Genomic DNA, 60,948 nt, shown 5'->3' with positions numbered 1-60,948 from the left:
TGTGAAGAGACCATCTTGATAGTCCAGGGAGAAGACATGGCTGGCTTCGCAGGCACGGGACCTCTGCAGGCACGCGGGGCTCTCTGCGTTCCTAGCTTAATGCTCCGCTATGTTGCCACCTTGAAGAAATTCTTTATTTTTAACAGGGAGACTTGCCTTTTCCTTTTGCACTGGGCGCCACAAATTACGTAGCCAGTCCTGGAAGAAGATAATGATGCATTTGAGTGCTTACTATGTGAGCAACAAACACGTGACAATGTTGGAATTAGAACCCAGGTTGTTGGATCCAGAACTGTGAGTTTTAACCTACATTATATCATACATCAAGCGGGCTAGTGAGAGTGGAGAGGAAGGAAAAGAACAAGGAACCTCTGTGTCTCCCACCAGGACACTCTTCATGCCTCTGCCTCCCCTCCTCTCCTATTGTTCTCTGTACCAATGTCCTTTCCTCAAGGGGGCATGTCCTGGTCTCCAAACCTATATTATGACCCCTTTATTCTCTCTTTTACTCTTTTTTTTTTTTTTTTTTTTTGAGACAGAGTCTCACTTTGTTGCCCAGGCCGTGAGTGCCGTGGCATCAGCCTGGCTCACAGCAACCTCAAACTCCTGGGCTCAAGCAATCCTCCTGCCTCAGCCTCCCGAGTAGCTGGGACTACAGGCATGTGCCATTATGCCCGGCTAATTTTTTCTATATATATTAGTTGGCCAATTAATTTCTTTCTATTTTTAGTAGAGACAGGGTCTCACTCAGCTTGTTTCAAATTCCTGACCTCAAGCAATCCGCCCATGCCCATCTCGGCCTCCCAGAGTGCTAGGATTACGGGAGTGAGCCACCTCCCCCGGCCTCTTTTACTCTTTATTATCTTTTAAAGTACTCTTAAGAACTTTTATTATGTGCTTATTTGTATGTTTACTTGTTTTAATGACAATCCCTCTCTAGACTGTGTGCCCAGTGAGGGCAGAGACTTCATTCTCTTATTCCAGCGGAGAACCTGGAACATGGTAGGTGTTTCATAAATATTAGTTGGAAAGTACAGTTTACTGAATTTAATGACAGACCAGTTGTCATTGCAGGGAAGCCTGGGGAATGACCTAGGGATTTCCACTTGGGCGATGCTAATCGCCAAGGTGGGTATAGGAAGTCAGGAGTGTGGGGAAGACTAAACAGATTTGGCATGTGTCCAGTTCCAGAGTTTTCCAGTGGCTTGTAAAAGTAGTCTTCTGCTGGCAAAACTTTTCTGACTGCCTCCCCACTGCAGCCCAGTTTAGGGGCTGCCCACAGTCCCCTGGGCAGACGCTGCCATCATCCGTCTCCCAGCATGCTCTTGGGAGCCTTCTGTTCCCCCGGACTGTGAAACTCCATGGATCTGGAACAGTGCTGCCTGTCTCCTCTCTGGCTCCCAGGGCCCTGGGGAGTGTGTATGCACTCAGGGCTCCACAAATGCCAGTAGAAGGAAAGAGGGAAGGAGGAAAATGTGGCCACTCAGGAGGGAGGCTGGGCTGAGAGCAGATCTGGGAATGGAATTGCAAAGGGAGGTCCAGGTTGGAACCCTGGGGCCCTGGAGACAGGTGGACCAAGGACTGCTCCAGCACCCCAGCAGGCCAGGCACAGGGTTAAGTGCTAAATTCGCAGGACTGCATCTCATCTTCGCCGCAACACTAAGGAGGCACTATTGTTCCTACCCTGTTCACGAGAAAACTGAGGCCCAGAGAGGTGACGCGATTCGCCCAAGGTCACACAGCAAGTGAGCAGCGAAGTCGGGATTTGTCCCAGGGCTGGCAGCTCCAAGCCGGCACTCTTCCCACCGCACTCCCTGCCTGTCCTCCACCCTCCACCTCCTCACCCCTTCTCCCCTCCCCTCCCGTGACTGCCCCGCCCCAGCCCTCCTCTCCCCTCCCCTCCCTGCTCTCGGTGGCGGCCGCGGAGCCACGTGGTGGGGCCGGGGAGCTGCGGCGGCCGAGCGCCCGGGCGGCTGCCCCAGCTGGGCAGAGCTGCTGTGCGCCGCGCCGCGCTCGGAGCCTGCGCTCCCGCCCGCGCTCCCCGCCGGCCGCCCCGGGGCAGGAGGCGCGCCTGTCGGCCGGCCCGCCAGACAAAGGAGGCGCGGCGCGGCGAGCCAGCGCGGCGCACGGACCATGGACTCGGAGCGCGGGCGGCCGGCCCCAGCCCTGGGGACCCGACGCTCCCGGGCCCGGCCCTAGGCGCCCGGCCCCGCCGCCCGGGACGCCCAGCGGGGAGGACGCGGAGCCCGCGCGGCGCGGAGGAGGCGGCGGCCGCCGAGCCAGGGGTCGCCGCGGCGGGCTGCCCCTGCGGCCCCCGGAGCCATGGGCAAGTGCAGCGGGCGCTGCACGCTTGTCGCCTTCTGCTGCCTGCAGCTGGTGAGCGCCGCGCGCCCGGCGGTCGGGGCAGGGTGGGGCGCGCGGGGCGCGGTCGCGGGGCGTGCGGGTGGGGCGTGTGTCCCCGCGTGTGTGTCTGGCGCGAGTGCCCGGGTGGGGGGTGGCCTGGAGTCTCGGAGCGGACGGGCGGAGCCTCCTGCTGGCCGGGCTGTCTCTTTGTGTGCGCTTCTCCCCGCTGTGCCCGGCGCTCCCCAGGTCCCCGCGTGCGTCCTGTGCGCGAGTCCCCTGCCCGCCGGGCGCCTGGGGCTCCACGCGTCCTGCTCACACTGTGCGAGTGGCCCCTTGTCGCGGGATGCGCCGTGGGACTGTGGCTCTCTGGGACTGGGGGTGTGTCTGGGGCCGATCTGTGGATCCACTGAGGTCCCTGCCGTGGGTTTCTCTCTAGATCGCTCGGCTGCTTGGGTCTCTGGTCTCCGCCCCTATGTGAGTGTTGCTCACAGTCTCTGCTCCTGTGTATGTCTTTCTGGGTTTCTCTTTGGCGTGTCTCTAGATCTCTGACCATTTCTGGTCCGTGTTCATCCGTGTGTGCTGGGGTCTAAGACTCCAAAACCCTTGGACCCTCCTTTGTGCTGTTCCTCCCTCCCCCCGCCCTCCCGAGTAACTGGGCATTCCTGGGGATGGAGCCACTTCCCTGGAGATGGCCACAAGGAGCTGCCAGGTCCTGGGCCAGCCTGGACCACCCTCCAGCTTTGGTCTGGCCCCTGTGGCTGTGAGTGTTCCATCAGTCATGAGGTCCACCAGAGCAACTCCTCTGCCAGGGCTGGCACCAGTGTGTGTGGGGGGTCTGTGGGTGCCCTGGGGAGGGTCAGTACATCTGAGGACACTGTGCCTACCTAGCTCCAGCATAGGGAACGGGGGTCCTTGCCTCAGGGAGGCCAGAGACATGAATTTGGAAATTGAGGGGAGACAGCTCTGCCCTTCAAGTCAGGCCCAGCAATTACACTCATTCCGGAGGGTGGTTAAGGAGAGGCGGGGTTCTCCTGCCAGCCTGCCCGGGAGCCGAGCCCAGCACTAGGGGCTGAAGCTGTGCTCCTCCTCCGCTAGGCAGAGGTGCATGGGGAACTCCGTGGTAGGACCCAGGCCTGCGTGTCAGTTGGGGCAGCCTGAGCCTCGCTCTCGCTGGACCCCTGGCCCTGGGTCTCCACTCCTGGCTGCATCTGTGCGTCTTCCCGGCCACGGGTGCCACCAGTAATGTAGAGTGAAGCTTTGAGCCTGGATGTCGGGACCTCCTCATTCATAGTGCGTCTGTCCTCTCGGGGAAGACACCCCAGCTCCAAACATGCCATCCACAGACTTATCTTCCTGGGCAGTGGTAAAAATAGCCCCAGCTCTGAAGATCGTAGCCTTGCTCCCAGCTGTAGGGACTGGGCAAGTGACTTCCCCTCACTGGGCCACCTCATCCTGCTTGTCTGTAAAATGTTCCTCCCTGAGCACTGCAGAGGGGATCAGTTAAGATCAGGTAGAATGGAGACTCCAGAAGGGTGGAGATTGTCTGTTTTGTTCCCCGCTGAATCCCCAGCAGCTGAAACAGTGCCTGGCACTCCATTAATATTTGTAAAATAAATGAGTGAATCAGTTATGTGGCACCTCCTGGCTCACAGTGGCAACACCCTTCTTTATCTACTCGGAGGAATGTGAAATGCCAGGAAATGTGGAAAGCTTTCAGAGAATTCTTTTTCTGTGTTTGTTAATTTTTAAATTTTAAACTAGGTTTTTTTAAATTAGAAAAGTAATATAATGCTTGATTTTGCTGAAAGAAAAAAGAGGAGAAAAAGAGAATACTTTTTCTATTTAAAAAAAGGAAAAAAGAAAAGTAATATACATATAATATAAAAATGGATAAATCAATCAGTAAATAGGGCAGAAGATAAAAAGTTAGTTTTCTTCCCTCTCTGCCCAGTCCCCTCCCATTGTTAACCGTTTAACACTTCCTGTTGATGATAATATAAGATGGTTAGCTTTGGAGAGCCCTGAAGGAGGTGCCAGGTTCTCTTGTAATTTCGTGTATTAACTAATTTAATCCTCCTAACGACCGACCGTGTGAAGTACTTGCCCAGAGTTCTGTAGGAACTAGGATGCAGGCTTCGAATCCAGGCAGCTGACCAGCCTGCCCTGTTGCCTTCTTAGTTATAAAATAAGTAGTTCTGGCCCTGGTGAGCCTGGGGCCCTTGGGAGGTGCTCGCGGCCCTATGGAGAAAGGAAGGTGATAGAGGCAGCCTCCCTGCTACCTCTTCCTGCCTCCACAGCTCCCCCGAGCTGAGCTAAACCCACTCTTCCACTTACAGGATCTCACCAGCACCCCCCTCCTAGCTGCGTGGTTTTGGGCAGCTTGTGAGGGTTGCATGAGATCATTTGCGAGGTGCTCCGGGGAGGGACTTGAAAACTGGTCCCTTGGCTGTGTTGCTCTGTCTGGGCCGATAGCACAGTGGGTCCCTCCAGCTGTCACCAATCCCCAGGAGCCCCTGCTACCTGGCAGCTGCCATAATGTGTTCCCTGGTGCTGGAATTCACCAGCCTGAGGGGAGAAGGCTGTTAAATGCCTTGCAGCTGAAAACCTAAGAGGGGGAACTGTGTTGTTTTCCTTTTTCAAGTGGAGTTTAATCAAACAATGAGGCAGGTCAGTTCTAAACACTTTTCTATAGTTGAGACCGACTTGGGTAGAGTTGCTTTGGGTGAGGGAGTGGGGTGTTAGGGTGTTATAGGGGTGAGGGGAAGCGGGTAGGGACTGTGCCTTTCAGGCGGACAGGTGTAGGATAGTAATTAAGGCTGTGGAGTTTGACAGGACAGACCTGGGTTCCATTCCTGGCTTTGTCACTTCCTGGCTGTGTGATCTTGGGCAAGTTGCTTACCCTCTCTGAGCCACAGTTTTGCCCTCTGTTAAATAAAGAAAATATAAACAGTTTCTAATTCTTAGGGTTGTTGTGAGTATTTAACCCATGTAATGTATTTAGCACTATGTCAGGTACAGAGTGAGTACTCAATAACTATAGCTTTTCATCATATTAATGATGCATATTATGGGGTGCTTCCCTACAATTGTTGCCCAAACATATCCAGGTACCCCCTGCATTGTCCTTTGTGGGAAGCAGCAGGTAGTTGGGCACTGAGCTGAGAGGCAGGAGGCCAGGATACAAACCCAGCTCTGCCACTAACATCCTGCAAATTTGGGCAAGTCTCTTCCCCATTCTAACCCTTGGTTTTTCCATGTGTAAAATGGGAAGAACCATTGGTCTGGCTCAGTAGGATCCTGCCAGCTCTGCCTGTCTGGGATGCAAGGAGGATGTCTGGGCTGGCATGGAGGTTTTGTTGCATCTTGGTCTGGTTCTGTTCTATCGAATTTGTTGGGTCCCTTGTTTTCCCGGATTCTGTGTGGTGTATCATCTCGACAGCATTATTAACACTGTCCACTCTGATTTTTATTCCTTTGCCTTTTTCCTCTTCCATCCAAACCCTGCCCTTCCTTCCTAGCCCTCCTGTCTCCTGAAACCTTACAGGCCAATCTGTTCTTCCCAGAAGGGGAATGGACCAGGGAGATTTGCCCTCGGGAATCATCATCAATTTCTTCATCATCATCATCATCATCACTCCGGTCTAGGAGTCCCGTGCTAAGCACTTTATACGCATTACCTCATTTAACCAAATGAGCATGCATGTGTCAAGTCCTTGGCAAAGTGCCTGGTACATGTTAAACGATCTATAAACGTTAGTTATTTTGCTGTTTTCTTAATATTGTAATTCCACACAATGGGATAAATGTGTTTATTTTCCCCTTTTTCCGACGAGGAAATCGAGGCTCTGCGGGGTGGTGAGGTTTGCGGAGCTCACTAAGCTGGCCAGTTTCAGAACCAGGATGTGAGTGCTGTTCTGCCTGCAGAGCCACCGTCTCAGCCCTGTGCCACTCTGCCGCCCACATTTAATCCAGGTGTGGCCTCAGCCAGGCCCAAGCCTCAGTTTCCTCCTATGAAAATGGTAATATTTCAATAGGCTTGCGCATAGTCCCTGGCTCACAGAGCACTCAGTCATCTATCACTGCCACGCTGCCCGTGTCCCGGCCCTGTGTGACCTTGGACACATGCGTTCACTCCTCACCCCAGTTTCTTCCCTTGTGAAAGAGGAAAAGTCAGCCCTACCTCGCAGTCACAGAACGGGTTTCCTTAGCCAGGTGCCAGGCACATAGTAGGTACTCAGGCAGACATTGGTTTCATTTTTCCCCTTCTAGAAAGCTCTTTGCCTTCCGGAAGGTGGTGGGTGAGGGGGAAAATATGTAGCTTCCAGCTGAGCTGCGAGTAATGGTGTGAAACGTGGTCACCCTGATTGATGTCGTTATTAGCAATAGTGATGGCGAGACCAGAGGGAGATGGGCTCGGGCCTGCGCTCTGAAGCTGCTGCCTCTGCCAGCTCGCGGCTCCTCCGCTCGGGGGGCTTGAGCCCTGGGGCCAGGCTTCGCAGCCTGGAGCATGACATCTTCCAGGCCACCAGCCTCTTTTGTTCCTCATCTGCCTTTGGACGGGATGGGGCTGGGGTGATCAACTCCCTCCTGCAGATGGACAGACTGAGGCCTCATGGCCCCCAAGGCCCTTAGCGGGTGGGCGGAGCAGGTGGAGTGGAGAAGGGGGCCTCCAGGAGACTGGGCAGTGGCCCCAGTTCTGCTCCTTTGTAGGTGGGTGTGTGGCGGGTTTTAAATAAGCCCCCATAAATAGCAGCTGCTCTGAGATCTGGCGCAGGGGTTGTTAAGAGCACTACCTCTGGAATCAGGTGGACATTGCTGCCTTGCTGTGTGACTCCCAGAAAGTTCCTCACCCTCTCTGAGCCTCTGCTGCACTTATAAAATATTCCGAATGACAGCTCCCACCCCGAGGCAGTTTGGGCGATTCCCTGAGCTGATGCTTGGACTGCACCAATGCAGTGCCCGGCCCTGGGAGGTGCTCTCTGTGGCTCGCTGTTATTAGTCGCCTCAGCCCCATCTCTGCCTAGAGGAGAGGTTTTAGTGATCAGGGTCATTCCCATAAACATCTCAAGTCTTAATTTCTTTATGTGGAACATATGGGGCTCAGTGGGAGATCATGTTTGGTGCCTGCCATGAGCCAGGCACTGTGCTGGGTGCTTTATATACCTTTCTCGTTATTCAAGGCCACATAAATATAGGTGCAGAGAGAGGATTCTGTCCCTCCATGGCTTCCAGCCTGCACGTCCCCTTGCTTCCCCGTGGGTTGTGGGGTGCCGGAGTGGAAGCAGGTGGAGAGAGCCAGGTCTCTCCTCAATCATAAGGGGTTGTTCCCAGATGCCGGATCTGAGCTGCTTACTCAAGTGCCCCCTCCCCATTTCTACCCTCCTCAAGCTCTGTGTTGGGTTTAAGACAGTTATGATGCAGATTGAGAAAAAGTTACTCTGGGAGGAAACTAACCCGTATTGACAACTGATCAATCCTAATAACCACTCTATGAGGTAGGTCTGGTTTTTATACCCATTTACAGATGGACACACTGAGGCTCAGAAGAGTGAAGCAACTTGTTACTGAGATAACAGTCTGAGCCTCAGATGAGTCTTCAAGGGGAAAGGATTTGAGAACAATTGTTATAAAATCTGGACCAAGCTGAGAGAGTCGGGGCTGATCCTTACAACATGGTCTCTCCTCTAGTCCTAAGGAGGGGTGGGTGACAGGAGGGCAGGCTAAGGCCAGAGATGTGTTTTTAAAAATTAGTTTCACACCATGGGGGTGGAGCTGGCTTTGGGCATGGGGACCCAGACCCAGTGTCTTGCCTGCCCTTCCCCTGCCCGGCCTGGAGAGGGTTGTTGATTGATCAGAGACTAAAGAGAGCCTCAGATGCGGGCTGAGTGAGCACTGGGGTTTTAGCAGAGCTGTTAGCTGTGGTTGCAGGTCCTTGTGGGTTACTTTGGCCTCCTGGCATCGGGAAGCAGCCAGCCAATCCAGGGGCAAGGCGGTGGACTGGGAAGAGCGTGGGCTTTGGGGTCAGGCTGTGGTTTGAGTTCCAGCTTTGTCTATTTGTAGCTGGATGACCTTGAGCAAGACACTGAACCTCTCTGAACTTCCACTTGTACTTCTTTAAATCAGGATTATAATCACGTGTGCCAGGGAGTTGTTGGGAGGCTCCTTTGAGATGAGATTTGCAGAGTAGGAGCTCAAAAAGGGTTCAGGCTCTTGAACACCCAGGAGATGAGACTGCAGGTTCTGCAGCTCTGTGTGGGGTAGGAAATGGGATGAGTCCCCCTTTCTCAACTAGTGGAAGGCCATGCTGGACCTCGGTCTTCTCTTCCATAAAATGGGAATAATAATAGTGCTCACCGCATAGGACCGTAATGAGGGTGGCCTGAGATAACGCAGGCGGAGCTATGGGCTCTGGCACTTACTCAGAGGGGGTGTGAGAGGAAGGCTGGCGCTCTCTGGGCCTCTGTAAGGAGAGGAGTTTGGACTCATCATTTCCAAGGACCTGTCCAACCCCAAGTCAGCAATGGGTTCCCTCTCTTCCCAGTGGAGATCAGAGTTGCTGCCGTGGCCCACCTTGCTGCAGGCAGTGGTGACGGACGGGGTATCAGGGCCTGGAAACAGGAGGGGACTTCTGCCTCTGATGGCCTGCTCAGGGCTTCACACCTGGGTGCCAGGTCGTCAAGGACCCAGGTGACCTCATCTTTCCTCTGTCTATATGCATGAATGTCTGCACTGTCCCCATTCCAAATGCCCACGTGGCATATTTTGTTGTAAAATTCAGTCTCAGACCGCTGAGATTCAGAGCTGGGCGGTTCTGACCCATCACTAATAGCCCCTGGACTACCACATGTGAGCTTCCTAAACTCCAGAAAGTCTAATTCTCTTGGTTCCAAGGGTAAGAATTGCCACCAACTAACTCTACCTGGAGTGGAATTCAGCAAATAATTATGAAACACCCACAAAGCACCAGGCGCGATTCTAGATGCTGAGTTACCTTAGGGTATGAAATATACCCTCAGCTGCAAGTCAGAACCCCAGGGTTCTGGTACTCACTTGCTGTGCAACTTTGAGCTGGCCCTGGCCCTCTCTGGTCCTCATTTCCCCCAGTCTGTGAAGTGAGAAATGGTGGGTAGGTGTTGAACCGTGTCAGTGGGTTTTCAGACTCTACAAAGGTCTGTAGGGGTGGGGGCCGATAACCAGGTGGTGAGTTCCCTGTCGCTGGCAGTGATTAAGAATTTAGATATAGGATGGATGACTGCTTAGACATGTGATGGGTCTAGTGATGACCCAGGTCCCTGGGAACCACACCCGATGCTGGTTCTAGGTCCTGAGAAGATGGTGCCAATAGTACACAATGGTATCTATTACGTGCTCTTACCGTGTCCCTTTGCCTTAAGCGTGCTCCTTCCCCACCCCTCAAATCCTAGGGCCTGGCGAGCTCCTGGCACAGGAAGTCAGAGAAGTGGGGCTCTGCGGGCATTTCACCCCTTGCCTGCTCTGGCCATGCCTGGCCCTAGAAGGGCAAATGTTCTGAGATTTTCAAGGTAGGAGTTGGCTCCTTAGCCTTTTTTAGGGGTTGGGGGGGAGGCAGGAGGGAGGTTCTGCAGCCCCAGCCTGAACCAGAGATGTGGGTTTTCAATTACACAATTAAATGCACAATTAGGCATAATTACCAGTGCTCAGAGCCCGAGACTGCTCATAATAGGCGTGTAATCTACTGCAGCCTCTGTTTATACTACTCAGCGTGCTCCCTGATGATGCCAGGATGCCTTCACACTGCACTGTTACCATGGAGACAAGCCTGCCACCACCGCCACCACCATGCAAAGCTGACAAATGGTGTTCTGGTCCTGGGCCCTTGGACTGGTTTGGAGGCCTTTGCTGCCAGCCCTGGAGCGGAGGGGCCAGCCAGGGGGGCCAGGAAGGCAAGTCAGCCCTCTGTGTCCTATGACACACCCCACGGGTTCAAGCCAGGCTTGGAGCCACCGGGGAGGATGGGAGAGGGGAGCATCAGCCCCTCAAAGCCCTTAGGCCATGAGCAAGACAGCCCAGAGGCTGCGGAAGGTCTTGGGGTTATCCACTGATGCATCTCACCCTGCTGGGGAATCTGGGGTCTGGGCAGGGGCCCTGCCTACAGCTGGTTCCCGGATAGGCCTGGCTCTGCTGTGGACTGGCTCTGTGACCTTGGGCAAGTCCTTGCCCCTCTCTGGGGCTGTGCTTCCCCATATATAAGATGGACTGCAGGGTTTCGGCATGTGGTGTAGTCTAATAGAGAAGATTGATCGAGCACTTACAACCTGCCTCCTACTGTTGTAACTGCTTCCCTGGAGTAGCTCATTCATCCTCACTGCACCCCTGTGTGGCGGGCGTGTCATGATCCCCCTTTGCAGAAGCAGAATCTGAGCTGGGAGCAGTCACATCAGGCAGCGGCAGAGCTGGGGTACAAACCCACGCCCTGTGCCACGTGGCTTCACGTGTGCCGTCTCATGTTGTCTGCACAACAGCCCCAGAGGTGGAACTTTGTCATCCTCATCGCCATTTCCTAGATGAGGGCGCTGATGCTCAGAGAACTGAAGTCACTTGCCCAAAGTCACACAGCAAGGTGGAGCAGGGTCTGGCTGACGTCAAAAGCCAAGATTCCTGTTCCTGGCTTCTTGGTGGAAGATCATAAAGGGGTAGAAAGATTCCCTTCAACGTTGGCCTGACCCCATGGGGTGGCAGGGAGTTCTGGGGTCCGTCAGACCCGCACTTCACTTTGACCTTGAAGGAAATGTTGGTCTAACTCTTCCTCCATGAGCCTACTCACACTTTGATCACTAGAAGTGGGAACTGTTTTTACACTCATTTTTTTTCTAGTCCATTTCTGTAACTCAGCACATTATTTATGGATACCTACTATGTGCATATCCCCAGGGATACAGATGGGTCAGACATAGTGGGTTCAGATCCTGCTACTTAATGCCTGACGTTGGGCAAGTCGCTTGACCTCTCCGTACCTCGCTTTCATCTGGTAATGAAGTCAACAGTCTGTACCTTGCAGGGTTGTTGGTGACGGTAGTAATAACTACTGCAACTTATGAAAGAAACACTGTGTGCCAGGCACTGGGCTTAGGTGAACCTCCGTAACACGTAATCTGTCGTTCCCGTTTAACAGATGAAGCGATTTGAGGCTCCAGAAGTGTAAAGTGCCATGCCTGGGGCCTCCCAGCTGGAGAGTGGCAGAGCAGGCATCTGAGTCCAGACCCCTGGCCCTTCCCCACCAGGTGGCCTGGACACCTGGATGTGTTGGTCACGCAGATGTGGTGACCCTCCTGCCACTTGCCTAGGGCCTCTGGCCAGTGTCTCTTAGAGGATGAGGCATTTGGATAGAGGGCAGTGAAGGAGGCAGTGCTCACCTGGCAGAGCTCAGGACTCTGTCTGGCTAGACATTTCCCCTGCTGGCATTCCAAAGTCTGGGTGCTCTAAGGGGCTGCCAGATGTCCCCTCCACCCTCATCCTGCAGAGCTGGGACAGCTGGAGCCCAAAAATGGTTTTTGACTTGCAAGTCACAGGTAGAGTTGGGCCTGGGACTCGAAGCCAATTTAAGACACTTCCTGTTACCTTCCTTTCACCCCCAGCAGTCTGTTGCAGAGAGAGGCTTGGGGGCTGTGGTGTGTTTCTGTGTTTGTACTTATAACCAGTTTCCATCTTGCCGTGGTTCCACATAGGATTTTTCGACTTGCAGTGGGTGTGTTGGGGTATGGAGTGCATTTTGGACGGAGTATGGGCTCACTGGGACTTGGCCCCGCCGGACGGAGAGGAGCATCTGCATGCAGAATTGCACACTGCTGCGTGCCCAAGCATTTGTGGGACAGACGCTGGCACGTAGAGATTTGTGGATCAATAAACATCCCTTCCCGCTTCCTCCCTCTTCATTTATTCATGAACTCTGAACTCCTTGGCTCCAGAGAAACTGCCTGGAAGAAAGCAATTAGAGCATAATTAGAACCACTCCTATCATCAGCTCTCAGCGGCAGGGGAAGGGGGGCTGCTGGGGTGCGGGCGGTGTCCCCAAATCCCGCAGCTGCCCATTCAGCTTCTATTCTCCCCGTGGAGCTCCGCCTCCTTAGGGTCCCGGGCACTGGAACACCCCAGGCATGGAGTAAGGCCCTCATCCCTGGAGGCATTCAAGCGCCTGAGAAGGCTAGGGACGAGAGCTCTCTGCCTTGCACACCGAGTTAGAGACAATCTCCACGCTGAGCTCCTTGGGTGCCCCCCGCCAGGGACTGGGCCAGGCGTTGCAGGAAAACGAAGAGACACAACATGGCTCCTGCTTTCCAGAAAATAACCGTTTAGCAGATTGTGGTGAATGAAGACGAGGACAATAGGAAATGTAAATTACCTGGAGGAAGCAATTTACCAGGCAGGGCTCCATTCATTGCCAGATGATTAATAGTAATAATAACGGTACCAGCAGTCAATGTTTATGGAGCATTTCTGACCCCAGAGCTGCGGCTCTTCCCCGCCAGGTGTTCTGCCCGCAAGGAGAAGCCACCCGAGAGCGGGCGTTCCCCCTCCCTGAGGAACGGGAGGACAAGACACAGGGCTTGTGCTCCTGTGCACTGTGCTCCTCACTTCAAATGCATTTGCTCGCTTGCTCCTGCAGTAACCCCAGGACGCTACTATAAGGAAGTTATATCTGATGTACAGATGAGGAAACTGAGGCTCGGGACGTGTCAAACAAAGCCTGCCCAAGATAACGCAGTGTTGGTGCAGGACTCTAACCCAGGCCTTCCAGACCCCAGACTCCTTGAACTTTGCGCTGCACCAGGTTTGGGGGTGCGGTTTGCTCTCTGCTCGCCTGAGCTTCCTCATTGGGGGGCCTTGAGAGGCTGTTGAACGTGCTCCTCTGCATCCATCTCCTGTTGAAGGGAATGCTGGAATCTTCTCACTCCTGTCTCTCTCACCCTGTGCCAGCCGAAGAGAGATGGGAGAGCCCCACCGCTGGTCTTGGTCACCACCACAGATGGGGCACTGTCCCCATACCCTGCTTTGGCAAAGGAAGGGGAAGGCCTGGCAGATGAGTCTCTGGCCTCTTGAGGGAAGGTCACCTCAGATACGGAGGCCTAGCCTGTAACCAAGGAGATGGCCCCCCAGCCCTTAGGCTGTGACAAGGAGGGTGTGGCTTCATGATGGGGAGGGCAGGAAACTGCCACATGGGGCCCAAATGCCCTGCGGAGGGGATGATGGGCTAGTGGGGTCAGAGAGGAACTTGGGGCTGTGGGGTCAGTGGTGTTCCCTCCAGGGAATGGGGGTGACATACCTGGGGACAGCCAGGCTTCCTTCATCCTTTACCCTGCCCCACCTGAGGGGAGGTTGCCATGACAACCAGTTCCCATTACTGACCCTCTGTAGGACCCCGCCTCCTTTATCAAAGTGACAGGTGGTCACCCTGGCAACAGACCCTGTGTCCAGCAGGGGTCCCTGACTTCCCAGTGGCCACTTCCCTTTCACATGTGAAGGGAGCTTGTTCTCCTGCACACACCGCAGCCCGGTCCAGCTGGAGCGAGGGTCCGTGTCCCGCCAACTTTCAGATGTGGGCCTTTTACCCGCCCCTCACCTGACTGCCCCGGGGCCATCGCTGCCCCAGCTGCCCAGGTGATCATAATAAAGTACAGTTCTGATCCTGCCTCCCCGTTTAAAACCTGCCCGTGCTTCTCAAACTTCGGCACACATCAGAATCACTTGGAGGGCTTGTTATGCGACAGATACCTCAGCCCCACCCTCAGTTTCTGATTTAGTAGGTCTGGGTGGACCCAAGAGTTTGCATTTCCAACAAGCTCCAAGAGGATGCTGCTGCTGCTGCTGCAGGTCCAGGTATCCCACGTGGAGAATCGCCGGTCCACCAGACCAGTGGGCACGGAACGTCTGCCCTGGCTTGCTGCCACCCCAACTTTCAACTCGGGCCACCTCGACCCAAGCACCCTGGGTCCTTTAGCACCTCGGTGACTTTGCATTTGCTGTTCCTGCTGCTGGTCATCCTGTCCCCTCTTACCTCCGTAGGCCGGCTAGCCTGTCATTTCCTCCTTGGAGCGTCTCTGTTCTCCCACACCCTCACCACACAGCGACTTCTTCCTCTGGGTGCTGACTCCCTGGCCCCACCGCCTCCGTCACGCAGGAAGCATGCTGTGGTAACTCTGCTCCTGCTTCCACGTGGAATCCCTCTGCCTAGACCGTGAGCTCCCCGGGGCGTGGGAAGGTGTCCGAGAGCCTGGCATTGGGTGTGGCTCTTAGAAGGTACTCGGTGAATGCATGACGCTTGAATGACCCCACGAGCAGATGGAGGGCCCGGGTGAATAACTGCGGAGCTTCATGGTTTATTCAGATAAGCAGCAGGTGTTCACTGTGCGCCAGGCACAGTGCTGGGTGCTGGGGGGCGGGGAAGCCCCTGCCCGTGTGGACTCAGGCGCTGTTGGTGATCGTGTTGGGACGTGTGTAGTGAGTACAACGCAGGAAAAGAAGATTGTGAAGGATCCGAGTGTACAGAGAGGGCTCCCAGGGTCGGTAGTCAGAGTGGGGTTGAACGGTCTGTGCGAGCCAGGCAGGCACCTTTCCCCAGACCTTGCTGCCTGTGCTCCTCCCTGCAGCCCTGCCTCGCAGACACTGCCTCCCTGTTGACAGATGAGCAACGGGACCCAACAGGGGAATTCGCTGGATCACAGTCACAGCCGGCCCATGGCAGAGCTGGGACTCGAACCTGGATTTGCAGATGCTGAGTCCCAGCTCTGCAGGGGCCGCCCAGGGCAGTCCAGGCACCTGTATGGTGTGAGACTCTCCTTTGGGAACGTGTCACCAGTGAGGATTTACCAGTTTTCCCACAAGAGACATGCAGGGTACCCGGATAGCGCCAGAGGTGTTGGAGGCGGGGGTCCTTACCCTGGCCCTCCTCTGTCCATGCCCGTTGTCACAGGGCAGGAAGTCCACAGGGTCAGTGGACATGCCCATCGGAAACCTGTGCCCTAGTCTCCCACCCTGGACCCCACTCCAGATACTCGAGACCCCAGAGTCCCCTGTCCTGGCAGCCCCAATCCCACTCTCAGGGCCTCCTGGGGCTTTTCCAGAGAACAGCTAGTGCTGCTGGTGTGTGCCCCACCCCCCAGGACGGGCAGATGTGGGCTTTGCTTATGTGTGTGGCCCAGGGTCCAGACCTGTGTGTGAGGCCCCGGTCAGGAATGGGAGTGCCAGCTGGGGCCGGCTTTCCCAAATGCCGAGAGGCAATGCTGACTTCTAGCTCAGAACCCCAAGAAGTCAGAGAAATTGAAATTCACAGCCTGGCTTTCCAGACCACTAGGTCTAGGTAAGAAGACAAAACGCATTTTATTTAAGAATTTGTTAGCTTGGTTTGTAACTAAAACATTTCGGCGTGGTGTATAGGCCTCCATCGGTGCCCCCGCCCTGGTCCCAGGTCCCCCAGCGTTAGGGGAGGGTCTGCACTTGGGGGTGTGGTGCAGGCAGAGGCTCCCCCCCACCCCGGTGTATGATCAGCCTCTGGTGATGCCAGCCGCTCAGCCTGTCACTGCCTGTCTGCTAGTCAGCAGCCCCACGAGCCATCTGAGCGGACTGCTGTCCCCAAGCTGCCACTAGCTGTCATCCTCAAGACAGGCCACCAGGGACGCAGGGATCATCCGCTGAAGCGAGAGGCTGTCTGGGGCCCAGCCTGGGACTCGCACCGTGGTTGTCGACTGTGACAGGCTGGGCCCGTTGGCACCCGGCCTGTTAGAACAGGAAGTGGGGGGCTGTGTGGGAGGGGCCTAGTTTATGAAGACCTGCTGTGGCCACATGCTTGAGGGACCTGATGAACTCTCACCTTCCCACCACACCAGGTGAGGGTGAGATTTCCTCCCATTTCACAGAAGAGGAAACTGAGGGGGCTGGAGTCCTGCGTCAGCCACTCCCTGGGAGTATGAACATAGGCAAGTTGCCCAGCCTCTCTGAGCCTAGTTTCTTCATCTGCAAAGTAGAGATGACTGTACCTGCCTCTTAGGGCCACCCAGCAAATTCAACGAGATAATCCTTGCAAAGCACTCGGCACAGCACCGGGCCCTTAGTTAAGGCTTAGAAATGGTAGCTGCTGTAGTGATGGCTGATACAAAATCACTGTCCGGTGCTGAGAGGGCAGGTGTGTCCACGAAGCGTATAGTCATGTTTGCTGACTGGAGTTCCCAGTCATAGAGTCCAGGATGGAGGAGCCGGGAGGGTCCCCAGAGAACATCCCTCCCACCCCTTGTTGATACTCATAGGTACACAGAGGCCCAGGGGGCCGTTGTGGCCTGTAGGTCCAGTTCCTGTCTCCTTCCCTCACTGCCCCAGGAGAAGACAGGAGCCTGGCATCAGCCCCCCAGACTCGGAAGCAGGTTCTTGCCGCTTCTGGGAAGGATCGAGATTGGGTGTGTCATTCCAGACAAAAATACCCTGAACAAAAATACGCTCCACCAGGTGGGTGGGAGCAGTTGGCTCCTCTCTGCTCAGTTCCCGGCAACTGTGGGCAAGCGTGTGCAGCTAGAGCCTTTTGCTGTGATCTCCATGTTTCTGGGTGGGGGTGGGTGGGGAGCAGTGGCAAGAGTGCCCAGCAGTCCGGGAAGTGCCACCAACTGTGTCATAATGCTACAGACATTCCCAGGAGATGGGGCTCAAACCCCACTGGTGCCCGGTGACCTCAAGAGCGGGCCTCCCTCTCCTGCCCTGGGAAGAAGGGGTCACCAGCTCTCTCAGCAGGGGAGTAAGTGCTAAACTCAGGGACTCTGGAGCCAGAGGGCCTGGCTCAAACCTTGAGCAGCCGTGTGACCTTGGGCACATTACTGTTCTGTGCGCTTCAGTTTCCCGTGTACGAAGCAGGCTTGATCTTATTCTGAGCCTGGCACGTTCCTGTGAGGATTAAGTGAATCAAAGCGTTCTAAGCATTGGAGGAATGCCTGGCATACAGTCAGCATTGGCTATTACTCCCTCATAGTGTTATTCTGGGGAGGGAATGAAGCGCCCCCGTGAGAAGAGTTTGCTGAGCAGACGCACTTACTAGCAGCCGTGGGGGCCAGGCCTTCCTTTCCTTCCTCCCCCTCCTGAGTCCTCCAACAGGTCCTGCCAGCCACTCCAGCTGACTGCTCCACTCCCTTCTCTAGTGGTCCTCTTAACGTCCCCTGTGACCTTCCCCGCCTGCCCAGAGGACAGGATGGGTGGGATTGAGAATCCTCCTGCCTTGGCTGGGTGGGGCCTGCAGGTATCTGGCTGAGCGCTCAGGCTCTGGGGCTAGACCACCTGGGTTTGCCACAAGGTTGCCCCAGCTCCATCTCTGAGATCTTGTCCCCTCCATAGAATGATGGGGCGATGGCCAGTCCCTCACCTGTAGTTGTGAGGCCCGAATGAGTTGGGGCACAAAAAGCGCTGGCTCGGAGTCATGCGCACGAGATGTCAGCGGTCGTTGTTGATGCTTGCCTTGCGTCCAGAGCTGAGCGTTCGAAACCCTTCAGACCCCCGTCAGAGATGCACCCTTCCCAGGGCTCTCACGGGCCCCAGGTGATCCCTCCCACAGCCCTCCGTGGGCCAGACACCTGCATCCCGAGGGGCAGCTAGGTGCCGGGAAAGGAGGCCGCCGGTAGGCCACTGGAATCAGGGTAGGAGACGGTGCAGATAAACAGACCTTCAGCTTGTAGGTGAGGCTGGCAGGTGCCCCCTGCACCTCTCCAAGCCTCAGTGTCCTTGGGGTCCCACGGCGGCTAATGATCCCACATCACAATCTGAGCTTTGAAGGGCCGTCCGTTTGTTCATGGGATTGTAGCCAAGGCTGGGGCAGTAGGGGATGGGGGATCCCAGAGCCCGGGCTGGGGGGAGGGGCTGCGGTGCACCTTTGCCCACTGGCTCCTGCCACCCGCTGCTGTTGCTAGGCAGACTTCCCCACCTGGCTTCCAGTCAGAAGAAGTCAGAAGTGGTTGCTGTTGCCATAGCAGTGAGGCTGGTTTTAATCAGAGTTTCCTTCCTGGGAGCATCAGTACAGGAGTTATCACTAAATAAGGCAGGGAATTGGATTTTTTCCTCCCTCTACCAGGTCACATGAAGAGTGGCCTCAGCCAGGAGAAATGACCTCCCGACTCCTTCCAGATGTTGACCGGGAACACTTGACCACCCCTAGTACCCCCGCACCCCCAACACTGTCGGTGCCTGATACCTCCAGTGTGATGTGTGGCCCCAGGGGGTACCCAGAGAGCACAGTGCCAGGCTGCATTCCTGCTCAGCCTCCCACCCTGCTGCCACGTTGGCACCAGGCAGCAGGGCACAGTAGCCCTCCCAGCCCTTCCCTCGGGTGCCCTGCTCCCTCCCATTCCCCTGCTCTGGTTACGGGGGTCCTTTCCAGTCCTACCTGCCCACCTCCCTCCCACCACCGGACCTTTGCACGTGCTCTCACCCCTGCCTGAACCTTCTTCCTTTTCCTCCTCGTCCTGGTAAGCCCTCTTCCTTCACTTCCGGGGGAAGTCTTCCTTGACTACTCCCACCGTAGTTCCTGTCCTTGGCACCCTTCTTCAGAGCACCTAGTACAGCAGGAATGTCGCTCTGTGCGTGCAAGCATGCGCACACTCAGTGGAAGCTCCACGAAGGCAAGAGCTGTGTCTGGGTTGTTTTCTTTTTAATAAATGTTTTTGGGGGCCGGGCACGGTGGCTCACGCCTATAATCATAGCACTCTGGGAGGCTGAGGTGGAAGGATTGCTTAAGGCCAGGAGTTCAAGACCAGACTAAGCAAGATTGAGACTCTGTCTCTACAACAAATGGAAAACATACCCAGGCGTGGTGGCACGTGCCTGTAGTCCCAGCTACTCGGAGGCGGAGGCAGGAGGATGGTTTGAGCCCAGGAGTTTGAGGTTGCTGTGAGCTATGATGATGCTACCACACTCTAGACTGGTGACAGAGCTAAAAACAAAACAAAACAAAACAAAAATTTTTTTATTGGGATATAATTCACATACCATAAAATTCTCCTCTTTTAAAGTGTACAATTCAGTGGTTTTTAGTATAGTCACAAAGTTGTGCTGTCATTGCCACTATTTAATTTGAGAATATTTTTATCACCCTAAAAGAAACCCCAAAACCATTAGTAGTCTCTCCCCATTCCTCCTTGCCACCAGCCCCTGGCAACCACTAATCTACTTTCCGTCTCTGTGGATTTGCCTGTTCTGGACATTTCATATAAGTGGAATCATATAATATGTAACCCTTTGTGACTGGCTGCTTTCACTTGGCATGATGTTTTCAAGGGTCTTCTGTGTCATAGCACGTGTCAGTGTCTCATTCCTTTTCATGCTTTAATTTATTCCACTGTATGGCTGTATCACATTTTTTTTTTGAGACACAGTCTTGCTCTGTTGCCCGGGCTAGAGTGAGTGCCGTGGCGTCAGTCTAGCTCACAGCAACCTCAAACTCCTGGGCTCAAGCGATCCTCCTGCCTCAGCCTCCCAAGTAGCTGGGACTACAGGCATGTGCCACCATGCCCGGCTAATTTTTTCTATATATTTTTAGTTGGCCAATTAATTTCTTTCTATTTGTAGACGATAGTAGAGACGGGATCTCGCTCTTGCTCATGTTGGTTTCAAACTCCTGCGCTTCAGTGATCCTCCCACCTCGGCCTCCCAAAGTGCTAGGATTATAGGTGTGAGCCTCCGCGCCCGGCCTATAAAACATTTTTTTATCCATTCATCAGTTGGTGGACATTGGGCTGTTTCCACTTTCTGGCTGTGATGACCATTAGTATACAAGTTTTATGTTAACTTTTGTTTTCATATCTCAGGTATATATACCTAGGAGTAGAAATGCTGGGCTGTGTAACTCCCTGTTTAACACTTTGAGGAACTAGCCCATTTTCCATAGCAACTGCACTATTTTATACCCCCACTCGCCCCCCCACCCCCGCAATGCATGAGAGTTCCAGTTTCTCCACATGACCATCAACATTCGTTACTATCTGTCTTTATTATAGCCACCCTAGTGGGTGTAAAGTAGTATCTTGTTGTTTTGATTTGTATTTTCCTAATGACTAATGATTTTGAGAGTATTTTTATGTGTTTATCAGCCATTTGTATATCTTCTTTTGAGAAATTTCTATTCAAATCTTTTGCCCATTTTTTTTTTTTTTTTGAGACAGAGTCTCGCTTTGTTGCCTAGGCTAGAGTGAGTGCCATGGCGTCAGCCTAGCTCACAGCAACCTCAAACTCCTGGGCTCAAGCAATCCTTCTGCCTCAGCCTCCCGAGTAGCTGGGACTACAAGCACCCACCACCATGCCTGGCTAATTTTTTCTATATATTTTTAGTTGGCCGATTAATTTCTTTCTATTTTTAGTAGAGACAAGGTCTCGTTCTTGCTCAGGCTGGTTTCGAACTCCTGACCTTGAGCGATCCTCCCGCCTCGGCCTCCCAGAGTGCTAGGATCACAGATGTGAGCCACCGCTCCCGGCCTTCACTTTCTTAATAGTATTCTTTGATGTACAAAAAGTTTTTCGTTTTTTATGATGTTCAGTTTATCTAGTTTTCTATGGCTACTTGTGCATGTGGTATCATAATTGAGAAACTGTTAGCCTGAGCAACATACTGAGACCCCATCTCTATGAAAAAATAGAAAAATTAGCCAGGTGCTGGTGGCGCACACCTGTAGTCCCAGCTACTCAGGAGGCTGAAGCACAAGGCTTAAGCTCAGGAGTTTGAGGTTGCAGTGAACTGTGATGATGCCACTGCACTCTAGACCAGGCAACAGAATGAGACATGGTCAAAAAAGAAAGAAAGAGAGAGAGAATGAGAGAAAGAAAGGAAAGAAAGAAGAAAGAAAAGAAACTGTTACTTAATCCAAGGTCATGCAGATTTATATCTGTGGTTCCTTTAAGAATTTTATAGTTTTAGTCCTTACATTTAGGTTTTTAATCCAGATGGTGTGAGGCAGGAGTCCAGCTTTATTCTTTTTTTTTTTTAATTTTGGCATATTATGGGGGTACAAATTTTAAGGTTTCAATAAATGCCCTTTCCCCTGTCCCCCCACAAGTCAGCTTTATTTTTTTGCATGTGAATATCCAGTTGTTCCAGCACCACGTGTTGAAAATACTATACTTTCTCCATTGAATGGTCTTGGCATCCTTGTTGAAAATCAGTTGACCATAAATGTATGGGTTTGGACTATTCTAGTCCACTGATCTATATGTCTATCCTTATTCCAGTACCACACTGTTTTGTTTTGTTTTGTTTTTGTGACAGAGTGTTCCTCTGTCACCTAGGCCAGAGTGCAGCGGTGTGATCCTACCTCACTGCAGCCTTGAATTCCTGGGCTCAAGGTATCCTCCTGCTTGCGTCTCCTTAGTAGCTGGGACTACAGTCATGCACCACCATGCCTGGCTAATATGTTCTGGTTTTAGTAGAGACGGGGTCTCACTCTTGCTGGCGTCAAACTCCTGAGCTCAAGCAATCCTGCCACCTTGGCCTCCCAAGTGTTGGGATTACAGGCGTGAGCCTCTGCCCTCAGCCAGTACCCACTCTTGATTACCATAACTATGCTGAAGTTTTGAAATCAGAAAATGTGAGTCCTCTAACTATGTTCTTTTTGAAGATTATTTGGCTATTTGGGCTCCCTTCCATTTTCATATGAATTTTAAGACCAGCTTATCCATTTCCGCAAAAAAAAAGTATTTGGAATTTTGATAGAGATTGTATTGAATCTGTATATCAATTTGGGAAGTAGCACCATCTTAACTATATTAAATCTCCCAATCCGTGAACACTGGATGTTTTTCTGCGTGTTTAGGTCTTTAATTTCTTCAACAATGTTTTGAGATTTTCAGCATACGAGTCTTACACTTCCTTAATTAAATTTCTCCTAAATATTTTCCTCTTTGATGCTATTATAAAAGCAATTATTTTGTTAATTTCAATTTTGGATCGTTCATTGCTAGTGTGTAGAAATACAACTGATTTTTGTATATTGATCTTGGATTCTGCGAACCTCGCTGACCTAATTTCGTAGCTCTCCTAGGTTTTTGTGGATTTTTTTAGGTTTTTCTATATACGAGATCATGTCATCCGCAAATAGTGACAGTTTTTACTTCTTCCTTTCCAATCCAGATGCCTTTGATTTCTTTTTCTTGTCTAACTGTCCTGGCTAGAACCTCTCCAGTACAATGTTGAATGGAAGCGACGAGAGCAGACATCCCTGTCTTGTCCCTGATCTTCAGGGGAAAGCGTTGCGTCGCTTACCATTAAGTATGATGTCAGCTGTGGGTTTTTCATAGATGCCCTTTACCAGGTTGAGGAAGTCTTTTCTATTTCTGTTACATTGAGTGTCTTGGTCATGGAGGGGACTGTGTCTGTTTTTGCTTTCGTCCACCACTTTATCTCTGCTGTCTAGTGTCGGGATTGGCATTCAATAAATATGTGTTGGCTGAGCGAAGAGGGGAGAGTGAAGAGGGCTCCTAATGACTGATGGAGCCCAGCCTCCCATGGCCTTTCCTTTGGCGACTCTAGGTGTCCACGTCCCTGACCTCAAGCTTGGACCCTTCCTCCATACTTTCTCCTCTCAGCCTTCCGCTGGCCTGACCCACAACACGGGTTCTGTTATAAATGGTCCCCATTTCGGATGAGGGAATGGGCTCAGCTGTGTGTAGTGACTTACTGGCTGTGTGGCTTGTGGTTAAGGCTGGCATTGCAGGTTGCAGTTCTTGTACCTGCAGGCTGCAGGGGAGGAGGGCACTAAACCTCGGAATAAAGACATAATGCATCTCTGCAGAGCATGTTTTTTTTTGTTTGTTTGTTTTCTTTTTTTGAGATAGAGTCTCGCTCTGTTGCCCAGGTTAGAGTGAGTGCCGTGGCATCAGCCTAGCTCACAGCAACCTCAAACTCCTGGGCTCAAGCAATCCTACTGCCTCAGCCTCCCAAGTAGCTGGGACTACAGGCATGCACCACCATGCCTGGCTAATATTTTCTATATATATTAGTGGCCAATTAATTTATTTTTATTTATAGTAGAGACAGGATCTGGCTCTTGCTCAGGCTGGTTTCGAACTCCTGACCTTGAGCAATCCGCCCACCTCAGCCTCCCAGAGTGCTAGGATTACAGGCGTGAGCCACCTCGCCTGGCCCGAGAGCATCTTTCTGTCTTGAATTTGGGGAGAATGAACTAAGGAGGAGGCTGTGTTTCAGAGTAGAATGCTGGGTGTGTATTCTTTTAAGATAAAAGACTTCCAGGAGATTCCTCCTCTTTTGCAGGAATTTCCCCGGAGATGGCTTCTGCTGCTGGGGTGCTCAGGTGGGGGGATGGCGCCTGCGCTCTGCTGGGCTGCAACTCCTGGCCCAGGGGGACAGTCTTCCGTTGGAGCTGTGATGGGGATCTCCCCAGTGGTTCCCAGGATGTCAGTTCTGCCATTGCATCCGCCCCACCGCCTGGGAGGCAGGGAGGGGCAGGGTTACGTTTCCCATTTTATAGATGAAGAAAGAGTCTGTCAAGGACCAGGAACATCCAGAGTCCCTGAAGGGCAGGAGTAGTTTTTGTTGTTGTTGTTGTTGTTGTTGTTGTCTGTGTGTGTGTGTGTGTGTGTTTTGTTTTTTGTAGGGCAGGAGTGTTTGTAGGGAGGAATCTTGTCCAGGGTCTGCTGGTGCAGCTCTGCTGAACACATGGCTGAGCACTCTCAGGCTGGGCGGGCTTCAAGGGAGCAAACGGTGCACTTAGGGCAGAGGTTTCCAGGGCCTCCCCCGTAGGCCTGGGGGGCCACATAGACCTTGGGTTAATTGTGGGGTCTCTGGGCCTGGGTCCCCCTGCCCCAGGGGTGCTGTGAAGGCAGGTAGGCTCCCTGCTTGAGGAGGTAGCCAGAGAGCTACGGGAGGACCTGTCTGCATTTTTTCTTATTAGCAAGGAAGAAAGGCCCCTGGGAAGAAGGAAAGAAACCTTCACAGAAGGAAGCGGGCATGAGCGAGCTTCAGCAGAGGCAGAGCTGTGACAGAAGGCGGGTGGAAGAAAGAATTGGACTCAGGGGACAAAAGAGTGGCATTTATTGGGTGCTTCTCTGTACCAGGCATCATGCTTTGCGTCCTTTGATGTTACAATAGCTCTGAGAGGTACGTTCTATTCTTTTCCGTTTTATAGAGGAGGAAACAGGCTTAGGGAGGTTTAAACACTTGCCAGAGGTCACCCAGCCAGTAAATGACGGAGCCGGGACTTGAACAGAATACATTGCAGCCATCATCGGTGGCACAGGCAGATCCACTGGAGGGTTCCGGTGCCAGCAGTGCAGGCAGGCAGGCCACAGCGGTGATGCTTTGGGGGCCCAGCGGCCATTCGTGGACCAGAAACGCTAACGGGGAATGTAGGGTGGTGGCAGACAGGCAGGCTCTGGAGCCCGCAGGTCTGTGTTTGAATCCCGCCTCTGCCACTTCCTTGCTGTGTGACCTGGGCCTGTAACCTCACCTCCCTGGGCCTCAGTTTCCACTTATATAAAAGTGACACCTCTCCAGGAGTTTAGAGGACTGAACGACATGGACATAAAGCAGTGCGTCCAGGGTGGGCTTGGTGTGAGTCCCCAGAGGGTGCCAGGTTCAGTCCTTGCCCTCTTCTCTGGGCTGCCATAACTTGATACCTGAAGTCGTTCTCTCTGTCACCGTAGATTGGGAACACCCAGGAGGGCAGGGCAGGGGCCTGACTCAGGGTCAGCACCCATGAATGCTTCATGGGCGATGGGAACACAAATGCAGCGAGGGTCTGGCTGGGTTGGACTGGATGGGGTGGGTGGGGAAAATGCCACCTTGCCTCAAAGGGGCCTGCACATTAGGACATCTGTGGTCCCTTATTCAGAGCATGAGTCCTCTCAGCCCGTGGGGGACACAGGCCCAGAGTGTGCACCATAAGGAGCAATCATCACAGCCAACACATGGCTGTGAGCCAGGCAGCATTCTGAAGATTGTACACATCCCTCATTTAAGCTTCCCAACAACCCAATGCAATAGGGACTGTTATCATCATTCTTATTTTACAGTTGGAGACATTAAAGAACAGAGAGGTTAAGTGACTTGCTGAAGGTCACACAGCTAATAAGTGTTCAAGGTAGGATTCAAACCCAGGTGGTCTGGCTCCTAGGCCACACGTTTTACCACTACACTATACAGCTTCTCAGGGAACAAGCTGCAAGAATCTGACCTTGGTATGAAACCAAGGATTAAATTATTTTCCTAATAATGCCAGATGTGGGCACAGTGCTGTACAGTTTTAAAAGGACATACTAATATATAAGTTACTTTCATGGCTGTGATCTTACTTGATCGTCCAACTTCTCTATGAAGAAGACAGGGCATTACTGGCCTCTTTTTTTTTCTCTCTTTGAGACAAAGTCTGACTCTATTGCCCAGGCTGGAGTGCCATGGCGTCAGCCTAGCTCACAGCAACCTCAAACTCCTGGGCTCAAGTGATCCTTCTGCCTCAGCCTCCCGAGTAGCTGGGACTACAGGCATGTGCCACCATGCCCAGCTAATTTTTCTATTTTTAGTAGAGACAGGGTCTCACTCTTGCTCAGGCTGGTCTCAAACTCCTGACCTGAAGTGATCCTCCCGCTTTGGCCTCCCAAAGTGCTAGGATTACAGGCATGAGCCACTGCACCTGGCCCTACTGGCCTCTTTTTGCCAGTGAGAAATTAAGATACAGAGAGGGAAAGTAAGTGGCTTGTCCAATCCATAATTTACTGGACATTTATTGTATGCAAACTCCTTTATTTACATTACCTCATTGGATCCTCACACAAATCCACGAGGCAGGTATTATTATTCTTCCCACTTTGCAGATGAAGAAACTGAGGCTCCTGCAGGTGACTCTCCCAGATCCCACAGCTGTGAGAGTGGGGACTCCAGAGGCTGAGCTGGTAATTACTGGGCTTTCCAGCCTCTGTCCCATGCTGGGCAGATGTCACCTCCTGCTGTTTTTGTTCTGGTCTTCCCCACCCACCTCCATCCTTCTAGCCACCCCCGAAATTCCGAACACTGCCTTAATTAATTCTCTCTACCTAAGTGCCCACTTCATTAAGGTGCTTTCTGCCACGAGTTTTTGGCTTAATTATGTGGTGTTGCTCATTGTACTTAGTCAGGGAATCTGATTAATCACCATTTTATTTATCCAAACGTTCATTTATCTGCAGCCAGCGTCTCCTGGGAGAGCCTTGCTTTTGCTGAGTTTTCTCCGCCTGGGTTGTCTCCCCTGCACCCCTGTCCCAAGTGCTCCTCCTTGGAGGACACCGTCTCCCCAGGCCTTTGCTGCCCACTCTGGAGCCTGCTGGGGGTCCCGGCTCTGGTGGGTGGGACTGGGGACACCTCAGCAGGTTGGACGCGGGGACGCAGGCAGAGGCGGAGTGGGCTGCCACGAACATGACATCCCGGAGAGTGGGGCCCCAGGCCTGGAGGAGGATCCTGTGCCCTGTCCTCAACCAAGAAAGGCCTCGGGGTCTCCACCTGACCTCTGACCTCCAGCCAGAGAGCACTGTGCCCAAAGCACCCAGCTGCCACACCCCTCTGCTCAAACCTCCCCTGCCTCCTGGGGACCAGCAGGATGAAGCCCTGGGTCTGAGGGTTAGCCACATCTCTTCCCCACTGCCACCCTCACTCCATCCGTCCAGAGCTGGCCCAGATCCCCACAATGTCCGTCCTTTCCCACATACAGGGTGGCCAGCTTGTCCCAGTTCGCCCAGAGCTCTTGGATTTTTGTTCCTGAAACTGCTGCCCTCTGAGAAACCCCATGGTCCCAGGCAAACCAGGATAACTGGTCACCCTACCCACAGCTCAGGGTTTGTCCCCCATGGATTTCATCCTTGAATGTCTTTGTTTCCTTATGAAAGTTATTCCTCAATGTAAAAGCCTTGCAGAAATAGATCAGGTTGCATCTCGAAGTCCCCCATAATCCCACTTCCCGGAGTTAAATTAATAGTTTGGCGAGTCTTTCTTTTTTCACTTATTTACAAAAATAGGATTGTACCACTAAAGTGGCTCTGCACCCTGCCTCCCTCCCCCCCATATCTTGGCCCTCTTTCCACAGCCTGTCGTATGTCTGCCTTGTGTTCCATAATTTACTGTGTCCCCTTCTGAGGGACCTCTGGAGTGTTTTCATTATTATAGTCAATTCAAAGCCAAATTTAAATATCACCTCCTTTGTAAAGCCTTCTTTGACCCTACAGGTGATCCCAGGATTTTTTTCTTATTACTCTCATTTTAATAACAGTGGCTGATTTTTTTTTTTATTTTTAGAGACAAGATCTCACTTTGTCACTTGGGCTGGAGTGCAGTGGTGTCATCATAGTTTACTGTAACCTTAAACTCCTGGGCTCAAGTAATCTTCCTGCCTCAAGCTCCTGAGTAGCTGGGACTATAGGCACGTGCCACCATACCCAGCGAATTTTTTTTTTTTTTTTTTGAGACAGAGTCTCGCTTTTTTGCCCAGGAGGCTAGAGTGAGTGCTGTGGCGTCAGCCTAGCACACAGCAACCTCAAACTCCTGGGCTCAAGTGATCCTCCTGCCTCAGCCTCCCAAGTAGCTGGGACTACAGGCATGCGCCACCATGCCCGGCTAATTTTTTCTATATATATATATATATATATATATATAGTCTAATATATATATATATATATATATAGGCCAATTAATTTCTTTCTATTTATAGTAAAGACGTGGTCTCGCTCTTGCTCAGGCTGGTTTTGAACTCCTGACCTCAAGCAATCCTCCCTCCTCGGCCTCCCAGAGTGCTAGGATTACAGGCGTGAGCCACCCGCGCCCGGCCTAATTTTTTTTTATTTTTTGTAGGGACGGGAACTCAATATGTTGTTCAGGCTGCTCTGAAATTTCCAACCTCAAGCAGTTCTGCCTCAGCTTCCCAAAGTGCTAGGATTGCAGCCCTGCCAATAGTTGACATTTATGGAGTGCTTACTATGCAGACACTTGACATATGTTGTCTCATTTAATTTTCACAACTCCAGGAAGTGTGGACACCACTGTCATCCCCATCTTACAGATGAGGAAAGTAAAACCCAAGCTCACACACCTGGTGACTGGCAGAGCCAGGATCTGCCCTCTGCCCCACTACCCTACACTGACGCTCATGGTTTTGCAAAGGGTGGACTGAGGTGGGTGGTGCTGAGGTCCAGAGCAGGGTCAGATGTCCTCTGATCCCGGGTGACCACGAGGGCAAGCCCCCAGAAGGTGTTGCTGAAAGGTCATGTGTGCAAAGCTGGTACTCCAGCTTCTGATTCACTTTCCATAAGAACCCAGAAATGAGGTGGGGGAAGGGCGGGACCGGAGAGGGTGGCACTGGAGGAGTAGGCTCTGCCAGGCTCCCTCCCGTGGGCTCTCTGGGCCCGTCCAAGGGGCCTGCCCCACAGGCAGAAAGCGATAGAGATGGTGGTGAGAGCAGTGCAGCGAGGCCTGGGCCTGGGAGAAGCCCCTTAGTCCTCTAAGTACCACTACGAGGTGGACATCCTCCCCTCTCCATCTACAGAGGAGGAAACTGAGTCACAGAGTCACTGTCCTGCAGGTCAGGCTGTGCTGCCCCATGATGCCTCCCACTATAGCCCCCCATGTTAGGACCAGATGGATGAAGGGATTTTTTGTTTTTATTTTTTAGACATCCCCTTGGTAATACCCAGGCTGCTTGGCCTGGGATTTATGCAAATTAATGTAGATATATGCTAATTAGATCACTGCCAGGCACTTTGTTCTAATGGAGCTGCCAGCTCAGGGGTGTGGTGGGATAGATCTGCCCAGAAGGGGCCTGCAGACCCCCCAGCTGAGGAAGAGATGGGGACGGGTCAGTGGTCACTGAGATGAGGGGGTGGGTTGCCATGGAGACAGAGGCCAGGTCCCTGCCGCTGCCTCCTGGCAAGACCAGGGCTGGCCCCATCAGCCCACCGAGACTGTCCTGGGCCTCCCCGGCAGCTCCAAGCTGGTCTCTGAGGGCTAATTATGCGGAAAGTAGTGACCAGCTGCTCCCCGGCTGCCCCAGGCCCAGCTGAGGGATAGGGCTGGGCCACAGCAGGAGGGCGTGAGGACAGACAGATGGCAGGCTGGGAGCTGGGGGCAGGGGAATAGGGATCTGTCCCGAGGAGGAGGGATATCACCACTCACCACTGCAGAGCAGAAGGCCCCTCCAGCAGGGCCAGCAGGGGTGAGATTTGGAAAGCCCAGGCATGGGAACAGGAAAGGGTGTGGGGGGAGAGCAAGGGCTTGGTCCCCTGACACAATGGTCAGAGCCTGAGCTCTTCTCTGCCCCTTGGGCAAACCCCTACACCTCTCTGGGCCTCAGTTTCCTCATCTGTAAATGGTGGTAGAATTAAGAGAAGTGTACGAGGTTTAGAGGCAGTAGGTGCTGTTCAAAGTTTTCTAAGATAGACCCACTGAGAGAGGCCATGAATCTCCTGGGAGATTTTTGTTTTGTTTTGTTTCGTAATGGCAAAGAACTTCTTGCCCCTGGGACAGGTGTTCCTGGTGTCTGTGCTGAGGAAGGAAAGGGCAGGTCCCCAAGAAGACAGGAACTGGGTCCACTGTGTTCACCACTGAGTTCTCAGGACGAGAAACGTTTGTAGAATAAATGAATGAATAGACATTAAGTACTCGAACAGCGTCCAGCTCAAACAGGGGATGAATGAATGTTAGCTGTACATCTCTGCCCTCAGGAGACTGGGCTGGGTGACCCTGGAGAGGCCCTTTGATTCAGGACCTGCTATGCCTGTCCCTCTACCTCCGTCTGTCCTTCCTCCTCCCCTGACTGACTGCCACACCCAGAGTGACTTCAGAAGACTGGGGTGACTGCTCCATATCAAAGCTACGGTGCCAGGCTGGAGAAGAAGGTGCACTTGGCTGGCAGCACGTGCACGAGGGGAGGTGACGGCTCTGGGTGTCCTCAAGCTGGAGGAAGCAGAGATGGATGTGAGGACCTAGGCAGAACCCAGGGACACGACATAACCAAGAGCCAGTGGACCCAGCAGCTGAGGAAGAAGGGCCATCAGGCCCTCAAGGCCGGCACCCTTGCAGGCAGGAAAGCCACGGCAACACCAAGCCTAGACATCAAGTTGGAGCCACTGACACTGCCATTGTACAGATGAGAACACTGAGGCCCAGAGGAGGAGGGACTTGGCCAGGGTCACACAGCAAAATCACGTCGGAGTAGGAGACTTCAGATCCTTTGAGCCACTCGAGTACTCTTCACGTCGTCTCAGTGAGGAGTCAAATGTAAAACATTTTTTCTTAACATTTTAAAAATATAACTTTGCTGTAAGAAATTTCAGAAATACAGAAGTGTGTATAGTTAAAATTAAAAGTCTCCCTGTCTCCCCATTCTCACTCCCTAGAGATAACTTCCCAAAGCCGTTCACTGTGTCTTTCCCTGGCTTTTTTTTTTTTTTTTTTTTGAGACAGAGTCTCACTCTATTGCCTGGGCTAGAGTGCCGTGGCATCAGCCTAGGTCACAGCAACCTCAAACTCCTGGGCTCAAGTTATCCTACTGCCTCAGCCTCCTGAGTAGCTGGGACTACAGGCATGCGCCACCATGCCCGGCTAATTTTTTCTATATACATATTTAGTTGGCCAATGAATTTCTTTCTATTTATAGTAGAGACGGGGGTCTCGCTCTTGCTCCGGCTGGTTTCGAACTCCTGACCTTGAGCGATCCTCCCTCCTCAGCCTCCCAGAGTGCTAGGATTACAGGCGTGAGCCACCGCGCCCAGCCATTCCCTGGCTCTTGATTCTGCATGTACAGTCGCTCGCATTTGGTATCTTTGGAGGGGGGGCGGTTACACAAATGGAATAATATTGTTCTATTGGTTGCTTTTTTCACTTAACAATGACGGCCTTGGCCTTTTTCCAGTGTGACGTGAGCTGGGACAGAGAGGCAGAAGGGCTTCAGAAGCCCAGGAAGAAAAAGTGTGTGTGTGTATGTTGGGAGCTGGGCTTGAGTCTCCACGGATCACCGCGCACAGTGGAAGGGAAGCTGGCAGACAAGCCCCCACTATGGGCACCCACGGAACTGTGGTATCTGCCTTGAGTCCTCCGAGGCAGGATCCACACCATGTGCTCACTGCCATATCCCCTGTACCTCGCCCAGGACCTGGCACATAGTAGGTGCTCAAGAAGTATTTGTTCAGTGCATAGAGTCCCTACTAGGCCCGGCTTCCTGGACTTTGCCAAAGACCACCTGGTGTCCGTGACTCTGTTCCTTTCAGTCTCTTGTTGGGGGTTTCTTCCAACTCGTGCTCAAACGGCATGGACCCCCGGAGATGCTGACAGAGCTGGGGGAGCGTGAGGAGCCCTCCCCTTAGGCAAGTCACTGCCCCCTCTCTGCCATCCGTTTGCTCACCTCCCTAATGAGGGGCTTGGGCCAGCAGATCTCAGGGGTCCTTCAGCCCTGCCATCTGAGGCTTCAGTCCCACTCCCTGATTTCATGGATGAGGGTCTGAGTCGCATTTAATTTTGTCAGCTGTCTCAGAAATCCACTGGGAAAGGGGGCTTCAGTTTGGGGGTGCAGCAAAGGCTGTTGCCGTTTGCTGAGCACCAGGAGCTACCAACTACATGCTAGGTGCCCAGCTGGCTGGGACCTCCTTTTTTTTTTTTTTTTTTTTTTTTTAGAGAGGGAGACGGAGTCTTGCTGTCACCCAGGCTGGAGTGCAGTGGCGTGACCGTAGCTCACTGCAGCCTTGAACTCCTGGGCTCAAGTGATTCTCCTAACTCAGACTCTCGAGTAGCTGGGATTATAGGCATGCACCACCACACTTGGCTAATCTTTTTTTTTCTTTTGTAAATTAATTAATTTTTACTTATTTGTTGTTGTTTTTTTTTTAGCAATTCTTCATGTCTTAAGATTGGCTAATCTTTTTTTTTTTTTTTTTTTTTTTGAGGCAGAGTCTCGCTTTGTCCCCCAGGCTAGAGTGAGTGTCGTGGCATCTGCCTAGCTCACAGCAACCTCAAACTCCTGGGCTCAAGCAATCCTGCTGCCTCAGCCTCCCAAGTATTTGGGACTACAGGCAGGCGCCACCATGCCCGGCTAATTTTTTCTATATATATTAGTTGGCCAATTAATTTCTTTCTATTTATAGTAGAGATGAGGTCTCGCTCTTGCTCAGGCTAGTTTCGAACTCCTGACCTCCAGCGATCCGCCCACCTCGGCCTCCCAGAGAGCTAGGATTACAGGCGTGAGCCACCGCGCCTGGCCTGATTGGCTAATCTTTTTAAACGTATTTTATAGAGACAGGGTCTCACTATGTTGCTCAGGCTGATCTTGAACTCCTGGCCTCAAGCGATCCTCCTGCCTTGGCCTCCCAAAGAGCCGAGATAATGAGCATGAGCCACCACCATCTGCCCTGCAGGACATTTTACCAGTGAGGAAACTGAGGCTCAGAGAGGGAGTGTAATTTGCCTAAGCTCACACAGTGAGTCTCAGTGACCAAACTGGGACTGAAACTGAGGCCTGCCTGTCCCCAAGTAGGGAGCCTCAAACCTCAGGGAACTAAAGTCAGTAAGAGAGACAGAACCAGGGTGAACCAAACTGTTCTCCAGAAATGCCAGGGGCATCTCCCTCACCATTCCCCAGGTGTCAGACTTCCCTGCCCAGGGCCAATGGCAATGGCTGGAATTCTGGCCAGGGAAGCAGTTGACTTGTAGAATTGGCTGGCAAGGGCATAGGCACAAGAGGCTTCTGATGGGTTCCATGGCCCCAATGCAGCCCTGCCCCACCCTCTCTCCCAGCCAGCTTCCTGGGGTGGGGGTGGGCCCATCGGCATTATTCATCCCTCACCCCCAACCCCTCACCCCCCACCTGGGGTTGGGTTCCTGGGGTGGTGTCTAGACAGACAAGAGCATCCTACTGAGAACAGAGGCAGCCCTGCCTCGGGGCTGAAGGTTCCCATGGCAACAGCATCCCCCTTGGCTGGCAGCTACCCGATAAATAAATAATTAAGGGTGGGGGTGGGGAGCTCAGGGCAGGGGGAGGGGCAGCAGGGGCGGCTTCACTCTGGAGAGGAGGGGGGCGGGTTAGGCTCAAAGTAGGCTGGGGGAGGGGCTTGGCATTGCCAGGTAAGAGAAGGTGGGTGGAGAGAAGTGGCCAGCTATGAGAGATGGGAGAGCCAGGACTTGAGGACAGGCTGTGCAGGGGGGTGAGGGCACAGGAGGGAGACCAGGACCTAAGGGTTGGGTTTCTCACTCCTGCAGCTGGACGCATCGTGGGGCCCAAAACACTGGAAATGGACCAGGTTTTGGCGTATTGCGTTCACAATAAGCCATTGGTTACAAAGGGGCTGGGGGCTACAAGGTGAGTGACAGTCACTGAAGCTTGGGTGGACATGCATTTCCTGGGACACTCATACTTAGGAGGATGAGCTGCATGGGGACCAGGGCGTGGCCGGGGAGGCCGGAGACTAAGCTTAACTTTTAGCACCTGCAGTGTGCCGGGCGCTGCTGAAGTTACTGCAGTGAATGACAGGAGCAGATATCCCTGTCCTCATGGAGCTTGCCATCCACTGCAGGAGACAGATGGCACATGAGCGGTGGGTGGTGTGTTCGCCAGTCATAAGTGCCGTGGCAAAAATAAAGCCAGAGGGGAGGCAGGGAGCTCTGCAGAGGAATATAATTTTAAACAATACTGACTCCTTGCAGCCCTATGAGGAGGTACTGTGAATCATACCCATTTTGTTGACAAAGAAACTGAGGCACAGGGAGATTATTGACTTGCCCAGAGTTGCATCATAACCAGTGCACCAGGATTCTGACCTAGGCTCTGCTCCTAACCACCCGGTCACCCTGCCCTGGGACACTGCCATAGGGCAGAAGCCAAAGGAGAGTATTGCTGGCAGGAGAGATGGCAGTTGAGGCCAGGTGAGATGAGGAAGATGAGGACTGAAATTCACCTGCTGGATTTAGTGACTTGAGGACCGATACCGCCACACCGCAGTGGGCCGACGGGTGAGTGGCGGTGGGGGCAGGTGGGGGCACCAAGACCTTTCACAGAGAGTGATGAGGCATCAGCTGGGGGCTGGCGGTGAGGCGCTTTTTTAAATTAAAAACGACAGAGGCTTGAGCTTGTTTAGGAGCCGGTGGGAAGGACCCTGGGAAGGGAGGGGTTTACAGGAGAAGGGGCTGTGGGTGGTGTGGGCTCCTGAGAAGACAGGAGGGGCTGGGTCCAGTGCAGGTGGCGGGATTGGCCTTGGGTGGGAGGAGGGACGGCACCTCCAGTGTAGCCGGCAGGCGAGGGGGAGACCAGGCCATCACTGAGAGTGAGGTGGGGGAGGTCCCAGGGAGGGTCCCAGGGGAGGACAGTGAGACGCTCCGAAATCATCATAGGGAGAGTGAGTTCCCCGGAGAAACCTAGCCCAGTTGTGGGATGGCCCGTGTCTGGGAGCTCAGGAAGGCAGTGGCTGTGGGGCTACAGTGGACCGGCCTCCCCACGGAGTGACCTCCCGCAGCGCTGGCCCATGCGGGCACTGAGGAAACGCACGGCTGGCTCACCCAGGCGCAGGCGTCTCTGCCAGGTGGGACGGAAGGCAGAGCCGGGGAGAGGGTGGTGTAGCCACAGGGCCCGGGCCTCAGGGGCACAGGGTCCTGCAGTCTGAAAGCAGCTCGGGGACCCCAGAGGCCACCAGCCCCACCCTTGGGCCCAAGGAACGTGGGATGCGAGAAGGCGGCCAAGGGAGAGCAGATCCTTGGGTGCAGCGTGCCAGGGGTGGCGGGGCCCCTCAGGGAGGGGGCCGAGAATAGGACTTGCTGGTTCGGAGCAGCATGTGGAAGGGGCAGAGGGAGAGCTGGGTCAGGGGGGCAGAGAGGACTGACGGGCATAGGAATGCAAGACTTGGGTGGCTTGTTTTCCTCTGTCACTCTGGGATGGACTACGGTCAGGGGACTGATCCGTGCGGCGGGGCTGAGGGCTGTATTAGAAAAAGCGCGGGGCGGGAGTGGTGGCCAGGCCTCCTCTGCTACCCCAGGAGAGCAGGGAGAGGCTGCGTCTGTCGCCACCAGGAGCTTCCATCCTGGCCCACTTAGGGGAGAGACTCGAGAACCCAGCTCGGTGTGGCTTGCAGCTGACTGGGTAAAAATATCCCCAAAGTGGATTTTTTCTCTCAGTGCACATGCATGCGAAATCTTTGCAAAGGAGGTTGCTGTTACCTCCACACAATTCTTGCCTCCCAAGTAACAAAGGCACGCCCAGGCCGGTTATTTACAGTCACCACAGCCCTCGGATGATTGTTTCTGAGCCAGTGCCACCAGATGGGGAAGACGGTCCTCCTATTTTGTTCTTATCATCGTGTTAATTAGCTGCATGTCGCTGCTGCACAAGCAGAAGTTCTGCAATATTTGACTTGGTTTTCTAATAAAAAAATAATAGAATTATTTTTAGAGTTGAGATTATTTATGACACTGCATCTGAATTTTAAAGAGATATTTAAATCTTCACTCAACACTGTGGGGGGAGACGGCCTCCTTGGGGCCTGGGTCACGGCGCTGGCGACGCTGGTGTGCCTGTCTGATTTCCTGTCCTCCTCTCCTGGACTGAGTCCCCAGAGGGAAGGGACCACGACGTCGTCACTGCTGCCTGGCATACGCTACACGTCCTATGTATGAATGAAGAAGTGATGGGCCCGGGCCGGGCGAGGGCATGGCAGATGTCGGGCGGAGGGATAAATGGGTGGGTCTGGCTGGGTTGCAGGTGAGCGAGTGAATGGTTTGGGTGCGAGGATGGGGGGAGGCAGAGGGACGGCGGGAGTGGCGAGAACAACCCTGCGCCATGTCCCGTGTCCTGTGGAGAGAGCGGTCCCCGTGGGCCAGGCAGGGAGGTCTTCCTACGAAACCAGGGAATCACACTGCACTTTGAGGACCAAGGGGGCTTTGGATAAAGGAAAAGGGAAATGAAGGTGGGACTGTCGTTTCAGCCACTTGGATGCAGGAACTGACGGGAATAAAGGATTGAGCAGATCCTACTGCGCCTGGGGTGCCCGCCTGGGATGCTTGGACCGGTCCGTCTTCTATTGATCAGCCGCCACTTGTCAAGTCTGTTAGTTTATGTGATACCTCCATAGCCACACAGCAGCTTCTCAGAGGAGGGATCGTCTTCTCTATTTACAGTTGAAGAAATAGGTTCAGAGAGGGGAAGTGACTTGTCCTAAGTCACACAGCAGAGCTGGAATTTGAACCTGAGTTTGAGTGGCTACAAAGCTGCTGCTTTTTTTTTTTAACTATCCCTCTGTCAATAAGGTCACAGATCTGATCTCAGGGTGTTCAGTTAAAAATAAAAAGGTCACAGAGAACAAAGAGGGCTTTTGAGTGGGAGCAGGGGTGATATCATCTCTTAGGTGGCATATTCGGGCAGGATGTCTCCCCAGCTACGGCACGAGCCTGAGCAACTCTGTCATCCTCCATCCTCTGATGAGAACCTTTCCCCCTAGGACCAGGGGTCAGCCGGGTTGAGAACATCAAGCCAGAGCCCAGACCACCAGGGCTCCCGAGGCCAGGAGGAAGAGTGGGAAGGGGAGGAAGGTTGGAGGTGGGGAGGTGTTTGGGATGGGGAACAGCAGAGACAGGTCGTGGTCATGGCAGCAGGCCCTGCACAAGCCTGAGGACTTTCTCCCTCAGGTCAGCAGACCCCTGAAGTCTAAGCCCTTAGAAATGATCTAGTGCAGTGACTTCTATGTATGGAAGAAGAGCCCAAGACCCAGCAGGGTATGTGGCTGCCCAAGGTCGCCCACAAGTCAGAAGCAGACTTTCCACCATCACTTACACCTCTTGACTCTCAGGCCATTGCCAACTGGGAAAGGTGGTGCATTGGTGCCACGATGGGACAGGTGGCAGAGAAAGGCCTATTCTGCCACCAACCTGCTGTGTGACCTTGAGCAAGTCACTTCCCAGCTCTGAGCCTCGTGTTCTCTTTCCTGAAAATGAAATGATGATCTCAGCCCTGCCTTTCTGCCAAGAAGTATCCAGTGAGAGATGAACTTTACAATCTGCAGAGCCGTGGGAGGAGAGTCACCAACAAGAGGCAGGCTGGTGCCAGGTGGGTAGGTGCCAGGGTTGGGCCTGGCACCACCAGGTTTCCCTAAATCCCTTGCCCAAGCCTGCGGATCCTTGGTCTCTGCCCAAGCTTTGCCATCTGCGTGGTGGCATCAGCTCCACCTCATCCTGCCTCCCTGCCAGGAAAAAGCCTTCTGGGATCTTCTCACTTCATCAGAATCTTCCCTCTCGCTCCCCAGCCAGACCCTCTCCTCGCCACTTCTATTGTCGTCAGGACTCTTGGTTGCAAGTGACAGAAATCAGAAGCACAAGGAGGGAGAACTAGCTTTAGGCATGGCTAGATCTGAACACCTAAGAGATGTCACCAGGACACCCCCTTGCTTGTGTTTGGTCTTCCTCCTATACATGCTCTCGCTGTCCTCAGCTGTGGCTTCCTCCCCGGGCGTCCTCCTGTCCTCCTGAGGTGGCAAAGACAGCCACCAAGAGGTCCAAGCTGGCACCACACCCATTCAGCTATCCTGACAGAAGAGAACAGCTCTGTCCCGACTGTGCCAGCAAATATCCAGGGTGGTTCTCAGGGACAGGGCACACAGGTGTCTTTGATCATTTGGCTACACCTGGGTTACCTGCCCACCCTAGAAACTAGAAACTGCCCGCCCAAGCCACGTGGACAGAGCGGTGGGAGGTGGTTCTTCAAAACCACAAAAAGAGCTGGGTGTGGGGGCTCACGCCTTTAATCTCAGCATTTTGGGAGGCCAAAGTGGGAGGATAACTTGAGGCCAGGAGTTCAAGACCAGCCTGAGCAGCATATCAAGACCCTGTCTCTAAAAAAAGTAAAAAAAAAAAAAAACAGATGGCCAGGCACAGTGGCATGTGCCTATAATCCTAGCAACTCAAGAGGCTGAGGCAGAAGGATGGCTTGAGCCCAGGAGTTGGAGTTCAAGCCCAGCCTGGGCAACATAGTGAGATCCCATCTCTTAAAAAAACGTGGGCCCCAGGCTGGGCGCAGTGGCTCACACCTATAATCCTAGCACTCTGGGAGGCCAAGACAAGCAGAGTGCTCGAGGTCAGGAGTTCGAAACCAGCCTGAGCAAGAACAAGACCCCGTCTCTACTATAAATAGAAAGAAATTAATTGGCCAAATAATATATAGAGAAAAAATTAGCCAGACATGGTGGCGCATGCCTGTAGTCCCAGCTACTCGGGAGGCTGAGGCAGGAGGATCACTTGAGCCCAGGAGATTGAGGTTGCTGTGAGCTAGGCTGATGCCACAGCACTCACTCTAGCCTGGGCAACAAAGTGAGACTCTGTCTCAAAAAAAAAAAAAAAAAAAGTGGGCCCCATTCATCATCTATGGCGAACGTATCTTGCTCTTGCTCTGTAAACCTATCTTGCCCTTCCCCAATAAACTTCATTTCACTCTTGCCTTGCGAAAATAAATACTTTTTAAAAAATGGATTCAGTCACCAGAAGAAGCAATGTTGTACAGTCAAACGCAGTAGGTATCTTGGTTGCATCACCAGGGCTCCCAAGGCCAGGAGGAGTCAGAGTGGGAAGAGGAAGGTTGGAAGTGGGGAGGTGTCTGGGATGGGGAACAGCAGAGACAGGTCGTGGTCGTGGCAGTGGGCCCTGGACAAGCTGATCTCAAACTCAAGCTAAGTATATCAGGTGAAAGACTGGACCAGGGGGCTGCTGGGTAAGGGATATTGATTGGTTCTTATACATATAGTAGCTTTTGCTGCATAACACATTGCTCCAAAACTTGGTGATTTAAAACAACCATTTTATTTAGTTTACGATTTTATGGGTCAGCTGGGAGGTTCTGGTCTGGGCTGTGTCTGTGGTGAGTTAGTGATCTAGGCTGATCTCGGATGGCCTTGCTCAGGTGTCCCACAACTGACTGGCTGTCACCTGGGCGCCTCCGCTCCCCTGCTCTCCACGTGGTCTCGCACCCTCCAGCAGGCCAGCTTGCTCACAAGGTGGTCTTGGGCAAGTGCACAAGCTCCGACACACTTGCATCGTGTTTGCCAAAGTCCCTTTGGGCAAAGCCAGTCTTATGACCAATCACAGCTGCCAGAGAGCAGGGAATCAGGAAGAGGAAGATTTGAGGCCAATTTTGCAATCTACTGTAGCTCCCTGGGGAAAGGGAATGAAAAGTTCCTTCTCTGTGGCCCGTGGATCCCATGGGCAGGGCAACCTACAAATGGAGATCGTCGAAGAGGTGACTCAGGCTTCAGGACTTCCCTGTCCCTCCAGGCCAGGGCTGGGGGAGGCGAGCTGGATCAGACCCTGACCCCCCAGTTTCTCCACATGGGGAATGTGCAGGAGCTTGCGCTGCTAGTGGGGAGGGCTCCTGACCCCGGCTCCCGACTCCCTCAGCCCACCCCTGCCCCTACCTCCCAGCATCCCTTTGGTAATGAGGGGCTGGATGGCTCCGAGACTGGTGCCTCATCGCCATGGTAACTGGTGCCACCTGCTCCCTAAGTTCAAGGAGGAGTCCCTGAGCGTCCCTTTCAGGGGGTGACTGTGGCCTCAGCATGTCTCTTCCACAGGTGGCTGCACTGGAGCGGCAGATCTTTGACTTCCTGGGCTACCAATGGGCTCCCATCCTGGCCAACTTCCTGCACATCATGGCGGTCATCCTGGGCATCTTCGGCACCGTGCAGTACCGCTCCCGGTACCTCATTCTGGTACGGTTCACCCGGCGCCTTCCCACGCCAACCCCTCTGCTCACCCCTGCCCACTCACCCCTGCTCCTCACCCAGCACCCCCCCCAGTGCTGGGCACCCAGACCGGCTGGTCCTGGTTCCAGCCTCGCTGGTGGGGTGGACGTCCAAATCCCAGGGCTTCTTAGCTCAGAGGAGCAAGGTTGGTATTTTGCCCAAAGAATTTCCTGGGGAAATAATCGAAATATACACAACACAGCCTGTGTGGGGCACACTGCCAGGATTTCCCGTGCTTTGTCACATCTTTACAGCAGCCCTGTGAGGTCCCTCTCGCTCTCTCCATTTTCCAGATGAGGGAACGGAGGCTCAGAAAGGTTACGAGTCTTCCTAAGGTCACACAGCCAATAAAGGCAGGGCCAGCATTAGAGCAAGAGATCTGGAGTGAAGGCTCCCACCGCGGCTCCACACGCCTCGGCGAGCCAGCGGTGGGCAGGGAAGGGTGGGCTTCCAGAAGGCCTGGCTTGTGTCCCCCCACCCAATGTTCATTGAGGACGTGGCGTGGAGCAGCTAGTGTGGCTTTGAGGTCAAGTGCCTCCCTGTGCTGCAACCCAGGAGTCTGACTGTGGCCCCTGCCCCTTCCCCACCGTCCCTTCCCGAGCCCTGGTCCCGCATGGTCCCTGTCAAGCCTGCTTTCAGCTAGACTGGCCCGCATGCCCTGCTTTCCCCCGAGACCTCCTCACGTGGCTGTCTCTCGGGAAAAGGCTTTTCACTAGATTTACTGCATGTGCTTGACACCTACGGTCACAGTGACATGCAGTGTCATGCTGCCCCAGAGCCCACACACGCTCATCACTCATTCTAGAACTTCTTCCCCCCAACCCCCACAGGCTCGGCTCCCAGAAGCCAGGGAAATAGGGCCCTAAAAATCTCCCTCACCTGACATAAGAGAACACATCTCTCCAGTTCTCAGGAAAGCCCCGGGCACCCCTGTCAACACCGCTGTCTGCCAGGTGACAGCCACTGGAATTGCAGGCACCGGACTCAGGTGGAAGCATCTGGCCCCTAAAATTGTCCTAACCTCCTCATGTCTAGCCCGTGGCTGCGGGCAGGGACCCACTCCTCCCGAGAGCGAGACGTGGGAAAACTGAGGGGCTGACAGGGGTCTGCCCTGGCCGCGCTGCTCCCAGCCCCCCTCCGGCCAGGTGGAAAGAGGGACCTGTGCCGCTCCGCTGCAGTTAACAGGGCAGGGAGGGGACCGGCAGCTTCCAGGCTGGACCCCTCTTCCATACTTGGGGTCCTGTTTGGTCTGTCACCCCAGCCTTTCTCCAGGCCTCACCCGTGGCCCTGCCCCCGCCTCCCTGCATCCCCTGTACCCCGACTCCAGCCACAGCCACGTGTAGGATGATGTCACACTTAGGATTACCTCCTGTCTCTTTTGGTCTGAAGTTCCTGGCATCCTTAAACCATTGGTGACTCAACTTACCTCCTCCAGCCGAGCACAGCCATTTACAAGAATTAAGGCTTCTTCCTAAGAGGTGAAGAGGTCCCTCATTCTCCCCACCACCGCCTCCAACCTAGACAATCCCAGGCCTCTGCCTCAGGCCCTCTGACATCCCACTTCTAATTGCCAGCTTGGCCTAACATGCACACTTTATAAGGCACTTTCTGTCATCTTGATAATTCATGCCCCGTGGGACTGCTTGTGCTGGGCACCGGCATTACAGCGGGGAATAAGGCGGGCAAGGTCCTCACCCCCTGGAGCATGTTCCTAAAAGTGTTATCTGACTTACGATCCCCGAGGGATTGTTTAAACAGCTCCTGAACACCATCCCTAGAAATTCACAATCAGTAGGTCTAGAGGGAGGACCTAAGAATCTGCGTTTTAAAGAAACTCCCCAAGTGATTCCAATATATTCTATGTATTCTAGAGACGGCTGGTCTGGAGGCTGCTGTTCTCTGCAGAGTGGGTAGGATTAGCTACCAGAGGACTTGGATTTGAGTGCCAGCCCTACCTCTTCCTAGCTGTGTGATCTTAGAAAGCCTAAACCTCCTCTTGGCCTTAAACGAGTTACCTCTAAAGAGAGGAGAATGCCTACTTTGCAGGGCTGTTGTCAGGGCTGATAGGTGTGAAAATGATTTGAAACTGTAGTGTGCCCTCTGAGTGAGGTATCATCGTAATTTCCCCTGCAAAGGTGTCCTCAGTCCCTGAGCTCTGTCTCCACTGACACCCACATCCCCACTCCCCCAGGCCCCGCCCTGATCCCACCTCTGCTTTCCCCAGTATGCAGCCTGGCTGGTGCTCTGGGTTGGCTGGAATGCGTTTATCATCTGCTTCTACCTGGAGGTTGGACAGCTGTCCCAGGTAAGCCTCAGGCCTGGCAGTGCCCTAGGGCAGAGCCTCCCTTTCCCATCCCCTGCCCCTTGGGCTCCTAGTGTGGCATATGTCTGGGGCATCCTCTCTTGAAGAAAACTTCTTACTGCACACCCAATTAATCTGTGTGCCCCATTCCCCACCCACATATTTTTGTTTCTGGCCTCTACACTTCTCAAAAACAACGATGGAGCAAATAAGGCTGAAGAGCCGTCCATGTGAAGATGGGCTGGGGGTCCCAGTTGACTACAAACTCAACAAAAATAAATAGTATGTGGTGGCTCAGAAAGCTACTCTTAGGTCCTAATAGTAGAGGTAGAGTGTTCAGAGCAAGGGAGGGGAAAATGCCGTGCACTTTGTACCCATAGAGATTTGGATGCAGCCCGGATCAATATTTTTCAGAAGAGAAAGAGACTAGTAAGATTGTGTTCAGGGAAGACTGAGCAGATGGTGTCACATGGAGAACTACTGAAAAAAGGGACTGTTTATTCACCAGAAGATGGTAAAAAAAAAAAAAAAAAAAAGTGGGACCATTTAGCTTGAATAAAAGCAAGTCCAGAGTGATACACCTTCTGTTTTGAAACATAAAGAAGGCAAAACATGTGAATAAGAGCATTGCCGTTGTAGTTTGACCCTGCTAGATTCAAAACCCTGCTCTAACGTTTCCTTGCTGTGTGACTCTGGGCAACTGGCTTATCCTCTCTGACCTTCAGTTCCCTCATGTAGTAGGTGTCTGTAGATAATAGCAACTACAGTTTTACGTGGTTGCCGAGGGGATGAAACATGAGATCACACATGTGAGTGCTTGGCCCCTGTCGGCAGGCATTGCATACTTATCTGACTAATGAGTGGCTGGATTGATGAACACCTGGATGCACACCTGGGTGAGCACTGGTCTAGGCCAGCCCCTTCCCCATCTAACAAATGGGGAGACCAAGGACCAAAGAGAAGAGAGATTTGCCCAGGGTCACTCACAGGGGCAGAGAGCAGTGGAGAGAATGAATGGACTGTGAAGCGGTCTGCATTGAGGATTTCACCAACAGCTGGGAGACTGAACCCAGTTACTGTTAATGTCCCTCCCAGCCCTGGATTCTGGGGCTTCTGTGGGTCAGCACCAGCTTAGGATGGAAGAGTGAGGCCTGCATGGTCATCGGGTGCCACCTACTGGCCAAGTGTGGACTTGCAGGTGCAGACTCCCAAATCAAACCAGAGAGAAGGCTATTACAAGCGCCAGGTGTAAAGTAGGCCTTCTAAGTCTCCTGGGGCCTGGGGAGTATATCCCCCTTCCTCTCCCCTAAGCTCAGTATCCCAGGCCCCTCTGCCCCCAGGACCGGGACTTCATCATGACCTTCAACACGTCCCTGCACCGCTCCTGGTGGATGGAAAACGGGCCTGGCTGCCTGGTGACACCAGTTCTGAACTCCCGCCTGGCCCTGGAGGACCACCATGTCATCTCTGTCACTGGCTGCCTCCTTGACTATCCCTACATTGAAGCCCTCAGCAGTGCCCTGCAGATCTTCCTGGCAGTGAGTCCTTCTGTGCCCCTGCCCCACGCACACTCCCAGAGCACCCCAGCCCTTTTGGTTAGCCCCAGCTAAGAGGGGGTGAACGTAGGTCTTCCAACCTGCATGTGCTTCTGCCTGGATCTGTTTCCATACCTTGTACCACCTCCCTTCCCCCCTGCCCCAGCCCCCTTGCGGGGAGTGAGCAGGTTTAAGGAACAGGATGAGGCACCGAACCGCAAGTCATTCTGGGTTTAAATACTCAGTACATCCACTGCATGACCTTAGACAAGCCACTAGCCCTCTCCAAGCTTGTTTCTTTATTCACAAAAAGGAGTGAATAAGGGTTGTGAGAATGAAAAAGTGGCTCCAAGGTAGTGGTAGTTCCGATTTCGGAGGGCCAGCCCCATCCTAAAGGTCACATAGTCCTTGTTCCTCTTAAAAAGCCATTAAGCTGTTACCCAGGTCTAACTGGGAAAAACTGAAGCTCAAAGAGGTAAAATAATTACCTGTCTGAAGTTAGACTCCCAGAAGAATTGGACCAGCTATGTTTGCTTTAAGATGCAGTCATTTGGCCGGGCGCGATGGCCCACGCCTGTAATCCTAGCTCTCTGGGAGGCCAAGGCGGGCGGATTGCTCGAGGTCAGGAGTTCGAAACCAGCCTGAGCAAGAGCAAGACCCCATCTCTACTATAAATAGAAAGAAATTAATTGGCCAACTAATATATATAGAAAACATTAGCCGGATCTGTACCCCCATAATATGCCGAAATAAAAAAAAAAAAAGAAAACATTAGCCGGGCATGGTGGTGCATGCCTGTAGTCCCAGCTACCCGGGAGGCTGAGGCAGTAGGATCGCTTGAGCCCAGGAGTTTGAGGTTGCTGTGAGCTAGGCTGACCCCACGGCACTCACTCTAGCCTGGGCAACAAAGTGAGACTCTGTCTCCAAAAAAAAAAAAAAAAAGATGGAGTCATTTAACTTGAAGTTATGACGGGTTTGCCTTCATCCGGGCACGCCCCTCCCTCCCCAGTCACGGTGGGCAGGGCAGGGCTAGGCAGGGGGTCCAGGAAAAGGCTCCCTCTCCTCCTTCCCTCCCTCACGTGTCGCCCCCTCCCCCAGCTGTTCGGCTTCGTGTTCGCCTGCTACGTGAGCAAAGTGTTCCTGGAAGAGGAGGACAGCTGTGAGTAAGGCACCCGTGGGGAAATGGGGAGCCTGGCCCCGCACCGCCCCTCGTGTTCAGCACCCTGGACAGAGGCCTGGACTGGGCCTTGGCGGGAGGGAACCTAGGTTGGCCAAGGGGCCCCTTTGGAGGGGAAGAAGAGGCGGCGGGGGTGGATGGGGGCGTACAGAGCCAGCCCATTCTGGAATGAGGCCCAGACGTCCAGGTGCCCAGTGCATGGCCCCAGCGCCTTTTCCCCATCTCGCCCCACCCCCACCGGAGGTCTCTCAGTTGCTCCAGCCCCGCCCCCAGGAGACTTCTCTTTTGTCGGGCCGCCCTGCCTCCCAGGCTCCAGTCTCAAGTGTCAGGACTTGAGCCCCTGCTGGCCCAGCCCCTCGGAGGCCCATCGCCCAGGGTCGGGGTCCGGCGCAGAGCCCGACCTACGGCGCGCGGGGGTCCGACCCTCGCCGGGTGGCCCGGCTCCGCCTGCCCTCCGATTCTCCCCTCGCAGGGCCCAGCCTCCCGTGACTCGCCCCCAGCGGCGCGTCGCTAATCACGCTCCACCTCCCCTCCGCAGTTGACTTCATCGGCGGCTTCGACTCCTACGGATACCAGGCGCCCCAGAAGACGTCGCATTTGCAACTGCAGCCTCTGTACACGTGGGTCGCGGCGCCGGGCGCTGGCGCAGGCGGGGCGGGCTTTAGTGCCGGGGAAAGCGGGGTGGAGGGGCGGCCGAGGTCTACGCCCCTGCCTCCGGGGTCCACTCCCTGACCCGCCTCTGTTCCCCGCAGGTCAGGGTAGCCGCTGCCCCGCGCCGCGCCCTGGGCGCCCCGGACTGCCAGCCGCTGCGAGCTCGGGCCTCGGCGGGCGGGCGGCGCCCCCTGGCGGCCCGCGGACCCGCTGCAGCCTGCGCCGGCCCTCCTGGGTCTACAGCCGAGAAGCGGACTAGGACTTGGACTTGGCCCTTCGCGTCTGCGTCCGGACTGCAGGGGCGGGGCGGGGGAGGGGATGGCGGGTTTGTATTTTTTTTATCACAGCCTCCGCGTGCGCTGGGGCCTTCCCCCCTTCTCCAGCCTCTCCCTTTCACCTTCGCCCAGCACCTGCCCCCTGTCCAGAGAGAAACAGCAGGACAGCGGACTCACCGCATCTCACTGCACTCACTCACCAGCCCTGGGGAAAGCGACTGAGAACTAGGGGCAGGAGTCCTGGGTTCTAATCGCAGCTCCATCACTGAGTGACGTCTAGCAAAGGCCTTGTCCTCTTTGGGCCTCAGTTTCCCCACATCAAATTAAAATAATCCCTTAGCAAGTGAACTCTTCTAGCCTTCTGGTTTGACTCAATTCCTTGGGCAAGACTAGGATTATAATTCCCATTTTGCAGATATGGAAACTGAGGCCCAAAGAGGTGAAGTGATTTGCTTGAGGCCACCCAGCTAAGCTTTTGGTGGGCCTTGACCACAATGTACTTTCTGTAATTTCAGACTCCAAAACCCACCCAGTGTCTGGTCTCTGAGTTCCACTTCCAAGCCCTCTTCCAGCTTGGACACCCTGGAACCCATATGGTCCCCACCACATTCACACACCACTGCCATCACTTGCCAACGCCTCTCTTAAAGCAATATACCCGTTGGTTCTCTTGTCGGGAACCGGATGGACAGAGCCCAGAGCCCTGAATGTAGCCTGAGCAACAGGGAAGACTTCCTACACTCAGCCTCTGTCCACCTTGGCAAACCTTTCAAGCTCTCTCCTCCAGCAAAGTGGGGCCACAACTCAGTGCCCCCACGGCCCTTCCAGGTCTCTGAGGCTGGGTCTGCCATACCCATGATCAGCCCCCTCGGCAACTCCGCCAGCCCCTGATGGCTCCATCCACCTGACCACTTGGAAGGCCCGTGGTTCCAGAGGGGAAGAGGGCTGCCTGGACACCAGGGTTTATGGATCACCAGCGTTTGTGGCCACCCCAATCCAGAAGTGACCTCTAACAAGTCCAGGAGGAGTTCCAAAGGGGCAGATGAGGGTGTGGGTAATTAATTGGGGGGATGTCAGGAGGACCAGCATGCCCACCCTTCCTTGGGGACAAGTAGAGGTGAGAGCTCTTTCTCCCACCTGCCTCCAGGGACTCCTCTGAGGTATCTGCATCCTGTGCCCTAGCCAGTGAGTGCACAGCGGGAGGATCAGGCCTCAGCATCGCAGGCTGTGAAGCAGCAGCAGCCCCGGGTCAGGGAGGAGGTTGGCAGGCAGGGGCGACCTGGAGGGAAGCCCAGATGGTGCAAGTGGTTTGCACACCTGAGCCTGTCCCTGGTGACCACTCTGCGACTTGCTCTCCACCCTCTGATCTAGCATTCCCTACCCTCCAAGGCCAGAATGTCCTGAGCTAGGCTGGCACCCCACCCCACCATCCCATCTTCAGTCCTGTGCCAAGCAGCCAGCCCCAGGAGTGCCTCTGGCCGCAAGGTCCCAGGCAGCTGGTGGGCACAGCTGAGAGGGGGGCCGTTCCCTTCAGGATGGGCAGCTACTCTGCCCCAGGGCCAGCTCCTGTCTCCAGCCCTCACTTTTCTCACTCCCACCCGCCCAGACCCCTTTCTACTCAACGGGTGTAGCCACTGGTGCTTTGAAGCCTTTTGTTTTTATAAGATGGTTTTTGCAAGGGGACCAGGTTCTCTTTTCACTAGGACCTTGCAAGGCGGGGAGTGCTCCCCTGGTTTCTGTGTAGGTGGGTTGATTAAAGATGGTGTTTTCTTCTCTATTTTCCTGTCCTGCCCTCTGGATCAGCGGGACCTTCTAAGGGAGATGTCTCTGCACAAGGGTGGTCTGGGCTGAGTCCATGTCATCTCTAGGGCACTGCAGTGCCTCTGACTGGTTTTGTGGCTTTAGGCAAATCACTCTCCCTTTCTTTCCTCATCCAAAAAAAATGCAGAGGTCAGACTAAGTGGGTTCCCAAACCTGCCTTCACAATCCCTTGAGCTTTCCACTTATTTTTCTGATTAGGTGCATTTGGAGTTTATGCTTCCAAATATCCTTTGCATCTTGGCTCTTCCCTCTTCCTGACGATTCAGTTCCTGGCTTCAGTGCTGGAATGAGCGGGCACACGGTGCATTAGTCACGGTCCCTGCACCCTACCCTTGACTTCCTGGATCCTATTCTGGTGATGTAGCCCGAGAATCAGCATTTTGAAATTTTTAAATTGTGTGTGTGTGAAAGCAGGTAATGTGTGTATATGGTGCAGAATTCAGAAGGTTCCAGAGCAGTTTTACACTCATATCTGTTTTTCTTTTCTTTCTTTTTTTTTCCCCTTGAGACAGAGTCTCACTCTGTCACCCTGGGTAGAGTGCAGTGGCATCATCATAGCTTACAACAACCTCAAACTCCTGAGCTCAAGCAATCCTCTTGCCTCAGCCTCCCAAGTAGCTGAGACTACAGGTGTGCACAATCATGCCCAGCTAATTTTTCTATTTTTAGTAGAGACAGGGCCTCGCTCTTGCTCAGGCTGGTCTCAAATTCCTGACCTTAAGCAATCCTGCTGCCCCAGCCTCCCAGAGTGCACGTGGCCCTCATACCTGTTTTTCATATCTTTCCAAAGACAGTCAATTGGCCAGGCGTGGTGCTAATCCTAGCACTCTGGGAGACCGAGGCGGGCGGATTGCTTGAGGTCAGGAGTTCAAAACCAGCCTGAGCAAGACCTCGTCTCTACTAAAAATAGAAAGAAATTAGTTGGACAACTAAAAATATATATACAAAAAATTAGCCGTGCATGGTGGTACATGCCTGTAGTCCCAGCTACTTGGGAGGCTGAGACAGGAGGATCACCTGAGCCCAGGAGTTTGAGGTTGCTGTGAGCTAGACTGATGCCGTGGCACTCGCTCTAGCCTGGGTGACAAAGTGAGACTCTGTCTCAAAAAAAAAAAAAAAAACAAAGACAGTCAATTCTTTTAAAAGTTATACAAATATTTTTTCACAAAAATGGCAACATATTCTACTTATTCTTCAACCTCCTGCTTCTTTCACTTTACTCTGAATCTTGACAAGAATAATAATAATTCATACAGAGCTGCCTCCTGTTCTCCCACGGTGACTGGTCCTGATGCAGCAAGTGGGTAGGAACCGGAGGACCTTACACAAGGATGCCCCAGGTCCTTTGTGCAAACCCTGGTGGGCCACTCCTGACCACGGGGCCAGAAGAAACTAAGTCACAGACATTGCCTCCAAGGAGCTCCCTGTGTAGTGGGAAGCAGAGAGGATGGGCAGGGAAGGGCGACTGCTGAGAGCAGCCGGCCGGCAGGAACTCAGGAGGGAGATCTGATGCAGTGTCTGGGGTAAGAACAATAGGAGACAGATTGGTTGGAGGAAGCTTCAATGGGGAATGTGTTCATTTCCTATTGCTATTATAACAAATTACCACAACTGCAGTGTCTTAAAACAATATAAATGTGTTACAGTTCTATAGAAGTCCAGTGTGGGTCTCACTGGACTGAAATGAAGACGTCTACAGGCTGTGCCTCTTTCTGGAGGCTCTAGGGGAATCTATTTCCTTGCCTCTTCCGGGTTCCAGAGGCTTCCTGCATTCCTTGGCTGGTGGCCCCTTCTTCCATTTTCAAAGCCAGAAACATCCCATCTCACTGATCCTTCTCCACCATCATCTCTGACCAGAGCCAGGACAGGTTCTCTGCTTTTATGTGTGTGTATATATATATATATATATATATTTTTTTTTTTTTTTTGAGATAGAGTCTCACTCTATTGCCCAGGCTAAAGTGCCATGGCATCAGCCTAGCTCATAGCAACCTGAAACTACTGGGCTCAAGCGATCCTCCTGCTTCAGCCTCCCCAGTAGCTGGGACTACAGACATGCGTCACCATGCCTGGCTAACCTTTTCTATATATTTTTAGTTGTTTGGCTAATTTCTTTCTATTTTTTTTTTTCTTGGCAATAGACTGATGGATCTTTCTATTTTTAGTAGAGACGGGGTCTCACTCTTGCTCAGGCTGGTTGCGAACTCCTGACCTTGAGCAATCCTTCTGCCTCGGCCTCCCAGAGTGCTAGGATTACCAGTGTGAGCCATTGTGCCAGCCTAGGTTCTCTGCTTTTAAGGACTCATGTAATTAGACTGGGCCCATTCAGATAATCCGGCATTTTCTCCTCATTTCATCTTTTTTTTTTTTTTTTTAATCACAGTCTTGCTCTGTCGCCCAGACTAGAGTGTAGTGTCATGATCATAGCTCACAGCAACCTCAAACTCTTGGGCTCAAGAGATCCTCCTGGCTCAACCTCCTAAGTAGCTGGAACTACAGGTGTGCACTTAGCCAGGAAAAAATCCTGTAGAAAAAAAATAAATAAATAAAAAGAAAAAAATTAAAGAAAAATAATATAAATAAAAAAAAAAAACAAAAAAACCAAATACAGGCATGCACCACCACTCCTGGCTAATTTAAATTTTTTTTTTTTTTTTTTTTTGTAGAGACAGGGTCTCCCTGTGTTGGCCAGGCTGGTCTCAAATTCCTAGCCTTAAGTAATACTCCCACTTCAGCCTCCCAAAGTGCTGGGATTACAGGTGTGGCCACCACCACACCCAGCCCCATCTCAAAATCCTTAATTTAATACATGTACAAATTCACCTTTGTCATGCAACACATTCACAGGTTCCAGGAATTAGAATCTGGACATCTTTGAGGGCCACTATTCTATCTTCCCCAGGAAAGGAGTTATATCTAGGTTACAGCAGCCCTGAATGCCACATCAGGGAGCATCGGCCTGTTGGGACGGCAATGGGGAACTATTGAAGGATTCTGGTCTGGAGCTACTGGATTAGAGTTGTTCTTTAGAGAAGTGGCGGGGTGAGGGGGGTGGGTTGGAGAAGGAAGGCAGGAAGCGGTGGTTTGTCTGCAAGAGGCCCAGAGTTTCTCACTTCTGCATGGAAGCAGTGTTCTCAGGCATGTGTGTGCTGGCCGGCACCCTGAGTGTGCCCGGGACAGCTTGTGCAGCAGTGATCAGCATGGACTGTGGGAGTCAGGAGGACCTGGTCCAAATCCCGAATCCACCACTCTGTAGAACCCGTCAAGCTGGTCTCCCCAGGAAATCCAGTGAAGTTCACCCAGCTCTGCCATCCCGAGGCCATCTCCCAGCGACTCCTGTACATTAGAACAATCCAGGTAGGGCAGGCCATCTTGCAATAACTGCTGAGTCATAGGGTGCCCAAGGCATTCTTTGAAGCAGTAGAACATGAATTGACCCAAAGTGCATTTGACAAGCACATAGTCTACTGGGATTTATAGACATACACATATTCTCTTCAATGCATTGGAATTTGGGTCTTGAAATTTTTAAACAGATTAGGGATGAGTTAGGACCTGACACCAAGGCTTCATACTCTCCTAAGAAGATTTACTACTACAAAGGGCCAGCACAGTGTTTCTCAGTCTTACAAAGTTTAAGAATCCCTTTAAATCCAGATCCCTAAACCCCAGATGCCCTGAGACACACTGATCCTACATCTCCAGGGCAGCATGGGAATCTGTGCTTCCCCAGTGCCTCCCCCACACCCCCAGTGATACAGGTTTGGCAACTCCTGGGCCCAGGGTCAGGCATTCAGTTTTGAAACCACCTGCTCCGTCATCCTGGGGGCCCTGCCAAATGATGCCTGCCAGCTCTTGCATATAGAGAACACGACTTGAAGAATATTTACTCAAAACTGAATTACATTTAAGCTCAATTTCATTTGTTACTGGCAATCCTACAATTGTTTTGAATGGATTAGTCATTTCAAAGGCTGTCATCAACGCTTGAAATTAAGCGTTGGCTTAACTTCACCACCAGGTTAATTTGGTCCAAGGCAGGGCTGCTAGAGGGCAGGGGTCCTCAGGCGTGGGGAAGGCCAGGTCTTTCCTTCTTCCAGCTTCAGCCTCAATCACCTGGAGCAGGTGAGGGCAGCTCCGCACCAGCCCACTCCCACCCGGGCGCTGGGGGCCAGACCCTGCCCTGGGCCTGGGTTCCAGTGACTCAGCAGTTCCGCTCGGTCTGCCCTGGGACCAGGCCAAGCAGGCCCAGGCAGGCTGGAGCTCCAGCAAGGCTGGTGCTGGGTATCCAACACCTCCATTCTAGTCCTTCCTCTGCCCCCAACTACCTGTGACCTTGAGGAACTCTTCCCCCTCTGGCCTCGGTGACGTCATCAGTGAAATGAGCGCGGTATTCACAGGCTTCTTTACTGCTGATGTTCTGGAATCCAGCTTCTCACCCCTCCCTGTACTTGGAAGGCCACTCTCAAATACAGATTCCTGGGCTTCACCTGGTTAACAGGTTTCAATTCATTGGAACTTGGGGCCCAACCAAGCATCTGAATTCATCATTCAAATATTTATTAAGCAGCTATTATGTGCTAGGAATTGGGGATATAACTGTGAACAAAACATGCCTTAATCCCTGGCCAGGCGTGGTAGCACTCTGGGAGGCCAAGGCGGGCGGATTGCTTGAGGTCAGGAGTTTGAAACCAGCCTGACCGAGATCCTGTCTCTACTAAAAATAGAAAGAAATTAATTGGCCAACTAATATATATAGAAAAAATTAGCCAGGCAGGGTGGCGCATGCCTGTAGTCCCAGCTACTCAGGAGGCTGAGGCAGCAGGATCGCTTGAGCCCAGGAGTTTGAGGTTGCTGTGAGCTAGGTTGACGCCACAGCACTCACTCTAGCCTGGGCAACAAAGTGAGACTCTGTCTCAAAAAAAAAAAAAATGCCTTAATCCCTGCTCCTGGTGAGGGTGTCTGTTGGAGGAGACATACAATAAATAAGCAAGTGAAATATATAATAGCTCAGTGTCATGCAGCAAAACTGGGGAAGGGAGAACGGGACAGGGATCAATTCCACTTTTAAACTGGGTGTCAGGTCAGTTAGGAAAAGTCTCACTGAGAAAGGTTTTTGATAAAAAGGTCTAAAGAAGGTTGGGTAGGCTCACACCTGTAATCCTAGCACTTTGGGAGGCCAAGGTGAGACAATCACTTGAGGCCAGGAGTTCAACACCAGCCTGGGCAATATATCGAGACGCCATCTCTACAAAAAAGTTTAAAAATCAGCCAGAGGATTGTTTAAGCCCAGGAATTCAAGGTTACAGTGAGTTATGATTGTGCCAGTGCACTCTAGTCTGGTCAACAGAGCAAGACTCTGTCTCTACAAAAGAAAAAGAAAAAAGGTTTAAAATAAAGATTGGGTAGAAAGCAAGCAAAGGGAACAGTATGGCAGGCTCAGAGCAAGGAAACGGGAGAGCAGTAGATAAGCCAGGGGATAACGGAGGAGAATGGCATTGGACTCAGTACTGGCCTTGAAGGACATGTTAAGGGCTTTAGCTTTAGTCTAAGTGGAATGGGAACCACAGAGGGACAGAGCAGAACAGAGGGATTCCGGGAGAACCCCTGTGGTTACTGTGGGAACAGACTGCAGGAGGTCAAGGGCTGGAACAGGGACCCCAGGCTGGGTGCCGTGGAGGTAATCCAGGCGAGAGATGCTGGTGGCTCAGGCGGGGTGGCCGCAGTGGAGGAGGTGAGAAGTGGCTGGATCCACTGTATTTTGAGGGCAGGACCAATAGGATTTGCTGCTGGGTTGGATATAGGATGTAAGTGAAAGAGAGTGACAGAGAGGTCCCTGGGAGTTTGGGCCTGAGCAAGTGGAAGGATAGAGCTGCCACTGAGATGGGGTGACAGCAGTAGGAGCAGATTTTAGGGGAAATTCTAGAATTTTCATTTGGTCATGTTCTGCTTGAGATGCCTCCATTCAGGTGGAGCTGTTGAGGAGGCAGTTGAGTATAAGAGAGTAGAGTTTGGGACTGAAGATAGAAAGTTTGGAATCATTGGTGTTGAGACAGCGTTACAAGTCCTGAAAGTGGATCAGAGCACCAAGCAAGTGAATGTAGACAGGGAAGGGGGCTGAGAGAGGGCACTTCTATACTTAGAATTGGGGAACAACAGGAAAAACCAGCAAAGAAGTCTGAGATAGGAAGAAATCAGGGAGCTGATAAAACTATAATTTCTCAGCCTGAGCAATAGTATGACCCCATCTGTACAAAAAATAGAAAAATTAGCTGAGTGCAGTGGTGTGCACCTGTAGTCCCAGCTACTCCGGAGTCTGAGACAGGAGGATTGGTTGAGCCCAGGAGTTGGAGGTTGCAGTAAGCTATGATGATGCCACTGAACTCCAGCCCAGGTGACAGAGCGAGACCTTAGCACACACACACACACAAAAGAACTAGCATTTTTGAGTTATCTCTGTTATCTCTGTTTGATTTTATTCTCTGCCAAGAAATATCCATTGAGCACCTGTTACATTCCAGGCAGTGGAGCTACAGCAATGAGCAAGATAGAGAGGGCCTTGGTTTTTCTCTCTTACAATTTACCTTCTAGACAGAATTGACATATATTTTCTTGTTTAGTCTTCATAACAATCCTAAATTTTATTAGCATCATGGAGAAACTAAAAGCTGGGGTAGGTGAAGTCACTTGCCCAGCGTTACACAGCGAGTCAAGGGCAGTATCAACTCCAGCCACTCTGCCTCTTGGGCTCAATCTCTAACCAGGGACACGTAGGGCCTCCTGGGGAATTGCGATGCCCAGCCAGAGCTGAGAACCACTGCCCTAGGACTTGGGGGATTCTATTCGCATAACAAATCACCCCAAAACTTAGCAGCTAAAATCAACAAGCATTATCTCCCACAGATTTGTGGGTCAGAAATTCAGGAGTGGGGTTGGGGGAAGGAAAGAAAGAAATTCAGGAGCAAGGCGGGTGGGGTGGCACCCAGGAGTTCGAGACCAGTCTGCCCCAACATAGCGAAACGTCATCTCAGAAAAAGAAAAGAAAAATCTGCAAGCAGCTTAGCTGGGTGGTGCTGCTGTAGGATCTCTCATGAGGTTGCAGGCAAGACTTAGGCCGGGCTGCAGGTGTGTGAAGGCTCCACTGGGGGGAGGGTCCACTTCCAAGATTGCTCAATCACATGGCTGTTGGCAGGAGCCCTCCAATCCTTTTCCCACCGGCCTCTCCACTGGGAGGCTCCAGTGCTTGTGGCAGCCAGCATGCCTGGAGCAGGTGATCAGAGAGCAAGCAAAGGAGGAGACAAGGAAGACCTGGTTTCAGATGTCACACCCCATCACTTCCACCACGCTGTTCCTTAGAAGCAAGGCACTGAGTCTGCTCTGCACTGAGAGGAAAGCAGTTAGGCTCCACCTTTTGAAGGAAGGACTGTCAAAGAATTTGTGGATATACTTTTAAACCACTACAGGGACTCCGATTATTGTTATAATACTCTTATATATTACTTTGAAGAAACCAAACAGGGGCTTAGAAAAAAATAGATGCTCAGTCTAGAAATAGATGCTCGGTCTCCCTTCCTCCTCTCTTATCTGTGTCCTCCACTCCCCCCTGTGACCTTTTGGATTCAAATGCCCCAGACTTGGAGCACTGGGGGAAAGAGGATGGATCTACTCACTGGTGGAGAGTGCGTGGCTCCCGGCACCCAGCAGACACGGGGTCAGCGCTGATAGAAGGAAGCTGCTGGAGAACCCCCCGAGCCAGGCTTGTCGAGCCAGGCTTGTCGGTTCATTCCCCGGATGTTTCCTGCTGCCTCTGCAAGTGTGTGTGCTGGTACTGGGGCACAGAGATAGATCTTACCTAGTCCCTGTCCCTGAGGAGAGTCCTCAGACTAGATGGGAAGAAGTTTAATATAAAACAATGTAATACAAAAAGCAGAATATGGCCAGGTGGGGTGGCTCATACCTGTATTCCTAGCGCTCTGGGAAGCTGAGGCAGGAGGTTCGCTCTAGTTCAGGAGTTTGGGACCAGCTTGAGCAAGAACGAGACCACCTCTCTACCAAAAATAGAAAAAATTAGCCAGGTGTGGTGGCCTGCGTCTGTAGTCCCAGCTACTTGGGAAGCTGAGGCAGGAAAGTCACTTGAGCCCAAGAGCTGGAGGTTGCTGTGAGCTAGGCTGATGCCACAGCACTCTATTCAGGGCAACAGAGCAACTCTGTCTCAAGAAAAAAAAAAAAAAAAAAAGCCCAAACAAAACAAAAGCAGAATGGGCGAGGCACAATGGCTTATACCTATAATCCTACCCCTTAGGGAGGCTGAGGCTGGAGAATGGCTTGAGGCCAGGAGTTTGAGACTAGTGAGACTAGCCTGGACAACATAGCAAGACCTCCATCTCTACCTAAAATAGAAAACATTAGCCGGGCATGGTGGCATGCACCTGTAGTCCCAGCTACTCAGGAGGCTGAGGCAGAAGGATCGCTTGAGCTCAGGAGTTTGAGGTGGCGGCAAGCTATGATGACACCACTGCACTCTAGCCCGGGCAACAGAGCAAGACCCTATCTAAAAAAACCAACAACAACAGAATGGATGCTGTGACAGCAGTGTGCTCCAGGGCGGTGGAGAACCATGGCAGAGCGCAGAGGAGGGCAGGGAGAAGGCTTCGCAGAAGGGGCAGCACTAGAACTGAGACTGGAAGGACGAAGAGGAATGTGTGTGGAAAGAACAGCATTCCAAGCCGAAAGAACAGCTCCTTCAAAGGCACAGAGGAGTGAGAGAGCCTAGAATGTTGGGGGAATTTCGGAGTCAGAAGGAACCGGATATCATTTAGTGGACACCCCATCACTTCTAATAATAGTGATAGCCAACAGTTTCCAAATGCTGGCCAACTGCCAGGCACTGTGCTGAGCACTGGGGCCGGATTGTCCAATTGGATCCTCACAACAACCCAATATAGGAGTTACTATTATTATCAGTAGTTCACAATGAGGAGACTGAGACTCAGAGAGGTTAAGGACCATGCCCAAGGTCACACAGCTATAAGCTGCAGGGCAAGGACCTAAATCAGGATCTTTCTGACATAAAAGCCTGTGCTTTCAGCCTCTGCACTGTACTACTCTGCACTAGTGAGTGGTCACGCAGCCTCAACTTGCACAACTGAAGTGACAGAAAGCCCGCTATCTCTCTGGCTCTCACACATCCTGGTCCTGGAAAAGCCACCAGCCTAATTGAAGCAAGACCAAAGACAGGCACTACCTGTGTTTCAAGCCAACAAGCATTCACTGAATATCAGTCCAATACCATGTACTCAAAGAGCTCCAGTTAGAGGCATAATCAGCGCCCTGTTAGCAGCACAGCTGGTGGCTGCAGGGAGGAGCCACTTCTCCCAGCGGGGACATGGGTTTCTCTAGACCAGAGCTTCACAAACTCAGCATTATTGCCATTTGGGGCTGGATAATTCCTCGTTGTGCGAGGCTGTCCTGTGCGTCCCTGGGCTCTACACACCCCAAATTGTGACGACCAGAAATGGCCCCAGATGTTGCCAAGTGACCCTGGGGGTCAACTTCACCCTTACTTGAGAACCACTTCTAGACAGAGGAAATAAAGTGAGTAAAGTGAGACTGGATAAATCACTTTTTTTTTTTTTTTTTTAACAAAGTCTCCATCACCCCAACTAGAATGCAGTGGCATCATCATAGCTCACAGCAACCTCGAACTCCTGGGCTCAGGTGGTCCTCCTGCCTCAGGCTGCTGAGTGCCGGGACTGCAGGTGCATACCACCACATCGGCTAATTTTTTCTCTTTTTGTAGAGATAGGATCTCACTCTTGCTCAGGCTGGTCTTTTTTTTTTTTTTTTTTTTTTTTTTGAGACAGAGTCTCACTCTGTTACCCAGGCTAGAGTGCCGTGGCGTCAGCCTAGCTCACAGCAACCTCAAACTCCTGGGCTCAAGCAATCCTGCTGCCTCAGCCTCCTGAGTAGCTGGGACTACAGGCATGCACCACCATGCCTGGCTAATTTTTTCTAGATATTTTTTAGCTTTCCAGCTAATTTTCTTTCTATTTTTAGTAGAGATGCGGTCTCACTCTTGCTCAGGCTGGTCTCAAACTCCTGAGCTCAAACTACCCACCTGCCTCAGCCTCCCAGAGTGCTAGAATTACAGGCATGAGCCACCGCGCCAGGCCTTAGGCTGGTCTTAAACTCCAAACCTCAAGCAATCCTCCTGCCTCAACCTCTCAGAGTGCTAGGATTATAGGTGTGAGAAATCGCACTTGGCCATATTTTTAAACTATTTTTTAAAAAGCTAGTCAAGGCCAGGTGCAGTGGCACACGGGAGGCTGAGGCAGGAGGATTGCTTGAGCCCAGGAGTTTGACGTTGCTATGAGCTACGATGACGCCACAGCACTCTACCCAAGGCCACAGAGCGAGACTCTGTCTCAAAAAAAATGTAAAAATAATCAACATTAAGCACATACTGAGTTGTTACAATGTGCCAAACTGACATTAACTCTGAATCTTCACAACCACCTGTCAAGCAGCTGCTGTGATTCCCATTTTATAGATGAGGAAACTGAGACACAGAGAAATTGAGTAAAACAACACAGGTGGTAAAGTTCCTGGGAAGAAACCCCTGTCTGTGGAGCACCTGGCGGAGCATTTTTCCTGAGTGATCTCATCCACCCTCCCAACTGTCTCCAGCAGAGGTGCCCCCTGTTTACCAGGGCAGCGTCTTCCCTGTCTTCACAATCCTAATCTTTCTCTTGGGGAGTGTGGCTGTCACAGCAGCACCTGCCCAAACACGGTCTAGACTGGGAGGATGCCACCCCTCCCTGCCGGTCTGTCCCCCCAGCACCCCTGAGCCAGGAAGTCTGTGTCCTTCTGAGTGCCTAGCCATCCGGCTGCCCAGCCCTGGCCCTCCGTTTCCTTGTCTTGGCCTGGGAAAGGTCATGGGCTCTGGAGCTGGACAGACCCAGCTGTGCCACTTACTAACTGGGTAATCTTGGCCAATGCATCATTTCTCAGAAACTCAGTTGCTTCACTTGCAAAACGCCTCACCAGGCAGGCTTCTATGAGCATCGCAGGAGGCAACGATGTAACATTTCCCTAGCATGCAGGCATTTGGGTTTTAAGGATGCCTGAACTGAAGACAGTCCTAACGGTGGGGCCCCAGGCCTTCCCCGGTAGCCAGGGCTGAGGATTTGGGCACATGAATGTGTCCTCTCTACCTGCCCAGTGTAATGTGGTAAGCTTTGACTCCAGACTGCTTCCCCCCAAACCCTGACCCATCCTGCCACCTCACCCCCTCCAGAAAAGCAGCTCCTAGATCACCATGGATGGGGAAGGGGAGGTTTCAGGACCCCAAGAGGAGTGGGGATGGGGTGAAGGTCAAGGAGGGGATGAGAAAAGTGGGGATGGGATACCACCCTGGGAGTGACCAGAGTAGTGGTTCCCTTTAGGCAGGTTAGCCTGCTGCTCTGAGCCTCAATATTCCCATCTGTAAAATGGCCCTAATAATGTGTACCTCAGGGCCATAGAAGGTAAGGGTAAGGGCTTTGAAAATTGTAAAGAGCTGTGCACAGAACTCATGTTTTGGGTGGCCTGACGCCTGTTTACCAGACTAGACTGTAGAGCAGACATAGGGGGACATGAGTCTGAGATCTGACCCCAGTGGGGCTTATAGAGAGGTCTCCCTGGCCTAGGGCATCTCTGGGGGCTGCTTAGACTTCCCTGCCAGTTCTGGCCTCTCTTTGCCTGCCTCTGTAGCACTTGTCTCCCATTTTTATTTTTATTTACTTACTTTTTGTTTTTTGAGACATGGTCTCACGCTGTCACCCCAGCTAGAGTGCAGTGGTGTCGTCCTAGCTCACTCCTGGGCTCAAGCAATCCTCCCCAGGACTTCGGCTGGGACTACAGATCAGGACACTGTGCCCAGCCCACCTCTCGGGATGGGCGATGGGTGAGTGCGCTGTCCCACTGCCACAGAGAAGCAGCTATTTCCTTCCACCCCATGATCTGCGTATCGCCGCCGTGGCCTTTACCCAGCAGCCTTATGAACCCTCTCCAGCCTCCACTGTGATCAGACTCCCACTCCCCAGAGTTTCCGGCTACACACGGAGCCTCCGCTCCTGCTGTGCACCCCCAGCACAGGGCATGGTGCTCTGGGGTTCAGTTTTGCAAGGGTTCAGGACAACTGGGAGGAGTTTAGGGGAAACAGATCCCAAGACTACGTTTTTGATGCTGGAGCCATTGGGAAGTCCAGTGTCTCTTCTCCTGGGACCCAGAGCTATAGTAAAGTCAATAAAAGCTCAGAACTTCCTGCAGCCATCTCGCTTGGCCACACGGAAGAGAACTGAGGGATAATAAGAGAGATGGAGCCTGAAATCTTCCCTTGAGCCCTGGGATCCAGCCATACCTAAAACATACTCATACAGTTTTTGTTTGTTTGCTTTAGTTGGTTTATAGTATGTTTCTGCTACTTGCTCCTGCTAGAATTCTGGGTGATACAATGTTTGAATAAGTCTGATCTAGCTCTTAAGAGGGCAGGAGACTCAAGTCAAATCATAAGTGGTTTGGCATAAAACCCAGCACATAATAAGCACTCACTGCTCAGAAAACACCACTCTTGGTGCTGGGTGTAGGGGTGTGTGCCCATAATTCCACCAACATGGGGCGGGGTGGGGGTGGAGGTGGGAAGATCACTTGAGCCTGGGAGTTCTAGACCAGCCTGGACAACATAAGGAGACCTCATCTCTTAAAAAAACAGAAACCAACCAAACAAAAAAAACCATTTTTATACTCCCCTATGCTTCTTCACCAAGGCAAATATTACGATTTAATTTTTTTTTTTTTTGAGACAGAGTCTCACTTTGTTGCCCAGGCTAGAGTGAGTGCCATGGCGTCAGCCTACCTCACAGCAACCTCAATCTCCTGGGCTCAAGCAATCCTTTTGCCTCAGCCTCCTGAGTAGCTGGGACTACAGGTGCAAGCCACCATGCTCAGCAATTTTTTTTTTCCTATTTTTAGTAGAGAAGGGGGTCTTGCTCTTGCTGAGGCTAGTCTCGAACTCTCAAGTGATCCTCTTGCCTCGGCCTCCCAGAGTGCTAGGATTACAGGCATGACTCACGCAGGTCCAAACTA

The 60,948-nt window shown here is 52.6% G+C and overlaps 1 protein-coding gene across 1 annotated transcript; it reads left to right on the top strand.

The window, feature by feature from the left end:
- Positions 1 to 1,948: 1,948 nt before the first annotated feature.
- NKAIN1 (sodium/potassium transporting ATPase interacting 1) lies at positions 1,949 to 47,777 on the top strand. Its single transcript, XM_012765478.2, has 7 exons — positions 1,949 to 2,376; positions 39,892 to 40,029; positions 42,287 to 42,367; positions 43,705 to 43,902; positions 44,998 to 45,058; positions 45,615 to 45,696; positions 45,829 to 47,777. The coding sequence occupies exons 1-7, from the start codon at positions 2,323 to 2,325 to the stop codon at positions 45,836 to 45,838; spliced, it is 624 nt and encodes a 207-aa protein (XP_012620932.1). The 5' UTR covers positions 1,949 to 2,322; the 3' UTR covers positions 45,839 to 47,777.
- The last annotated feature ends 13,171 nt before the right edge of the window (positions 47,778 to 60,948 follow it).

The sequence above is a fragment of the Microcebus murinus genome, chromosome 2 (genome assembly GCF_040939455.1).
Source record: "Microcebus murinus isolate Inina chromosome 2, M.murinus_Inina_mat1.0, whole genome shotgun sequence".
In the NCBI taxonomy this organism is placed as follows: Eukaryota; Metazoa; Chordata; class Mammalia; order Primates; family Cheirogaleidae; genus Microcebus; species Microcebus murinus.
Note: the sequence above shows the minus strand (reverse complement) of the source record. Positions and strands in the feature narration are given on the sequence as shown.

What these genes read in the sequence shown, in the direction of transcription:
- NKAIN1 (XM_012765478.2), top strand. Translation starts at nt 2,323, where the DNA reads ATGGGCAAGTGCAGCGGGCGCTGCACGCTTGTCGCCTTCTGCTGCCTG. An exon ending in CCTTCTGCTGCCTGCAGCTG is followed by an intron (nt 2,377 to 39,891) that starts GTGAGCGCCGCG and finishes TCTCTTCCACAG; the next exon opens with GTGGCTGCACTGGAGCGGCA. An exon ending in AGGTTGGACAGCTGTCCCAG is followed by an intron (nt 42,368 to 43,704) that starts GTAAGCCTCAGG and finishes CTCTGCCCCCAG; the next exon opens with GACCGGGACTTCATCATGAC.